Below are 72,089 nucleotides of genomic sequence, written 5' to 3'. Positions count from 1 at the left end.
AATCCTGGCATAATTTGAAAAGCAGAATACTGTGGATGCCGGAAGTCTGAAATCGAATTTTTAAAATGTTGGAAATAAAAGAATTACAAACGTTACTTTTTCTCCCCTCTCCTATCTGAACTGATGCTCAAAACGTACGACATTGCTAAATTTTCACAGTTTGATGAAAGGTAACTGAACTGAAACTTTACCTTTGCTTCTTTCTATACAGATGCCATCTGTCCTGAACAGTACTTTCAATATATTCTATTTTTGTTTCGGAATCCTAATCTGTTTTTCCCATGCAGAATTCAGCCTCTCTGCCCTCTATGAACTAAGTAAATATTAGATGACTGAAATAATGCATTTAGGCTGAAAGCACAATTGAAAGAGCCTACATCACTGCTCTTTTTATGTAGCAAAAGGCTTAGTAAGAGACATGTTGTATTAAGGATACAATTTTGTTCCATATGTGGTGTGAAATCATGTCATGCAGTACCAGCATTTAGACTGGTCATATATTTCTGCTGTTTAATGAACATGTTCACTCATTTATTATAAGTAGGTTAATAAAGAGCAGACATACTTTTAAGATAACCGAGCTACATTTTTTATTTCAGACATTGAATTGCATAAAACATATAAAGATATTTAGAGATTTTTCTTTCTGTGTAAAAAATGTGACACCAAATCAGAACAACATTGGTCAGAAATATGCAATTTGACCATTTACAATAATGAGATTAACTGCACAACATTGAAATATACAACCCATTGGGTTAGAATACCGTAAATCAAACACCCTCTTTCTGCAGTTGTACCAAATGTTAATTATTTTTTAAGTGTGCAGAGTACACCAATTTATGTGACTTTCAGACCAAAATTGGTAGAAAGCACAGACCAGATTTCTGTACTAAACAAGAATTGCTATTTATTGTAAATGATTCGACAATAGATACAGGTAAAGAGATAAGACCATAAGAAATAGGAACAGGAGTAGGTCTTTCAGCCCCTCATACCTGCTTTGCCATTTGATAGGATCACGGCTGGTCCGACAGTTCTCACTTTCCTGCATTTTCCCTGTAATCCTTGATTTCCCCTACAGATCAAGAATCTGTCTATCTCAGCCTTACATAGGCACAAGGACTCTGCTCCTAGATGCCTCTGGCAAAGATTTCCAAAGACTCACAACCCTCAGAGAAAAAATTCCTCATGCTCTCAGTCTGAAACTGGTGCCCTGTTATTCTGAGACAACGCCATCTGGTCCTAAACTCTTCCATGAGGGGAAACATTCTCTCAGCATTTAAACTGTCAAGCTCATTAAAAATCTGCTATATTTCAATTAGATAATCTCTCATTCTTCCAGACTCCAAGGAGAGTCCCAACCTGTTAGGTTTTGCTCATAAGACAATCCCTCCATATTGGGATCATCCTAGTGTACCTCTCTGAACTTCCACTGATGAAATAATGTATTTCCTTAAATTAAGGGGAACAAAACTGCTTTCAATATTCCAGATGTGGTCTCAGCAGCGCCTTGTACAGTTGCAGTAAGACTTCCTTAGTCTCACACTCCAATCCCCTTGACATAAAGGCCAACATTCCATTTAACTTCATGATTACCTGCTGTGCCTGTGTGCTAGCTTTTGTGCACAGCTATCCTCAAGTCCCTTTGTGTTGCTGCTTTCTGCAGTTTTTCTTCACTTAAACTGCTGTTCTTTTGTCCTCACTTCCAAAATTGAATAACTTCGCATTTTCCCACATTATACTTCATTTGTCAACATTTTGCACACTTACATAACGTACCAACATCTCTCTATAAATTGGTTGCATCCTTCCTGCAACTTGCTTTTCCACCTATGTTTTGCAAATTTGGCTACAGTACATTTGCTTCCTTCCTCCAAGTCATTAATAGATATTGTATATTGCAGTCCCAGCACTAATCTCTATGGGAATCCCACTGGTTGCAGATTGGCAACATGAAAAAGAACCTCATACCTGCACTCGTTATGTCCTGCCCATTAGCCAATTCTCTATCTGCTAGGTCCACCATGGACTCTTAATTTATAACTTAACCTTTGGTGAAATATCTTGTTGAATGATTTTTGGAAGTCTCATTGGAAGATATAAACTACTGGCATGTAATACTACTAATTAAATCTTTAATCCCCTTATGAATACATCTTACACACATAGAGACAGACAAATATGGGAAGTAGACTGTAGTGAAGGTAGAAAAAAACTGGAAAGCCGGATCAGTGGTCTTTGCTTCTTGATCCTAATTTTGAAATGATCCTTCTTTGGCTAGCCAGATTATTAATATTCAATCGTCCTTCTATGGAAGTTGCCAGTACAGAGCAATTAATTCACTTGGAAAATGTCTCAGGTTTATCTATTCAAAAGTCACAGCTCATGGCAACTTCTGCAGGAAAGTAACTGGTTTTCTTTTTGCTTAAACTGAGCTATCAAAATATCATTGCAATTCCAAGAGCCTGAAGCTTAATAAAATTATTCACTCCAGCGATGAAGCTTACTTTTGCTTCAGAAAAAGATGAAACATACCATTGAGAAGAGGAATATGCAAGTGCCGGTTGATAGGTCCAGGCTCTGCAAGTGGGCATTTAATAAAAGCAAATAACTTTCAACCAAAGCACCCACAGGGAGGAACTAATAATGGTTTAATTGGATAAATAGTTGGTGACAAATGCTCTTGTAGCACAGTGATAGTGTCCCTTCCTCAGAACCAGGAAGCCTGGTTTGAAGTCCCATCTACTTGAGACATGTATCATAACATTGCTAAAGAGGTTGATTAGGAAAATATCTATTTGGAGTCACTCTGATTGAATTGATAAAACTATTGCCTGCAAGTCAGAAAATTGTAGGTTCAGATGCCACTCCAGTTATTGAATACATAAAATTAGGGTGATGTTCTAGTGTGGTATTGAAAGAGAAATTGTGGTGAAGTAAGTGATTGGGCTGGGACTGCCTGAGAGGAAGAATGGAGGAAGGCCTAAGTCCAGATGGAAAAATTTGGTGATTATAGACTCATACCAAGTGGGAATTGATTGAGCAATGGGTGAGTGACAGGAGGAGATAAGTGATCAACCAATATTGTTGCAACTCCACTTAAAATGGGATAAGTCAAAAGAAGAACCTTTGGTAGTTCTGAGGGATTGCAATCATGTCAAATATGTGATCTGTCCAATGAGAGGTTAAACCTTAAACCCCTCCTGTTTCATAGAAATAAAAGCTTCCATAAATCAATTTTGAAGAACATGGAGTGAGTGGAGTGGAATGTCCATCACAAAAAACAGATTATTTGGACATTAACAATTGCTGTATCTGGGTGTTTGCTAAGGAGCAAATCAACTATTAATTCCCACATTAAAAACATTAACAAAATTTAAAATCATCTTATTCGCTATAAGGTCTTTGAGGATGTGGTTTTCCCTTTGCCCATCACAGGAGGCAAAGTTGGAATAAAGTAATCAGCTTCCATGCTGATTCACCTCTTTTGTTGAACCCAACATAGAATATGTAATAAATATCCTGTCCTTGATGATCAATCCGCAAAAATATTTCTTAGCTCAGCTTCCTAGTTCAAAACCAATCAGGGGGCAAACCTAGAATATTCTACCTGCTTTGTGTTCATCACACTCATTTTTCTGAACAAAAATGTTTTTTTTAAATTTTGGTTTATTTTCAGTGTTCCATTCTTATTTTCTAAGCGACTTTCCATGTTTTCGATGCATGAGTTATCCTTGTGGACTGAGGATGAATGAAGGGGATATTTCATTTGGTTGGAAGTTATTCCCAACACAGTGAGAAACCATTGCCTATAATGAGCCCCCCAGAAAGCTGATGTTTATTTTTCACTTTACTGATATTTGACACTCTCGTCAACAGACCAGAATGGTTTAATATGTACCACTCACTTAGGCTCAAGACTGACTCCAGGAGCTGTGTGTAACACCGTTGGTACTTACACATATTTAAATTTCTTGCAGTGCATTTTCAAGGGACCAAATGGCTACTTCTACTCATAATTTGTATGTAGTTGCTACCTGATTATTAACTAAGTAAGTGCAGCAATAAATAAATGAAGATTTCCCCAGTACCATTAAACAGTCAATTGGAGGTTTATCACATACACAGAGTAAGGAAAGGGACAACTACAAAGTGACTTGCAATGAGCACGAGGTAGAAACAAACAAAAAGAAACTCCTGTTTAGTATGTGCCTACAATCATTTTAACAAGTAAAAATCACAATGTTCTGGAGGTAAATGAAGCAAGAAGTAGTAATTGTCTGCAGTTATTGCACATTCTGTGATAAAAATACACTTACTCCTACACACTTCAAGCAATACAGCGTTAGAAAATCAAGATTTAAAAAAGTGCCTTAATTAGAGACTGCAATTAAAGATTGCAGTCACCACATTATGTTTGTCATCTGAGACACCAAGCTGTTGAAGCAAAAGAAGGTGCTGTGAGCTGACTGTGATGTGGATTTATCCCATGCTGCAACCAGATGTTGGTGCTGCCATGTGTTCATGAAGTTACATATTGGAAGATTCTTTATATTCATTCATGTGCAGTTGCATTTTAAAGAAATGTCTGCTATCAGTAACTCAGCAACACTGGTCTTAATCTACTGACATAATTGAAAAAAGAGGTGTTATGATCAGTCTCTTAATAACTTGATAACCAGATCTCATTGAAGCAGTCCACGTATGCATGAAAAATCTATGTGCTTACATGAAGCAGTTATTGGATGATGACAGTGAAACTAATGAATATGTACAACCAAGCTTACTTCAAATATAATTTTAAAATATTTTTTATACTTTTAATTTCTTCATTTCCTGAAGAAAATGACTCATGATGTTCCAAAGCACCACTGTTCCTGTAGTCTCCAGTATCTTGTATTAGTGTATACTCTTAAGTACGATCCAAGACTATAATTGTTGACAAGCTGTTTGACAAACTGGGTGAGGACAGGTGAATCTAATTCTACTTTGTCAACACGTTTTTTTGCAATGTTGAAGAGATAGTGATTGGGTCTGAATACTCTTGCAGAGATATGACTCCAATTTTTTTAAATATTATGTGGACACATGAATATGTCTTGAACTTTTAAACAAAGGATACTTTGCTCAGGATAAGGCATTTGATACCACAACAATGTTGCACCTGCAAAGGAGAGGGAACCCCGTTGGAGTCAAAGGTCTGGCAAACTTTCAGAGAGAAATCACATGGCTTAATTTGCATGGAATAAGATTATTTTTATTTGTCCATGAAATGTGTACATCATTGGCTAGGCCATTTTACTGTCCATCCATATTTCCCCATGAGTTTGTGGCTTGTTAGGACCATTTAAAAGGCAGGTAAGAGTCAAGTACCTTATATACTTTTTTAAAATTTATATGAACTTTTTTGACTACTTTTTAAAGTTAAATTCATGCCCATCAAAATTCATACCATATCATTAGCAGAAGTCCAATTGATCTCTAAGCAAATAAAGTAAAAAAACACAATGAATTATGGTAATTCTGAAAACCCGGAGTGGATGTTGATCTATTATCTGTGAAGGACTATGGTTGACTTTTACATGAGATACATGGAAAATTACAGATTTGTTTGGCTTGAGGTGTATGGTACATTGAAGTGGGTTTGGAATCACATGTGAGTCAGTCCAAGCAAGGACAACAGTTTCCTTCACTAATGGACATTAAGATATCAGTTGAGTCTTTATGACAATCAGTAATGGTTACGTAGTCATCATTAGTTTAGATTAATTTCATAACATTTTTGTTAATTCAACTTTCACCATCTCCTATCATGATATTCAAACCTGTATTCCTAAAACATTAATCTTGTTTACCCGTCCAATGATATAACTAGTATGGCACTGTCTCTCCTAAAGACAGCATTTTGGAACTCAGAGAGAGAATTTCAGATTGGCTTGAGATACAACGGCATGTTGCTCTCTTTCTTCTTCTTTGCAATTTCTCTCAGCAAACTGTGAGGGCTGACAACTCACCATGAGTCATCTTTACCAATTGAGAAGAGATCCTGAGCAGGATCTTCACAGAATCTATCCCACTTTCTGAAGCATTGAGAATTCAGCAACAATTTTTCTAGGGACACACACCAGTCCAGGACCCTGCCTGTACACAGAATAGCTACAGGATCAGAAAACCAGTTGAGATACCCTGACTCATCCTTATTTCTTGAGTTTAACTTAGCTGAAGTACTTTAGTGTTAATGTTCTGGAGAATTTTTTGTTTTGTTTCTCCTGAGACTTCTGTGTGTGCATTTATCTGAGTTTCTTTGAAGATTATGAATACATGTCAATAATAATTCTTTGTTTAAGTAATTTTGATGACTTTTTATGACAATAAGCCAGTAATTTGATTTGATTAAATAAATCTGGCTGACATGTTCTTAATACTTAAACTGACACAGTCTGACACCAACATACCTGACCATACTGGATAAATTTAAAATTTGTGATGACCATTGGAGGCAACTGTGATGGCAACAAGAGTGAATGGAAACAAATTCTGCTCATCACCCTTTTTAATTATTTAATCTCTCTTCCCCCATAACAGACTAACTATCCTTTACACCTTTCCCCATCCTCTCACTTGCTTCATTTTCCTAATTTTGTCAGAAAGGTGATCAAGCTGAAATTTTAACTGTGCTTCAGTCTTCTGATGCTGCCTGACTTCTTGAAGTTTCCAGCTTTTTCTGTTTTTCCAACAGTGACTCATCTTGAGTTGGTATCTTCTGTATCTGAATATGACTTTCCTCTTCAAGTCTTTCATCATTTTGTTGTTCCTTTTTATGCACTAATTGTGGGTTTGGGAACATATTTAAGCCCAGTGAGCCCATCATCAGTGAAAAAGCACCAGGTAAAAGACAAATCTGGCACATATGTGCAGAGCAGTAGGTTTCTCAACTTAAATGGCTTGCCTCTTTCAAATCTGCAGAGAGCCATCAAAGCCTCAGTTTATCAGACAAGAAAAGCCTGACTGGTAAGAAGCTGAGGTTTTGCTTTGCGGTTATCACAGGATGGGGGTAGTGGGAAGAGAGTGTCAAATGCAAAGGCAGGAGGATAGTCTCAGTGCCAACATCCCGCCAACCCACCCAATAACCTGGAACCTCATTTGGCAAGGTTAACTTGAATTGGGAGAAACACATTGGGCTGAATCTTATAATATTTCAGATAAGTGTCACCTTCATCAAGTTTTATGAAGCATTACTCACTATAAATGGTGATGAGCTCTCTTGTACAATTGTCCCAAATCATTAACTACCTTTCTGACCCCTATGGCACCCCTCTTGTGTGATGAGAGCTCGATTCTACCACTTCATTGGAAGAATCTACCATGCCCACATATCATGGAATGGACGAGTATCATGTCATAGTGCTGTCTTTAAAAGACTGCTGTACACTCAAACAAGTGCTGTCAGTCTGGATTTGCTCTGCACAATTTATGACATTTACCCCATGCATTGAAGATGAGGAGAAATTTTTGCTCTGGTTTGTGTGTAAGGAGGTTCTTGTGGATGGGTAATGCAGAGGAGGATATCCTCTTATCCCTGGAGTAGCAAAGAAAGCCATAACACTACAGCCTGCCAGTCTGGTCTGAGGTGCCCACATGGACCTTGCAGTCTAGCCATGTGAAGGAATGCATAGTCATGTCCTCAGAGTGTGAATTACATTTTCTGTTCCACGCAAGTAAATCCTGCCATCTTTCCTGTTATTTCACCTACATCCCACTAAGGCTCATGCTCTGCCACTCACTATCAAATGCAACACCATCCCTCATTTGCTTCTACCCACCCAACCTCTGCAAAAATCCCTGCATAGTGTCCCCACTACCTACTCAATTGCTCAGAATACCTTTCTCCATCTGGATCAGCGCTGACGGTACAGAGGACATGCGGGGTTTTCAATGTGGCCTTTTGCAGGAGCCAAGTTGGGAGTGGTGAAATTGAGTGAGGGAGATGGTGCATGCAATAGTGAGAGTGGTAGAGCATAAACCTTGGTTGGAAGAAGATGCAGTAGCAGGAATAGAGTGAGTGTGTGTGAGCTAGCAGGATGCTGTAGACGGCAGTTACCCTGGAGAGCTTTATTTGCAGCATCTAGGGCAAAATCACAAATTGTACAGTCCGACTTCAGACATACAGTGCTTGCCTGGGTGCAGAATAGCCTTTTAAAAATGGTGCCAGGGATAATAACTGACTACAGGATAACGCGGCAAGTTCTTCCAGCTATGGAAAGTGGCAGAATTGGGCTAGTATTGCAGCAGATGAGTGCCATGGGACAGGGTATGCAGGTAAGTTTAGAACAATGGCATTAGAAAACTCACTAGGCCTCAAGCAAAGAAATTCTACGTCAAACTCAACCAAATTGACAGCTAAAGGAAAAGAATATTCAATTCAGACCAAGAACAAGAAGAAGCCTTGAGAAACACTGATGATGTAAAAATAGTAGCTTATCCAGGAAAATCAAGAAATACATCAAGCAAACTTCACATTGAAAATGCTGAAAAAAAGGCCAGAAAGTTTGATAGCGACTCCCCAATTACCTGCATTAACTTTAATGACAAGTCTGCAGAAATAACATTCGAGGTCATTTACGCTGCCTCACTGGGGGTTTTCACTAGTTCTCTGCCAAAGTTTCGGTGGGAGACCAGGAAACTACTGCAGTGATTCTACCCTAACCATTTGTTTTTCAACCTGTCATCTTGGTCTAAAAAAACCTGCTTAGCAGGCCAGCTTTGCATGCTCCTAATGTAACTATTTTATATGGGTAGGTTGTGTACCACTGCACAATTTTCATTTGTTGTCATGTCATTTCGCACATTGATCAGGCTTGCACAGAGTTCTGTGTGGCCCTCATAATTATACGTCATAAGATGTGCAATGAAGCATTTGCCTGAATTATACCCTTATCTGTCACCAATGTTAATGGATCTCTCAAAATCATACAGTCACTGATATTTATATGTTGTACCTTTTTAATCCCACAAACAAAACTCAGAGGAACAACATCAGTTACTCTCCCTATAAAAATGTAACAGGAATTACACTACAGCCTTGGTTTAGAGGAAATGTTGCTGTGAAGCAATAGACAATAGAAACAGTCTAAAAAAGTCTATTCTTGGATAATTATTTATTGCATATTTACTGTCTGTAATAGTTAGATAAATTATTCTTCTTTTAAATTCATTCTAAAGTAATGAATTATTTCACATTTGCAGACTGCTGCCCTCAGATAGTGATTTATTTCACGGTTACACTCCATCATGATTGGATAATTAGTGCTATATTTTCAATCTTTTCTTAGGTTATCAAATGTTTTATGTTTAATGTCTGGTCACCTTCATTTTGTTTTGTTTTCATTGGTTGTCTTATAGCAGATATGTGTTTTGGTTTCATTTATTCTGGAGATGAAGGAACGGTTTTGTTATGCTAATAAAGGGGATAAAGCACTGTGAACAGTTTATGAAATATGCAACATAAATAGACATTTTGTGTTTGTCACATTGTATTCCCCATGTTTTATGGCTACATCACATTTAACTACAGGAAAAATCTATGATGTGTTAAAATATTGGATCCGCAAGCTCTTTCTCCTTGCATTGCTAGATTTCCATGTTCGCAATCATATGGTTTTGCGTCTACCTTTTTTCACTATTAATCACCATTTTCTCCTGCTCTTGATTTCTTCCCAACAAGTTTTTGTTTCAATGCCGAGTTCCTTTAATGATAGCTCAGTAGTGCCTGGCTTCTATGACCTTTTGGATATACAGACAGTTCCTTTTTTCTAATCTTACTTCTTTCTACCCCCATTACAACAAAGCCTAATTAAATTAATGCTTTTCATTCATAAACAGCCCTCCATTCACAAGCCAGAAAGATGGAGGAAGGCTGTTTTCCTTCTGATTGAAGGTTAAAGGAGAGTTGGTTCAAGGAATAGATTAGATTACTTACAGTATGGAAACAGGCCCTTCGGCCCAACAAGTCCACACCGCCCCGCCGAAGCGCAACCCACCCATACCCCTACATTTACCCCTTACCTAACACTACGGGCAACTTTAGCATGGCCAATTCACCTGACCTGCACATCTTTGGACTGTGGGAGGAAACCGGAGCATCCGGAGGAAACCCACGCAGACACGGGGAGAACGTGCAAACTCCACACAGTCAGTCGCCTGAGGCGGGAATTGAACCCGGGTCTCTGGCGCTGTGAGGCAGCAGTGCTAACCACTGTGCCACCGTGCTGCCCACCACAATAGAGACCACCACATCTCCATTTCAATGTGCGATGTTTGTTGATAAATGTTGATAAATTCATAAAAATAGGGTCAGAGGTTAATGCTACGAATCTATCAAGGCTTAGGAAGTGATTATAAAAATGCAGGGGACTCAAGGTATAACTAATGTCCTGAGGCGTTTAGACATGATCCCTGAACTGGGAGCTTCAGAGACAAAAAAATATAATAGGTTATTTCAAATAAATTAATGAAAAATTCGTAGAAATTATGTGGGAAAAAGGGATGGAAGATAATCATAGTTTTTAATGTAATGTACCACGTAATACTAATTTCAGCATGTTTATTTTGGCTTCAGTCTTACTCACTAATTTATGCAACTCTATATATCCACACATAAGCATTTAATACCTAGCATCTTTGTAACGTTTTGTTTTCTGTGAGCATCAAATGGAATTGCTTTATCCATTTTTATTTTCCAAGTTTTCATGTACTGGCAACATCAATAAATGCAGAGGGAAAAAAATTGGCAAAAATGACTTCATGTATGATTTGCCGAATCTTATCCATTTCCAACTCCATTTTCCTTGTGCTTCACAACTACCACCAGCTGTGATGAAGAGTGCACTTCATGGGAAATTACAATTGACAATGCACTATTCCAACTCACAGCATGTTGAAATCCTGTTTGGTCTTTTCCTACATTTGAACATCAAATAATAGTCACTGGCATGATTGTACAGTGTAATCTGGACACCAAACAGCTTTGCTGTTGATGCCACATCACCTCAGTTTTGCACAAAGCTCTTAGTGTGTGACATTTGCATTGTGTGGCTTTTAACACAATCACATGCCATCTGTGTAGTCTGAATCGCTGAATGCATGCCATCATCACAGTACAGATTTCAACAGACTGATACAGTAGTACAATGACAAAATTGACCAATCAACCTGAAATGAATGACTTATCTTATGCTTCCTGACATAACCAGAGGTAAGAAGCAAGATCAGCTCTGAGCTATTAAAAAAAAACAATGAATAAACTGATATACAGAGGTGGTAACAGACAGAGGAACTTCTGTGAGGAAGGAGAGAAGGACAGGCCCTACCTTGAGACAGTATTGTGGGAGCTCTAGTCCTACTTTGCTATGTGACAGGAACAGAGCCTCAAGAATACAATTTACTAAGGAGCTAAAGCACACTGACTGAGGTTACTACGAATAATTCTCCTTCTCAATCTTTCCTTCCAACGTGAGCAGGTGGTGACTCTCAGGTTGAGCCATCACCGGCTATCTCTTTTTTTGAGACAGCAACTCAATGATCCACCAGAAGTCTGGCAACTTGACTTTATCTCAATTAGACAATTATGTCACTTCCTTTGAAAGGATTAGAGCATCAAACCAGTGGAAGTGTGATCCTGCCAGTGATTGAACATGACAGTCATCTTTTCATGTTTTCTTCCAGCTAGGAGTTAATAACTTTAGCAATGCACTGAAATTGTCTGTCCTCAGAATCAGCAGGGTGGTGAGAGGGGCCCTCGTTTGATCCAAAGATCAAGAAGGAATTGCTGATAGTTTTCTAAAAGAGTGACTTCCCAATGGTAAAGCATACCAATGATGGCCCTCCATATGGATCTTTGGGCCTTTCTACATCAATGGAGCATGATAACCCAACTGTAAGAGTTAGTGTTCAGTCACTATGCAGTTGATGTGAAACATTATCAAAAATTCATTTCAGTTCATTCCACTTTCCCAATAATTGCCAGATTTTTTTTATTGTTCAATAGTCACACCAACTCCAGGCACCCCAGACAGAGAATAGGCATGGTTCTACAAATGCCTCATGAAGGTCTTCCAACACAGGAGATCAAAAAGACATACATTTACGTGAAACACCATGGATTGAGCAATTAGGGGTATGAGTTCCCTGATTGGGACTTCTAGTCTGGTTCAATCAGGGAGACCTGGCTGACATAAAAGGATGAATGCTAGGGATATTGGGGCCCTGAATGCCTGACTCAGTGAGATGCAGTGCTATTGTCAAAGATTATATCTTTGTACATAAAGGGTGATTGGTAATGGCATGATGACCTCTGAAGAAGGATAGGCCCCCTAGTGAAGAGTTATTATTATAAAGAAGATGCTTCACTCTGAGGATGGGAAGGATTACTGCTGTACATACATCGGAGGATCTTCCTGTTTATGATGGTGCAATGCATTCTCCACAATCTGAATTATCAGGATTTAGTCAATATCTTCTGGGATGGGATGGGGAGGAGAAGGAGGAACATATAAAGCCACATTGACCACTACAGTTGGATATTTTGAGAAGGAGTTCATGGCAAGGCCTCACTTAAAAGAAACCGTCATCCCCACGAATTCACAATTTATTTATCATGCACCCAGTTATATACCATCCGTTTGACATATCTCCCTCACAAGAGAATATCAACAGTACTTTCAATGGTAGCTTTATCTAGCAACATATAAATAGAACAAGAAAACTAAAGTTAGCTTGTTGTATTCCCTGAATACCTTCCTGCATGTATCCTTGCCTCACCCAGAATCTCAATGTCGTGTTATCCCAGCAGCTGCTACATGGCTGGTGAATACCTTCTGACTGCAACAGACATTGGAAGAAAGAGCAAAATGCTTTCTGTCTGGAAGAAACAAAAACAGAAATTGCTGGAAAAACTCAGCAGGTCTAACAGCACCTGTGGAGAAATACAGAGATAGCACTTATTTAGTCCAATGACTGAAAGCAGATAGCAAAAAGTTGTATTTATGCTTGATGAAAGGGTCGGGGTAGGAGTGACCAAATAGATGGAGATGAGCCTAGAGAGAGAGAGAAGGACAAAGGGATTGTTTATAGTAAGCCAGGGAAAAAAGCAAGCCAGATTAGTGATAGTGGGGACTACAAATGGGTTGGCTGTGCTGAAAACAACCCATTTCATGATAAGACTTTGTGTAGTGGTGGGCAACAGACATTGAAGGAGGTATTCATGCTCTCAAATAGTTAAACTCGATGTTGAGTCCTGAAAACTGTAAGGTCCCCAAAAAGAACGAGGTGTTTTTCATTTATCTTGCATTAAGCCTTGCTGGAGCACAGAGAGGGCAGCAGGCCTGAGACACAAATATAGGCCATGGAACATGTTGGTGTTTTGAAATGGCAGGCAGCTGGAAGCTTGTGTCTGGAGGGTCTGACTGCCGACAGCATGATCTCAGTTTGGGTGACGGCAGTTTTTTGATACCTTTTGTGTTTCCTTTCAGCAAGCTATCAGTCAGGTTTTAGCCATATTTGACTTACATTTTGGGAAATTTTGGGGCCATAAAATAATGCATACTTTTATTTCTTATATGCTTGTGGGGCAAGGGTGTCATTGGCTGGGCCAACATTTATTGTCTGTACCTTGAGAAGATGGTGGTGAGCTGCTTTCTTGAACTACTGTAGCCCATGTGCTATAGGTTGACCCAAATACTCTTAGAGAAAGATTTCCAGGATTTTGATAGAGTTACAGTGAAGCAACGGCGATATATTTCCAAGTCAAGATGGTGAGTGGCTTGGATGGAAACTTGCAGGTGGTTCTGTTCCTATGTATCTGCTATCCTTGTCCTTCTAGATGGAACTGTTTGTGGATCTAGAAGTTTCAATGCAAGGATATTTGTTGAATTTCTGAAGTGCTTCTTGCAGACAGGATATATTACCACTACTGAGCGTCGGTGGTGGAGGAAGTGAAAGCTTGTGGATGTGATGCCAATCAAGTGGGCTGCTTTGTCCTGGATGGTGTCAAGTTTCTTGAGTGTTGTTGGACCTGCACCATCCAGGCAAGTGGGGAATATTCCATCACACTCCTGACTTGTGCCTTGTAGGTGGTGGACAGGCTTCAGAGTCAGGAGATGAGTTACTCGCTGCAGTATTCCTAGCCTCTGACCTGATCTTGTAATCATTGTGTTTATGTGGTGTGTCTAGTTGAATTTCTAGTCAATGGTAACCATAGGGATATTGATAGTGTGGGATTCAGTGATGGTAACGCCATTGAATGTCAAAGGGCAGTGGTAGATTGTCTCTTAATGGAAATCGTCTTTATCTGGCATTTGTGTAGCGTAAATGTTCCTTGCCACTTGTTAGCTCATGCCTGGATATTATCCAGATCTTGTTGCATTTGAACTTGGACTGTTCCAGTATCTGAGGAGTTGTGAATGATGCAGAACATTGTGCAATCATTGGTGAGCATTCCCACTTCTGACGTTATGATGAAGCAGCTGAAGATGGTTGGGCCTGGGGCATTACCATGAGAAATTTCTGCAGAGACATCCTAGAGCTGAGATGACTGACCTAAACAACCACAATTATCTTCCGATGTGGAGAGAGTGAGGTCTGCAGATGCTGGAGATCAGAGCTGAAAATGTGTTGCTGGAACTGCGCAGCAGGTCAGGCAGCATCCAGGGAACAGGAGAATCGACGTTTCGGGCATGCCCAAAACGTCGCATCTTCCGATGTGTCAACTACTGGAGAGCTGCTGGTTTGGAACATGTTGGTATCAGTTATGCTGGGCTGTTTAGGAAGTACCAAGCACCAAGGGTGACAGGGTGACTCAGTGGTTAGCACTGCTGCCTCACATCACCATAGACCCGGGTTTAATTCCCGCCTCAGGCAACTGTCTGTGTGGAGTTTGCACATTCTCCCCATGTCTGCATGTGTTTCCTTCAGGTGCTCCAGTTTCCTCTCACAGTCCAAAAATGTACAGGTTTGGTGAATTGACCATGCTAAATTGCCCGTAGTGTTAAGTGTAGGGAATGGGTCTGGGTGGGTTGCTCTTCGGAGGGTCGGTGTGGACTTGTTGGGCCGAAGGGCCTGTTTCCACACTGTAAGTAATCTAATCTAATCTAAAAAAAATGTGGAGTAACATGTAAAAGAAACAATGGGCTCTCTACCTGAATGAATACAATAGATGCAATAAGGCACATGATTTAAAAGCATGAGCAGATGGGAATGGATATTATCTAACTGCCATCTTGAATCCCTAAAGTGTTGAAACAGACCCTTCGGCCCAACAAGACCATAGTCTTCTCCAAGTCCATACTCTTCAGTCCCTCTGAAGAGTATCCCTCCCAAACCCATTTTCATACCCTATTACTCTACATTTACTCCTGACTAATGCACCTGACCTACACATCCCTGAACACTATGGGCAATTTAGCATGGCCAATTCACCTGACCTGCACATCTTTGGACTGTGGGATAGAAACCTACACAGAAACAGGGAGAATAGCAAATTTCACACATACAGTCACCCAAGGTTGGGATCGAATCTGGGTCCCTAGAGCTGTGAGCTTAAAAATATGTTGCTGGAAAAGTGCAGCAGGTCAGGCAGCATCAAAGGAACAGGAGAATCGACGTTTCGGGCGTAAGCCATTCTTTCCCTAGAGCTGAGAGGCAGCTGTGCCAAACATTGAGCCACCATGAAAGAAACATACCTGTAGAGTGACCAAGACTGAAATCTGAACTTTTAAGGATATTCAACATTTAGGAAGGAAAGGAAATAAAGGAAAAGGGTGTGGTGTTTTGTTGAGAATCAAGGTTGAGATCAGAAGATCAATGGGCATAAACTTATAGGGATCTGAGTAATGTTGCAAGAGGAGATCCTTTTCGACTAACCTTGTTGGGACTATCTGAGGTGGCAGATAGGGAGTCTCTAGATTCTTCACACCTAAATTTGAAAATTTGGGGTATCCCATCTGGAATAAGAATAAATTGGGGAATATTACCACATGACTCATTGTAAAATGCCTATGTGCCATTAAACATTTGAAGGTATTAATCCAATCCATTTTTGTCAACTTGCCTCTCAATACCTTAATTATTGCTTTTGTTTAAATTTGATACCCTTGCTGGAGGCTGAATACCTCACTTTCAAATGTTGTGTAAAATATTTTCATACTTTGACCACACATCACTGAAGGTTCTTTTAGATCAAGATTATTAATTAGCCAGAAACGTACTCCAGAAACTCATCCTGCCATTCTGCTTCCTTCCCTGCTACTGCACAAACCTCCAACAAAGTAGTGGGAAGTTGCGTGTGGAGGCGGAAGAGATTGGGGAGACACTGAATGAATACTTTTCTTCAGTATTTACTCCCTTCCACTCTCAGTAATACTTGTAACATTTTCCCTCACTTGCTCTTAACCATCCACACTCCCACACTGTAAACCATACATACCCTCTGTGCTGCCTCCTCACTCCTTCAAACACCTCAGCACCTTTTGCTTACCTATACTAGGAACAATGGCTGCGCCACAAAACTTCCATCTCACTAAATCTTTCCTTCTCTCTTATTCCAAGAGAAGGCAGCCCGTAAGAAGGCAGAGAGAACTTGCACTCATGGAAGCCTGCTGAACATTAGGCCCTTCAACCCCTGTGAGGACAAAACCTTTGACCTTGGAGGAAAGGCAGGGGGGAAGGGAAACTGCTCCTCTGTGGATGCTGCGGGGATCCTGTTAACTGAGTAAAAAACACTCTTCATTCCAATTCTCACATTAACCCTGTTTCACTGACATTTATTGCACGCTTCTTCTAAACACTCAAAGTGATGTCTCTTCTCCCTTGTCTTGCAGTTACAGCCAGCATCTCCACCAGCTCCATGGAGAAATGTGCAATTCCCTCAGAACCACCACCTTGACATTTAAGTAGCAAGGATTCAGAGGAAGCTATCTGCACCCCCTCACTAGCTCATTTACTGTCACCTCAGTGAGTACAGTTAAGAAGATTGGAACCAAAATCTGGTGAGCACCTCATTGCTTTAGCCCTGTAGCTGACCAAGCCACCCCACCCTCTCCCGTAAAAATCCTCCAACTGCACATATTACCCTCACTCCTCTTCCCACTCCCACCAAACCTGCAGCCTCAGTCATGAATAACAATTTGCCAAATGTCTTTCCTGAGGCAGCAATCAGCATTGAGCTGCTTCCCTTCACCTCTTTAGCCACCTCACCTCTCTTTCTCCTTGGGTTTTCTGAACAGATCCTGGAGGCTGACTGTTTCCCTCCCCTTTGAGTGAACAAACTGGATAGTCCCAGACAAGAAGTGCTGTACATCTCCCTGGCCGCATTGACCCTGCCCCCTAGACTAGCCTATGTGGAGCCAGATAGTGACCCAGTCCCCATTATACAGAGGCACAAAACTCTTTACCAAGATCACCCCGACCAGATACCTGTACTATTGCAAATCCCAGGGCTTTGAATCCTGTGTCATAGAGTCACAGAGTCATACAACGTGGAAACAGACCCTTCAGCCCAACTAGTCCAGGCTGATCATGTTTCCAAACTAAACTAGTCCCACCTGCCTTCATTTGGTCCTATCCCTCCAAACCTTTCCTGTACTTATCCAAATGCCTTTTAAACAATTTACCACTTCGTTTGGCAGTTCATTCCACACACTAAGCGCTCTCTGTGTAAAAAAAGTTGCACCTTAAATCTTTCTCTTCTCACCTTAAAAATATGCCCCCCTAATTTTGAAAACCCTACCTTAGGGAAAAGAGCCTTACTGGTCACCTTATCTGTACCCCTCATGATTTTATAAACCTCTATAAGGTCACCTCTCAACTTCCTATGTTCCAGTGAAAAACGTCCCAGCCTATCCAGCCAATTTTTATAACTCAAACTCTCCGTTCCCAGCAACATCCTGGTAAATCTTTTCTGAACGATCTCCAGTCTAATGATATCCTTCCTGTTACAGGGTGACCAGGACTGCACCAAGTACTCCAGAAGGGGCCTCACCAATGGCCTCTACAACCTCAACATGACATCCCAATTCTTACATTCAAAGGTCTAAGCTATGAAGCCAAGCATATTAAACTCCTTCTTACAACCCTGTCTACCCGTGATACAAATTTCAAACCCCTTGTTCTCTCTGTTTGACAGCATTACCCAGGGCCTTACCACTAATTGTATAAGTTTACCAAAATGCAATACCTCACATTTATCCAAACTAAACTTCATCTACCACTCTTCAGCCCATTGACCCAATTGATCAATATCTCTTTGTAATCTTCTTTGTAATCAGTCTGAAAAACAACCCTCCATTGCCACCCTCTGTCTCCTACTATAAAGCCAATGTTGTGTCCAATTGACAAGCTCAACCTGAATCTCAGGAAAACCTCCTGACTGATCAATGTCTCCTTAGACTGTAGTGAGGACTATTCCCCGCACACACTGAGCCATAGCTGCCTGCATGCTGCACATGTGTGTTTGCTGAGTAAACTGCTGGTACATGGAGCAGGTGTGAGGTTGACATGGGCATACTACTGTACAACAAAATGTCCATCCCCTTGACTTGGGGCTACTCACCAGCAAGACAGGATATCTGGTTTTGTGACTGCAGTAATTTGCTTAGCAAGGTAAGGCAAGGCATGGATACTGTGACCATGCAGGGACAGCACTAAGAATGTGAGTGCTAGGAAGAGTAAGCAACTTGGCCTGAGATGTAGCCTGATCCAATCCATGAGCCATGTGCCCGTGCCTGCGCTTTCCAAAGCTAATTGCCAGTATGCCCCCAATACAATGATATGCTTCAAGAATGACTTGCCAGTATACCTCAAATGTAGCAAGATGGTCTTGAGGTTTTGACAAATGCTTTATGCCAGAAATGCCTGTAGATTACATAAAAAATAAAGTATAATCAAATGTAACACTGAGGTCCTTCCAAGCAAGTGGCTTGTTGAATCCACCTGGTACCTGTTCTGGTCTCAATGTTAGATTTTCTCAACGTCTAGCATATTTGGAGCATTTGGTAAAATAGAAAGCTAAATATGAATGAGGAGAGTTGGGCTATGAAAAATTTTGGTTGACAAGCAATAATCCTACTTCATTGGCAACTTGCCTTGCAAAAATCTCACACATCATTTGTAAAAAACATAAGTTAAATAGGAAGATGTTCCTATTCTGCCCATTGATTTTCTGATCTGAGATTCTCTTTTAGAAATGTTCTGATCTCAATCCTTATTGTCACTGCAATAGCACATCATTTTCCATTCTTGCTGTCCTTTCTAAATGTAGAATACCCTTGAATAGTCAGTTTCCAGTCTTGGTAACCCTGAAGCCATGTTTCCTTAATGGCAATTGGATTATACCTATTCACATCTATTTGGGACAGTAAGTATCTGCCATACTGAAAATGCTGTGTTAATTCATGCAGAGTGCACTAAAGTTTGTTCTTTTGACACTATTCCGTAATCTAAGTTTAGTTAATCATCACTTTCATTTTGTGTGTCTTCAAATTTTACTTGCCCATCTGCTACTTCCTGTTACCAGCTTGATTTCCCTCCAATTTGAGTTAGCCCTCAGATTCCCAACCCCCTGAAACGGTAGTTTAAGCCCTCCCTTGTAACATTCCCAAATCTCCCTGCAAGAATATTGTCCCAATCCTGTTGTGGCATAACCTATCCAGGTGGTGCATGGCCCACCTACCTCAGGAATAATTCTGATATTTTCCTATTTGCACTAATTCTCCAGTCACAAATTCAATCGATCACTCTTCCTATTCCTGTGCGTCCTTGCACATGGCACTGGCAGTGTGTCTTAGATTACTGCTTTTGTGCTCGTGCTTCTTAATTTCTATCCTAATTCCTTAAATTTTGATTTAACACTTGATTTCTCTTCCTACTTGTAATAACTCAGGAAATCTGAGTGAAAAGGAATATCATTTATTGTTGATCACTAAAATAGAGCCACTATGTGTGGCATACATGGGCTAGTCCCAGACCAGGACAGATATTTCTGGAGATTCTGGTTCTACTTTTCTTTTCCTTCTTCAGAAATACTGTGTTTTTTTTCCCCAATCATCAAATTGCCATGGTACTTTTTTCCTCTATTAATCACCACTGATAAATCACCGATATTTCCAACTAAATAATTTATGTGCAAAGCCCATTAAATGGTAATTGGGGTCTGCTTCATACCGAAGTGTTATCACACACGGCTGAACATTTGTTTATCCCATCACCAAATCACCATGGTATTTTTTCCGAATAATCACCAGCAATAAATCCAATCCAGTGTTACCAATAGAATATTTACGTGCAATCTAGATCTGCCTTATTTGACCCTTAGTTCCTGAGTTTTATTGAATTCATATTTCACTATGGCAGGATTTGAACCTGGTTCCTGAGAACATTACCTGGACCTCTAGATTAATAGTCCAGCAACAATACAAACTAGACCATAGCTTCCCCCCAGGTGCTCTATTAATATCTTTAATCAATCTATTCAGAGATGTAACTACACACCTCTAACGTAGATGTAACTTGCACCAGGATTTCCTGGCTCAAAGGCCAGACACACCACTGTCTTACTAGTCCCCCAACTGGGTCTGCTTTATGCCATTTATTTATTTTGTATTTTTTTCAATCACCACCAATAATCACCCATGAAACCAATTAGATATTTTCAAGCAAAGCCCATTATGGGCAATGCAAACCATCAAAAGTGAAGGGGGAGCGTGTAGATGAGTAGGAAGGGGCTAAATCAAAATAAAGGTGGATGGGGAAATTAAGCACTGTATCCCCTGTTGTGCCCACCTCTCTCGAAAGGCATCAAGAGCATTGATGGAAGTCACATGCTTGGGCCTGCTTTATAAAGAGATCAGATGATAAGTTCCAGCTGGGCAGGGCATTGCCTGTTACCAAGGATAGACTTGGGACAGACTTCTAATAGATCTAGCCACTCAAGACTGATATCCATGAATAGTTTTGGGCTGTCAACAACAGCACAATTGTACTCCAGTACAATCTGCAACCTTAAGGTCCAGCACTCAATCATTACCATCAAGCTAAGGGATCAACCCTGATTCAATGGAAAGTGCAGGATGGCATGCTAGGAGCAACACTAGGCATACCTAAAAATGAGGCGTTAACCTGGTTAAGTTACCGAATAGGGTAACTTGCATGCCAACAGCATAAGCAGCAAATGATAGAACTAAGTGATCCGAAATCCAATGGATCAGATCCAAGCTCTGCAGTCCTGCACTTGCAGTCATGAATGGTGGTGGACAATTAAACAACTCAGACGAGGAGGTGGCTCCACGAATATCCCCATCTTCAATGATGGAAAAGACCAACACATCTGTGCAAAAGATATGGCTGAAACATTTGCAGCAATCTTCAGCCAGAAATGCCTGGTGGATACTCCACCTCGGCCTACTCCAGTGGTCTCCAGCTTTAGAGATACCAGTCTTCAACCAATTCAATTCACTCCACATGATCTCAAAAGATGGTTGGAGGCATTGGATACAGCAAAGGGTATGGGCCCTGACAATATTCCAGCAATAGAGCTAAAGGTTTGTGCTCCAGAACTTGCTGATCCCCCAGCTAAGTTTTTCCAGTACAGTTGCAACATTGGCATCTATCCACAATTGCTCAGTTATTTCTTATACATAAGAAGCAGGACAAATCCTAATTGGCCAGTTACCACCTCATCAGTCTACTGATAATCATCAGTAAAGTGATGAAAGGTGTCATTAACAATGCTATCAAGCAGCATCTGTTCAGCAATAACCTGCTCAGCGACACCCAGTTTGGGTCCTGCCAGGGCGACTCATCTCCTGATCTCTTTTAGCACCTTATTTCAAACATAGACAAAAAGCTAATTTAATGAGATGAGATAAGAGTGACAGCCCTTTACAGCAAGGCCATATCCGACTGAATGTGTCATCTGGCAGCCATAGTAAATGTGGAGTCAATGGGTTTTGGGGGCAAGTTCTTTGCTGGTTGGAGTCATACATGGCATATAGGAAGATGGTGTGATTGTTGAACATTGGTCAGCTCAGCTCGAGGACATTTCTGCAGGAGTTCCTCAGGGTAATGTTCGAGGCCCAACCATCGTCAGCTGCTTCATCAATGGCTTTCCTCCATCATAAGGTCAGAAGTGGGGATGTTCGCCAAACATTGCACAATATTCAGCACCATTTGTGACACCTCCGATACTGAAGCAGTCTGTGTTCAAGTGCAACAAGATCTCAACAATATCCAGGTTTGGGCAAACAAATGGCAAGCAACATTCAGGGTACACAAATACCAGGCTATGACCATCATCAATAAGAGACAATCCAACCATATGGTGTCACTATCACTGAACCCCATCCCACCCCCACCCCCCTCCCCACACTATCAATATCCTGGACATACCATTCACCAGAAATTCAACTGGACTCACCACATAAACACAATGGCTACAAGAGCAGATCAGAGGCTGGGAATATTACAGCAAGTAACTCACCTTCAGACTTTCCAAAGCCTTCAGTCATCTACAAAGCACAAGTCAGGAATGTATTAGAATACTACCCACTTTTCTGAATGGGTGAAGGTCCAATAACATTCAAGAACTTTGCTACCATCCAGGACAAAGCAGCCTGTTTGATTGGCACTACATTTGCAAGCATCCATCTCTTCACCATAGTAGCAGTGTATACTTTCTACCAGCTGAACTGCAGTGATTCACCAAAGTTCCTTACACAGAACACTGCAAACCCATGACCACTTCCATCTAGAAGGACAAGGGCAGCAGACAAAGGGGAACCCCAACACCTTCAAGTTCCCTTCCAAGCCTTTCATTATCCTGAATTGGAAATATATCACCATTCCTTCATTGTCTTGAGTCAAAATCCTGGAATGCCCTCCCTAAGTGCATTGTGGGTCAGCCTATAGCATGTGCACTGCAGCAGATAAAGAAGACAGCTCACCAATCATCTTTTCAAGGGCAACTAGGGACAAACTATAAAATGCTGGCCAGCCAGTAATGTCCATGGCTCATTAATGAATTATTAAATACAAAAAAAAAACTTATATTCAAAGAACTGCACAGGGAGATTAATTTATGAATCTTGTAGGGGGTCATCACACTATCTGTGTCATTGGTACTGTTGCCCATGCTTTGGACACGTTGACCAGTTTCCACATAAACTCATTTCACTTGAGCATTATACTCATGAGACAAACAAAAGGGTCAGAGTAAATTTACTATTCAAAATATATTGAAGACATAAAAGGAGCTGTATGGTTGAATATTATCTAAAACCCAGCTCTTTCATGACACAAACTTTCAAATCCTACGTTAATTGCTCCACTAATTACAACCTGAAATCTTTCTCACAATCCTTACCTAAAGTAGTACTGGCTACCAGATGAGAACCAGGTACTACCCACGCAGTTGAAGTTGGCCAGGCTGTGTACTTGGCACTGGTTAACTTGATGAAGGTTGGCCTTGCATGTGGTCAACTTCTCTCTTTTTCCAAGTGGTCAGAGCTCCACTACTGGACCAGGTCAAGTCTTCAGAATTTAGAATTAGAATTAGCATTTATTGTCACATATACTCAACGAGTACAGAATCATAGAGATGTACAATACAGAAACAGACCCTTCAGTCTAAGTCGTCCATGAAGACCAGACATCCGAAACAAGTCTGGTCACATTTGCCAGCATTTGGCCCATTTTTCTCCAAACCCTTCCTATTCATCTTCCCATTAATGAAGATGCCTTTTTAATGCTGTAATTGTTGCCAAGCTGAGCCGATGATGCCATGCTGGGTGACTGCTTCATGAGGCCAGAATGTCACACACTGGGAGCCTGCTACAGGAGGCCACAGCACCAGGCCAGAGTCATCACCGCAGGCTGGGAATCGATACTCATTGGAGGCCAAGAATCATCACTAGAGGCTGGGAATTGTCGTCGGAGGCTGTGAATCATCACCGTAGGCTGGGACTCATGAGATGCCATGAGAGAAGAATAGAAAAAACATTAAGAGGAAGAAAAACACAAGAAGAAAAGAAGAATAAGAATAAGCAGAGCAAGTGAGCTCCCACTGGAGCATCCTACTCCGTCGCCATCTTAGTCACTGAGAGAGTATCTGCCAGCTGTCCCTTCTTATCCCTCTCTGCTGTATCCTTCCAGAATGTTCTCAGGCCCTCAGCCATTCAGTCTTCCAGGTCAACGCTGTGGTGTCTAATCTATTATATATAGAAGAGGCTGGAGCTACCCTCAGTGTGCCCAGGGCACATCCCCTTTTCCATATATGGCCATGGCAGGAAACCAAGGCACCAGTGAGTCTACTCACCGCACGCCAATACACAAATCAGTCTCATTTTCCAAGGAAAGTCCAGGCTTGCTCTTGCCAGCCTTTGTCTAGTGTGGATGCTTTGGCTAGAAAGTCAGTGAGGTATTGTGTTATAGGTCTCTTTATTAACCCACTCAGAAGCGCTATATATTTACTAATACCACATTCCCATTCATTCATTCATTCATAACTCTGTTCTAACTCACCCACCAGCTCGCTTTGTTCACTACACCGCGTTTGCATTCATTCATTCATTCAGACAACCACGTTTCTGTAGTATATTCTGCTATTACAAAGTAGACTAAGTTAAAATATCCCTTCCAAACCATTCCTGCTTCTTCACACCTTCAATCCTTATCAGTCCCATGCTGCAAGCAGTGTTTAGACCTTAGCAAGTTTTGAGAAGATTTGTGGCTCAGGTTGTGGTTCTGGATGTAGGTTTGCTCGCTGAGCTAGAAGGTTCATTTCCAGACATTTTGTCATCCTACGAAGTAATATCTTCAGTGGGTCTCCAGGTGAAACACTGCTGATACGTCCTGCTATTTATATGTTTTGGTTTCTTTGGGTTGGTAATGTCATTTCCCATGGTGATGTCATTTCCTGTTCTTTTTCTCAGTAGGTGTTAGATGGGGTCTAACTCGATGTGTTTGTTGATAGAGTTCTGGATGGAATGCCATGCTTCTAGGAATTCTCGTGCGTCTCTCAAAACATGGCATTCCAACTGGAACTCTATCAACAAATGCATCGAGTTAGACCCCATCTATCACCCCCTGAGAAAAAGAACAGCAAATGACATCACCATGGAAAATGACATCACCAACCCAAAGTAACCCAAACATATAAATAGAAAGCAGGAATTATCAGTTGTGTTTCACCCGGTGACCCACTGAAGATGTTACCTAGTGTCGGGTGTCAAAACATCTGGAAATGAACCTTCCAGCTCAGCGAGCAAACCTACATCTAGTGTTTAGACCTATTTCTATATCAAAAGCTACCCCTGAATAAGTGTCAATATTGTAACCTATCCAGAACAATATTATTCCTGCTAACGTGTCCATGATTCACCTGAAACTATGGGAAGATTATACTATTAATCAGCCTTTAGCAACCATCTCTCGAGACCTCAATAGTTACAGAACATCAAACAGTTTCCTCAACTAGCATGTACCAGTTAAATATATATTCAATAGGGTTAGTATCCCCATTAAGAAACTTATAAACTACAGGAATGGATGTCAAAATCTCACAACCCAGCTGTGGTAATCATTTTTATAATATCGTTTACATTTTTATTAAGCACATGTATAATTCCTAACTTATTTAAATCATATAGTTTTAGTACTTTTACTAGCGTTTACTAATTTAAAAGATAAAAGGACTAACACCTCTTAATTATGCGAGTAGACTGGTCAGACTCTCTAATCCCATCAGGAATAACAGCCAGCATTTAGCAAATGTTTAAACAATCTCCTGCTTCCTCAGGACAGATGTCACACAAACTTTTGTGTACAATAGATACAATTATGTAACACCAAAGTGTCATAATTTCAACCTGTGTAAGAACTGTGCGTAAAGAGACTATTGTAAGAACTGTACTTCAGGATTTTATGCCCCCTCCCCGCCCCCCACCATGAACAGTGCAATTGCCATTGTTGAATAAAGAGGCTATTTTCGCCAATCACTGATTTTGGTCATGATTTGAACAAGATCTCCCAGTCCCATTGGACCTAGCTGCTCAAAGGTTGTCCATTCTGGTTTCAGGTGTAGTCTTTCAGGTGTAGTACCAATGTGGACCTGGATATCTGGCTGTTTACCTTTCCTGAATGGATATTTTGTAGCTTGTCTGTGATATCCTTACTCTGGCACCTTGGAGACAATGCACCATCCTGGATGTACTCAGTGGTGATCTGCCAGTCATTTACTTTGCCCATCTATTGTGGCAAGAGAGAGGCTAGAACACGTGTGACCTTCTGACACTGTTTTTGTGTGCTGTGCTTGCCATTGCTGAATAGCCAAAAGTATGTGGAGGAAGTGAATTTTTTCTGAGGCTCCCATCATGGTTAGGTGTGAGAAGGTGAGAAGTAATGTGAAAATATTAGGGCTGAGTCCAGGGTATTAAGTTGAGTAATGGGGTGTGGCTATTTGGGAACTATGAGAAACAGGTTTGATGGGGTGTATGGTAAATCAGTTGGAAACAGTATATGTAGGATTATTTTTCTAATTTATTATCCTTGGGAATTCAGCTGTGACAATGGCTCACATGGCAAACTTTCATGCAAATGAAAAACAGTAAATGATTATTGTATAGTGGCATTTCTTTTAGTCTCTGAATCTTCAAAATATTTTCCTGTAATGTGACACATAGCTAGCAGTACTAAAATAAAACATTCATTGTGAAACCACACCAAATTCATTCTTTACAACATATTGATTAGACCAGATTCCTAAGACCAATTTCATTCTTCATATTTCCAAGGGGATACACGTACATTGAAGATGGTGCATCAGAAAAAAAAGTCAGATCACATGTCAAAATGGATGGACAATAATAAACAACAAGAGAAGTTTAAGCAGTGCAACTGAGAGAAAAAGCTTAACATTAACATTCATTATGACTGAAGAAGAAGAAATTGAACTTGCACCTGAAACAGACATCAAGTCAGCAGAGCAATCGATTCCCTTGTCACTCGATGTCATCCCAATTCTCAAAATCAACTGGAGAGGCTCAGATGTTCCCTTCATTTCAAATGCCTGGCAGTCTGTTTGCCAGACACAAAATGACTTATTATGAGTTAAGTTTATTGAAGTATTAAATTGCATTAGCAGAATGAAACTTAAAAAAAACTTTCAAGTCAAGCCAGACAAGAGAACATGAAATTTAAATCAGAGGAAAGTGAACATAGATCAGAAAAAAAACAAAAATATCTTCAAAGTAATGTTTCTGTTAACTACCCAGTGAAGCAGTGAAATCAAAGACATGATTTAAAATACTCTTGGATGGTAGGTTTTTGGAGAATAGAAGAAACAAGCTTTGATAGCCAACAAATCTTTGGCTGACACATGTCTTTTTTTTCTTTCTTTAACATATTATATTTTGAAATAAGCAGTTGCTAACTTGATTTTAAATTGAATGTGTAATAATTCAACTAAAAGTTATGGTTGTACCTTGACTATAATTGCAGCAACATCTCAACTGTACTTAACTAGTTCTGAACTTGTTTTGCAAGGTCCTGAGGACATGGAACTATATTGTACAGATGTTTATCAAAAATGAAGAAATTCTCATCAGAACTTATTATGGTATCGATTCTTTTCCTCCTATTATTCTGATCAGGTTCCAAATGAGGTTCTGCATGTTATTGTGGGTTCGAGACATGATACCCTAAGTTGATAAGGACCCAGGTAAGGATGGATAAATGAGTTTCTCTTCTTTAATCAACCACCCCCTCGATTGATCACAATAAAATTAATTTGACAAGGATCCCCTCCCTTGTGGATGTCTTTCTCCCAAACCAATTAAGTTTGTTTTTTAAAAGGAGCCATTTTAGCCAAGTTGTGTTGAGTTAACAGATTACTAATTACTAAATGCAACAGGAAATAATAATGCAACACACGTACACCAAGATTAGATATGAGAAGTGAGTGCAAATAAAACTTGAACAGGTCAGTCCCTATGAATCATTCATAAAGAATAAATACTGGAATATTGGAAGTTAGACAGTGACTTTCAGGAATCTTTCCTTTGCTGGTTAATCAAAATGTGTTTGGTGTTTCACTTTGATGGTGGTGATTGGTAACACACAAAACAAGAGAGTCCTTCTTTCATCCAGTATCTTTCCAACAGGTTTGTTCGCTAGCTAGCTTCTAGCACACTAGCCTGCTAGAAAACCCTGTGCACTAACCAGTTAACCCCCCCATCCTTGTGCATTCTTTAAAGGGGAAAACATAAAACATACTTCTGACCCAGACTGTTCTCTTTTCTTCCATCATGTTCACACTCCAAGATAACTCCCAGGAGATGCCAGTTCAGTTTCTAGTGTATTTCTTGACTTTACGTATATTATTGATTCGCACCTCATTAGGTGTCACATTCCAGTGTCTCTCCCTCTCGAAGCTTCTGAATTTACATTCATAGTTATTTATTTGACTGCAACATGCAACAGACAAAAGAAAAAAAACACAAGTTGGAATAAAAACGTAATTAAAGAATTAAGTTTGATATGTTCTTTAGTCATCCAGGATTATGATCTGTAGTCATGATACTGTTATGTTCTAGATAAACTTTACAAATCAGATTCCCTTTTCAAAAAATGTTAATCTTTTCTGGCTGCATCATCAGGTCAATATTGACTATGCATTTGTTCAATGAAAGAACCATATATTCAATTCAAATATATGCATATTCTAGATATTTTTGGAATAAATATTTGGATTAAACATCCACAAATTCTCTTTATCCAACTTATTTTTCAAATTACACTTCTCAGCCTGTCCTATAAAATCAAGTTGTTTGTCTAAAGACATCAGAAAATGTTAGGTGCATCATGAAGACTTAGGTTATTGCTTGTGACAACATTCCTAGCAATAGTACCGAAAGTGTATGCTCCAAAACTAGCCACGCATTAACTGGGCTATTCCAGTACAGCCTCAACACTTGCATCTACCTGACAAGATAGAAAATAGGCAAGATAAGCCTTACACATAAAAAGCAGAACAAGTCTGGTCAGTTACTGCCCACCAGTCTTCTCTAGAAAATCTTGAAACTCCCGTCCGATCGGCATTGTGGGTGTATTTAAACCAAATTGACTGCAGCAGCTCAAGAATGCAATTTGCCTCCACCTTCTCAAGGGTAGCAAGGATTGGGCAATAAATACTGGCCCAGCACATGTCCCATTAATGCACATGTCCCATTAATGAATAATTATAAAGAAATACATGTTGGCCCAACCAAAGTTGTCCACATCCAGTACATGATTTAAAAAAAAATGATGGTTAAACTTTCTTTAAAAATTTACTCATGGTTTGTGGATATCACCAGCTGGGCCAGCATTTATTGATAATCCCTAGATGTCCTTGTTATTTCAAAGGGCAGTTAAAATTCAATCACATTGTTGTGCGTCTGCAACCAGATGAGGTAAGGATGGCAGTTTCCTTTCTGAAAGGACATTTGTCAAACAGATGTTTTTTTCTTTCTGACAATTGACAGTGGTTTCATGATCAGTGTTAGACATACGGCGGCACGGTGGCACAGTTGTCAGTACTGCTGCCACCCAGTACCAGGGACCTGAGTTCAATTCCCATCTCGGGCAACTGTCTGTGTGGAGTTTGCACATTCATCCCGTGTCTGCGTGGGTTTCTTCTGGGTGCTCTGGTTTCTTCCCACATTCCAAAGATGTGCAGGTTAGGTGAATTGGCCATGCTAAATTGCCCATAGTGTTAGTTGTCGGGGAATGGGTCTGGGTGGGTTGCTCTTCGGAGGGTCGGTGTGGACTTGTTGGGCCGAAGGGCCTGTTTCCACACTGTAAGTAACCTAAGTAATTTATTTTCAGATTTGTATCAAACTGAAATTTCACCTTATGCTGTGATGGGAATCAAACCCTGGTCCCCAGAACCTGGGTCTCTATGAGTTTAGTAGCAATATCACTAAGCCATTGCCTCTTCTTTCAATCAATTTAAGGAGAGATAGTTACATCTAGAAATGTGGCAAAAACAACAGCATGCCATTATTGTATTTCAATTATCTATTTACTGTTAAATAACCCTGTTTAACATTTATGCTTAAGTTATAGTTTAGCAAGACATTTATTGTAATGTCTTCCAAATAACATCACATAATTTTTTTGTCGAAGCTCTAGCTATAAATTATTCATTAATGGGCACATACTGAGTTAGTTTAGCGTAATAACCCTAAAATATAAACCATGCATCATGAAACATTTACACGCTACTCCATCATTTGCAGATTTTCGAGCTAAATATATTATCAGAGATGTGTTTATGTAGTTATGTATTTTCCGTCTATAGAGGTAATGGAAGTATTTAATGCGAGCTAGAATTTTGCATGATGATTAATGAGCTCTTCTCACCTATCTATTAAAAACTCATAAGTTGAGGCACAAGATCAGATTTTACTGTCACAAAGACAAACATCATCATTACCTTCAAGCTACTGAATCCTCAACAAAATTCAAGCAGAGATGAGAAGAGTAACTGATTTTATAATAGCTACTTTTAAAGCATTAGTTACATGCAGTGCAGATTTTCAAAGGGCGAGAAGTATGTTAGTAAACCTTATCACAAATGGAATTAATGTTGAGGAAATATTAAAAAGCAAAAGAAAACATGATTAAGTACAAAGGAGAGAATGATTAAGTATAGCCATGTGATACCAACTGTAAGATGGCATTGTCGAAAAACAAGCTCTTAAAAATAGAATACTTTTTCCAAGCAAATTAATACCCAAATACAATATTCAATATAAGTTATTACAATGAAGTACTTGAACTTTCCATACCAACAATTTGGAATTGGAGCTTCAATAAGTCAACTTCAAAGATAGTGTCAGTGTATTGCAGACTTAACACAATAAAATAATTATATTTCTGCACAGTTGGCAGTGTAATTCACATCATTACTGGATTTTCAATGATCTGGCTCATAATGAGCCAGAGGAATGTTCAGCCTACTGTGGGCTAACTGCCGAAGGCTGCTGGCTTTCAGTTCAGGAGATTGCACAGTATGAGCCTGCCGAGGTCTAACTGCAACTCTGCTTCCAGTGCTACAAGATTTAAAATTCAGCCTGTTACATATATTCTCCCTGTTACTTTTGCCTATTTCTCGCCTTCACAATAGGGTATCTCTTCTTCCCTAATTTTGCTTTTTGCTTCATAATATGTTTTTATCTGCTTTCACTCCAGTTCCCAAATTGGCACATTCTATTTTTTTCCAATGTGGTGTAATATCTCCTTGCTTTATCCCTCATTCGGAACCTTTCCCAACCCAGGAGATTTTCTCTCCCTCTGCCATTGCTGCCAAATCACATAATGCTAATCTTCCCTCCCCATGTTATGGATTACAGTGATATTGAATTCAATATAATCAGATTATCAAATTCTTACAATCCACGGTGACTGTTAAAATGCATCCCTTTTCTATTCAAGTTAACACCAAATATTAATTTACTTGTCAAAATCCATCAAGTAGATGAATTAATGTAATTGTTTTATAAAAAGGGTGATCCAATATTAGTTTACACAAGCAAAATAAATAATTTTTGTATTTCCACTTTCCACTTTATTTTTTCTTCCCAGTAAAACTCAAACTTTCCCATTGATTTTCAAAGACTCTCTTTGGTATTTATATTTTGCCTTTGTTAGATTTTCTGTATTTCAATAATGACTGGATCCTCCTCCCCAAAAGTGTTTGCATTCTGCAATATGTTCTCTCACTTTTTCTGGCCTTTTCTGAAGCATTTGCATTCTCTCCCTCATTATGTTTTTCCACAGTGGTTGATGTATGATTTATTTTCTGTTTATATCTGGAACTTTCCCCTTTCTTCCAGTTGTGTACAATAGCCTCACATGCTGCTCCATATAATCTAACTGCATCATGCAGCTACCAGCAATCTGTATCAGTTCCAAATGGGGCCTCACATTTATGGCTTTATCTCACCCCCACAGACTTAGTAGTTCTTGAATAATGCTTGAATACACTACCAGCTGTTCAAACTCTATCACCTAGACACTTGCCCGTTACTGACTGACATAGTTATCTCTTGGAGGAAAGGCAATGAATAAGCAATAGGAGCAGTAACTAATTGCTTGTGAACAGACAAGGTGACAGGTCCTGTGAAGCAGACTGTCCCTGTGACAGTGTGACTGAGTCCTGAGCAGAAGGGAGGCAGAAAGCATCAAAGTGCATTCCTAACTAATTCTCCCCGAACAACTTTTCACTTCACCCCCAGGCACACTTCTGATTTAAGAAGGGCAGTTAACTCAAATACACAGCACTTACATCCCACCTTTCCTCATCCTTGTGCCTTCCTCTTTCCTATACCCCAGAACTGCAGCCTGTTAAGGTCATGGAATCGGGGTGAGAATTGCCAAAGGGAGAAGTCTGATGAAGATGAAAATCTCACATTCATATGCAATAGGTCACATATTGACAATGCATGTACACTTGAGGGAAGCACAGAAGTGGGGTCTCCACATGGTCAGTCACTGGGCATATGCAGCCTGCAGACGTCAGCTTACCAAACTGTGAGGTCAAGAGTGAATAATTCCAATCAACATTTTGATGTGCCAGAGTAAAGAAAATGGCTGATTAGTAAGTCAGATGAAATGCCACATTTATTGGCTGGTGACAAAACTATCCGCGAGATTGTGGTTACTATCAGGGAACATGGAGGAGACTGGCATCAACCTTGCACATGGCTTTATTACTTTACACTATGGAATTTATGGTCAACTCCATCAACAACTGGTGGACCAATTGGGATGCAGCATTTAGTGAATGATGTTCAATTTTTGTTACAGCCCAGGTGGAAGTCATACGACAACTAAATGCTGCAGTGAAAGCTCGGATTAAAGTTACGTTAGCTTACATTGTTATCATTCAAGCACAGCTGTTGTAATAAACAATTTCAATTGTCACATCTACAGAGATCAATGCTCAAAGGGTACAATAGTTCAATGTGTTGTCCTCTACAATGTTGAAATACCATCCCAAGAAATGGTAGCATTTCCAAGGAGCTGTCTTTTCTCAGATTACATCATTGAATATCCTTTTTCTACCATACTACCATCGCCCTCCAGTAACCCATCAGCCAGCACGCCCAGACTGCTGATGCCAAAGTGGTACAGTCTAAAGATAGATATTCTGCCCACAGTTAACAGTGGTCACCCTATGATACCAAATGCAGCCTCTTCCACTGAAAGTCATCATCCTTCTCCCAGCTTTGCTGCAGTCAGTCATTGTGTCAGAGCACCAGGCTAGGTAAGACTTCTAGGTAAAAACAAGGACTGCAGATGCTGGAAACCAGATTCTAGATTAGAGTGGTGCTGATTCCTGATCGATTCCTGATGAAGGGCTTTTGCCCGAAACATCGATTTCCCTGTTCCAGATGCTACCTGAACTGCTGTGCTTTTCGAGCACCACTCTAATCTAGAATCTGGTTTCCAGCATCTGCACTCTAATCTAGGTAAGATTTCTGAAGGACAGAGAAAATACATAGGGGTGATTAATTGACCATTTTGAGAAACAACGAATGGTTTAGACTTTTTATTTACTTTATTTTATTTCAGATATGTGACAAAGAGAATGCTGGGATGGTCAGTGACAGAGGAAAGGTTAGGTGCGCGACAATAATAGAACAGCAACACAGAGTTCTATCACAGTACAGTGCATTGCTGTCAATGAGCCATGGCAGACAAACTGGCCAGAAAGGGTATAACATATCTCTCTGTGCTGCAGACTTACTTTGTGCCCTTATGCCACAATTACTGATGAAAAAATACTGCTTGGTGCATCCTATAAGTGAATCTGCAGAATGGGTGGCATTTTGACAAAGAACTGCAGTCAAAGTTAATTATTAAAAGATTTATGTTAGTAATTGTTCAACAGTCTGTAAAGATTAAATAATTTTGTACAAGGTAAAGCTCTGAGGCTAATTCCTGCAAACAAATCAAAGAAATGGATTCAGAAACAAGAAATCCCCATGCCTGATAAATAGAGCTTCTCTCATCCAGTAGCTAAGAGTGGATTTGGTCTATAACATGACTCTATATAAATAAGCTTCAATGTCAAAGCATATCAAGTCGATAGAACTGTTGAATTGATTTCAGTGCAACTGATGAATTGGTAAGAGTCTACCATATTAGGAGTTTAATGAACACATAGAGTCTGGTAACAAAGAAATTCCATATTTTTTATTTGATTTTATTAGTTTATAAGATTTCAGATGGTGACTTCCAGTGTCACGTAAGCTTTCCATTTTCTCTTGGAGTATAATTCATTGGAACTTTGTTTGTTGCCTCAGATTACTGGAATGAAGGGGCTATCATGACAAAATGTTGGACAGACTGGACCTGTATCCACTGGAGTTTTCAAGAATGCAAAATGACCTGATTGAGTCTTACAAGGACCTTAGGAGATTTGACAAGGTGGATGCAGCAATGGTGTTTCTCCTTAGGGGAGAGTCTAGAACTATAAGATACGATTGAAAACTAAGGGGTCTCCCACTTCAGAGAGAAGAGGTTTATTTTTTTTCCCAAAATATCCATTAGAATTCTCTTCCCAGAGAACAGTGATTAAATATTTTTTCGGGTTATTTAAAATAGATTTATGATTGCTGAGGGAGTTAAAGGCCATAGAGAATAGACAGGAAGGTCATAGAATCCCTATGTATCTGCTGCTTCTGTTCTTCTATGTAGTCAAGGCTGTGGATTTAAAAGGTGCTTCTATAGAGCCTTCAAGAAATCATTGAAGTGCATCTTGAATATAGTACATAACGCTGCAACATCACATCGGTACTGGAGCATGTAAATGTTGAAAGTTTTAAATTGGGTGCTGATCAGGCTGACTACTTATGTCTTGGAAGGACTTTCCCTTCCTGAATGTTGTTAAAGTTGCATCCACACAGAATACTTAATGAGTTGGCATGGCAGGTGAAGGGGGAATGAATTATGGGTGGAAGGAGGCTCTAGGAGTGTGAGGGACCTTGAAGGATGGACAGAGAATACAAGATTCCACAGATTGGAAATATGGGTCATGGGGAGTGTGTGAGGGTGAGAAGAAGATTGGAGGTGTGAGGAATGAAGTCTGGATTAATATTTTATATTTCACTCATTTTGGAGAGGTAATGTATTGCTTTGGATCTGGTCCTGGAACACATTGATGGGGGGAAGATATCCTTTTGAATTGTGAAAGTATGTGTATAAAAAAAACAGATGAACTGCAGATGCTGGAAATCAGAAACAAAAGCATAAAGGGCTGGAAAATCTCATCAGATCAGGCAGGATTGTGGAGAGAAATCAGAGTTAATATTTCAGGTTCAGTGATCATTCTGCGGAACCCCACCTTTAGTTCTTTGTAAAATGTGCATACACTCATTGGGACTTGCAAAGTTGATGAAAAATTGTTCCATAAAATGCGGAAGTTAAAAAAAAAGTGATAGCTAGTTTGGAGGTAGTGTTCTTATTAAACCATGACAGGATTTGTGCTATATGATTGATTTTCCAACCTATCATTTTCACAGTGGGGTGCCTATTGATGGACAGTTCCACCTACTTATTCTATGGAAACTGTTTGTGAAATAAGGTGTTAACCACTTAAGTGAAATGTTTGTTTACATAAATTATTGAGCACTTAAGAGCACTGTCTGGTTACAGAAGAGAATTTTTAAGTAATTTCATTATATTGGGGGTTTATTTTGTGTGTGTTTTTTTTAAAAGTGATGTAGTCAAGACACTTATTATCTCTCCTGATGCCTCCTGAGTAATGACCATGTCATTATATTCAGTGACTTGGTAGACAGAAGGGCAAAGGGTGATGGGTGGTTGATGTGAGACATGGGCAGTGGGTTGGTAGAATGACTGTTTAGGGCCATGTGGATGGTTAGAGCATGTGGGATATGAGAGACCATTCTTGGTAGGCATAGGGTGTCACAGGAGGTAGGATGGGCCATGGGGTAGGCAGATGGATATTGAGTGGCAGAGTATGTATGAGGAGCAATGGGGCTGCTGGAAAGGACATGGGTTGCTTTGGGGCTAAAGGAGTCTGTGGCAGGTGGATAAATGGAAATATGGTGTCACAAAGGTAAATAGGGATCTTGAGGAAAGGTACGGGGGCATAGGTTAACATGGATAGTGTGGGTAGGAGAGCAAGAGGAATGCTTTTTGTTTTAACCTTTATTTTTAATCTTTGAACACAGTGCCAGAGTAACCAAACAGGGTTTTGGTCTAGTTCACCTCAAGAATCTGGAAGCCTCATAGGGCCTTCCTGGGTCACTAGGCCAGACTCTCAATCCATGTCAGTCATTTCAAACCAAAAATCTACAGTACAGGAGCCCATCTTTTTAAAAGGTCAGGTTTATAAAACAAAGATATTGACTGAATCTGTGCCCTTGAATTTACAATGATAATTAGTTTTAAGTGGAGGCAATTAGGTTGTTAAGAGCTGACCAATGTGCTTCAGTGAGTTCTTGGCCTATTACTGTTGTGTCCTGGCTCACTGGATATCGATGGCCTAGCAGCCTCTGGATCTAAAAGTCTGTCACTTGAAGCTGACTCTTCAGAGAATCCAACAGCAATCATGTAGGTAATTTTCTTTTGTTTCTTGTGGGGTGGATGTTGGGGGTAAAAGAGCGTCACAAGAAGATTGAAGACATGAGGAGATGCATAGCTTTTTGAAGAAATTTATTGTATCTAACTGAGCCTCTAATTGTCCCAGATAGAGGTAAACAAAGCCATCTCCACAACTCAGCAGGCAGACCACTGTGATTTCTCGTTGTAGAATCAACTACTTTATTTTCCTGACAGGAAGGCAGGTAATTTGGGAAGTGGTGAGTTGCAGCCCTTGTTGATAATTAATTAACCACTTAACAGCCTTGATTGTTGTTGAGTCAACAATGTCTCCAATGGACATTTCTTGCCCGGTACTTAGTTGTGGAGGTAGTGAAAAGGAGGCAAGTATCTCTTCAGGCCAAGTCATCCAATTAGTTCCCCTTCATGCCAATTCTGTCATTATGTCACAAGAGTGAGGAAAACCGTAACTACTGTAGGAAGTTTTGGTGCCCACATTTAATAAAGGATATATTTACTAGATTAGACCTTGTAAGAGGATTATTCAATGAAATAAAGACGAATAAATTGGGTTTAAATTCTCTGGAGTTTAGAGAATGAGAGGTGTTCTTGTTTGAAATGGGCTCACCAAGGTAGCCCCTGAGACATTGTTTACATAATCGGTACTTCAACAATACTGAGTCACAACCTCCGGATAAAAGGACAATCAATTAGGACTGAATAAATAAAAGTTTCTTCACTCAAATTCTTGTGAATCTCTTAAATTCTCTACCCAGAGTGTTGTGAACGTAGTATAATTGAAAGCTGAAATAGATCGTTTTTTTTTGTGTGTGTCAGGGAATCAAGGGATTTTGGCAGAAAATTGGTGGGAAGCCATGATCAGCCATAAACATATTGAACAGAATTGATTGCTTGTGTGGCCTAACTGCTCCAATTTCTCTTTGGACTAAAAGTGAGCACTATTGATTTCTTTTAGCTATGAGATTTTTTCAAGTAAGTTGTGGTGACATCAGTTGCATTAACTGTGTTGCAGTTCATCACAGCACTGAAAGTTGACCATTCAGGAGGGACATACAATTAAAATTGTTCTAAGTGGAACTACCAAGTAAGAGAAGCAGAACTATCTTGTTCTTTTTTTCAGCAGAATGTATGTCACGCTCAAAGCCCTAGATGGCAATGTCTTGAATTGTGTGAACAGAAAAGGTTTTATTGTATTGCACAGGTAGTGTCAAACCAAACATTTTTCTGGATATGAGTGCAAAGCGTCAGGATGCTATCATAGTGCTTTGATCGTATAATCATTTACAATACCAATTCTCAAAACACACCCTTGCACCAACAATGATTGCTTGGCCATATGCAGCAAAAGCTACATTCTTATAAGAATTGCTATTAGATGGCCTATACAAATCCTCAAATGTTGTGTTAAGGCCATACACAACTCTGATACAGTTCTACCAGCACAGTCCTGCAGTGTCATCTTGACTCAAGTATGGATGTCTTTTTCACAATGCAGAAAGATGACTCCTCCCAGAATCTTAAATGGAAGCTGTAAGTGTAGGAAGAAACAATGTATCTCCACAGCATGAGGAGGACTCCGAGGAAGAGGAGGATATGGATCCACTGAGAACATCCACAGAACAGAGAACAACAATTCAAAGCCTGTGGAAAAGTGTCATGAGATTTGAATATATGGTCAGCCCAAAGAACATGAAGTAAGGATTCTTTATTCACTGACATGAGGTTAGTACTAACAGAAGGGAAATTATGGATAAATGAGGAACAGCTCACACTGACTATGTTATTTGCAACAGGCCACGGAGTTCTTCTGCCTGCTTTCATTTTCCATCAACCATTTCCCACCAATGACCACCTTTCTTTCCATTGAAATGCCATTCAGTTGTTCCAGCTGCACTCCCTCACCATCCCAGCAGGTGGAAGTCCCAGAGAGCTGCTCAATGCCCTCCATCAAAGTTGCCTCCTTCTGTTGAAAGTTCCCTTCCACAATAAAAATTGAAACACCAAATAAAGTATTTATTTCACACTTGCGTATTCGCCTCTCATGCCCTCATAAAGATTCTCACTGACAAAAGACATTATTCCAATTACCTTCATAAGGAAGAAGCACAAAGCTCAACAATAGACTCTTACTCCTGGATGCTATTGATTACAGAGATACAAATTCACAGAGCAGTAAAATATGATCAATACCAGGTTGGCAAAAAAAAACACTTAAAACAAAAGCTAATAAATTCTAGCTTTTATAAGAAAATGTACAGTGCATTACAAAATACCCAAGTGTAATCATAAGTTTATACAAAGCCTCAATCAGTAACTAGGCTACTGTCACACACCGCTGAGGCTAGATTTAATAAGGTTATGGCAGTCTTGTCCCATGTCACCCTTTTTTTCGGGAAAGCCTAGCAGAATAAGAAACATACAAACAGTTAAATAGACAGGTTGTAAATAGACTGAATGGATTTTTCTTTGATTTTTGATTAGCAAATGGTGAATGAAAGAAGCATCAACTTTTGATGGTGCAGAAATCATTAAAGGTTCATGACTACTGCCTTGCAGATATTGCCAGTAGGATTTAGTGTACTGTATTATTTGTACAATCTTAACAAAACACAGTATGTTCATCCTGTTTTTTTTGTACCATGGCCTTTAGCTATGTTTGCTGTTAGTGAAACTGTCATACTGGGTTTTCAAACTTGTTCTGTGTGACAAGGTGCAGGAAGTGTGAGCTGATAATGTTTCAAATGGGCACACTTGATGTCTGAGATCAGAGTGAAAAATGCAAGAAATTGTGCCCCTCGCCAATGAACTAAGAAGGTCAAGGGTAAAATTGTAAATTAGCACTGCAATTTAAGGAAAAAGAACAGAAATGCATTTATCAGTACATAACACAACCACTATTTACTTTTCCAGGCAATTGAGTACTTCTGAAATGTAGTGATGTGGAAATAAAACAGCCAATATGTGCACAGCAAAATTCCACGAATAGCAAAATGATAATGACCAGGATAGCATTTTTCCAAATATCCCATGCTGCACCTGGAAAATTGGTATTATTCGCAGTCCCATCCTGCAAACCATCTGCAAAGGTACTAAAATCTCCACAGGTTAGTAATCAAATGGAGTTACTATTTACAATGCTAGCATTCAGATGGACATTCCAGCTCAGACAGCTCCCGGTCAATCTGATTGGCTCTGCTGGGACCATAGAGTTGCTGGCCGTTGTGGCTAAAACTGGGGTTGGAAGCATTTCCTGGTTTCTGAATCCAGGAGTGCAAGATCAGGCAGTTGCAGGGGTGAAGGCAGAGAGCAGTGGTGAGACATGAGAGGAGGCAGTCGGCAGGGATCCTGTGGAAAGAGCAAGAATGAGGGGAACACTTATATGGGGCACAATCTCATCATTTGGCAGAGAAAATATGTGGGCTGCTCTAGGTTTCACCCACAATAAGTAAAATTGCAGAAAGGTCAGTATTTGAAAAGCGGGAAGTGAGAAAGTCACCTGGTAAAAACACAAGCACCACCCCAGCGCCCTATCTGCCAACCTACTTGCAAGAGACGATAAAATGCTATTCCAGACAAACTGTCATTGTGATGTTGACTGAAGGTTGGGACACCAGGGTGCCACTCTTCTTTGAAATAGTGGCCAATATTTTACATTCACTGAAGCAGGATTAATACCTCATCTGAAAGATGGCATCACTGGCAGTGCAGTGTTCCTTCAGTCCTGCACTGGAATATAAACTTTTTTTTGCCTCCAGGCTTGGGCTGGCACTTATACCTGAAAGTTTGTTATCGAAAGCAAGACAACTAACATCTAAGCCAATGCTGAGATTCTAATTATCAAATCACGTAGTGAAAGAGAAATAAGAGGAGGGAAAAATTGTAAAAATAGAAAGATTACAAAAGGACAGAATTTGTTTATTTATTTCTCTTTTTATAATCTCCAGCAATAAGTAAAACCTGACTGGGCAATAATTTTTAGTGTCAGTGAGATTGTTAAACAGCAACGAATGCTAATTCCTGATGAAGGGCTTATGCCCGAAGCGTTCACTCTCCTGTTTCTCGGATGCTGCCTAACCTGCTGTGCTTTTCCAGCGCCATACTTTTTGATCTCCAGCATCTGTAGTCCTCACTTTCTCTTAATAGTTAATACTCGTCAACTCGTTCGGAGTGTATTTGAACTGGAATGAACCAGATTTAATTAAATGATTTGAATTCACATTCACACACAGACTTGACAACCTTATGTTATTCAACGCAATCCAATGATAAGGTTGATAGAGAAATGTTGTTTGCAGCAGCATTTTGACAGCAACCTTTGGACATTTGCATTTAAGTGCACATCTGAAGTTGTTGTAATGCTGGCATATAAATGTGAGCAACACTAGCTATGCTGTTATCTGGTCAGAAAATAGATTTAGATTAGATTCCCTACAGTCTGGAAACAGGCCCTTTGGCCCAACAAGTCCACACCAACCCTCTCAAGAATAACCCACCCAGACCCATCTCCCCCTGACTAATGCACCTCACACTATGGACAACTTAGCATGGCCAATTCACCTAACCTGCATGTCTTTTGGATTGTGGGAGGAAACCCATGCAGACACGGGGAGAATGTGCAAACAGTCGCCCAAGCCAGGAATCAAACCTGGGTCCCTAGTGTTATGAGGCAGAAGTGCTAATCATTGAGCCACATGACACCACCTGCAAAGTAGTATGCTTTAGTTCAGTTGGCAAAACAGCTGGTGAGCAATGCCAATAACAAAGATTCAACTCCTGCACTGGCTGAGAGTACCATGGAGGATTCTTGTTATCAATCTCTCCCTTCACCTGATATGTAGTGACCCTTAGGTTAGACCACCACTAGCTGATGATCCAGTAGGAGTATGATGACTTCACTTATCAAATTACTTTGGATGTTTGTTCAATTGTAGATGCTGGTGACTGATTTAGACATGCTGGAAAGGTTCAAATGAATGTCAGAAGATGTCTGTTATACTGAATAGAATTTGGATTGATTAGACTCAATTCATTAAAACAATATTGAAACAAAATTAACAGATGATTTGAAATTAGATGGGTTTGCAAGAACATAGAATATAGAACATAGAAATTTACAGCACAGTACAGGCCCTTCAGCTCTTGATGTTGCGCTGACCTGTGGATCCAATTTGAAGCCCATCTAACCTACACTATTGCATTCTCATCCATATGCCTATCCAATGACCATTTAAATGCCCTTAAAGTTGGCAAGTCTACTACTGTTGCAGGCAGTGTGTTTTACACCTATACTACTCTCTGAGTAACGAAACTACTCTGACATCTGTCCTATATCTATCAACCCTCAATAGCTATGTCCCTCATGCGAGCCATCACCATCCAAGGAAAAGGTTTCTCACTGTCCCACTGTCACTATCTAACCCTCTGATTACATTATATATCTCAATTACATCATCTCTCAACTTTCTTCTCTCTAACGAAAACAGCCTCAAGCCCTCTGCTTTTCCTCATATGACGTTCCTTCCATACCAGGCAACATTTCCTCTGAACACTTTCCAAAGCTTCCACATCCTTCCAATAATGTAGTGACCAGAACTGCAAACAATACTCCAAATGTGGCCGCAACAGAGGTTTGTACAGCTGCAGCATGATCCAATCTCTCTACCAATAAATGCTAACACACTGTATGCCTTCTTAACAACCCTATCAACCTGGGTGGTAACTTTCAAGATCCATGTACCTGGACACTGAGATCTCTTTGCTCATCTACACGACCAAAAATCTTACCATTAGCTCAATACTCTGCATTCCTGTTACTCCTTCCAAAGTCAATCACCTCACACTTTTCCTCATTAAACTCCATTTGCCACCGCTCAGCCCAGCTTTGCAGCTTATCAATGTCCCTCTGTAACCTACAACATCCTTTGTCACTATCCACAACTCGACCAACCTTAGTGCCATCCACAAATTTACTAACCCATCCCTCTATGCCCTCATCCAGGTGATTATAAAAATAACAAACAACAGTGGACCCAAAACAGATCCTTGCGGTAGCCCACTGGTAACTGAACTCCAGGCTGAATATTTTCCATCAACCACCACCCTTTGTCTTCTTTCAGCCAGCCAATTTCTGATTCAAACTGCTAAATCACCCTCAATCCCAACCCTCCATATTTTGTGCAATAGCCTACCATGGCTATTATCAAACGCCTTACTGAAATCCATATACACCATATCAACTGCTTTACCATCATCCACATGTTTGGTCACCATCTAAAAGAACTCAATAAGATTTATGAGGCATGACATACCCTTCATAAAACTATGTTGACTATCCCTAATCAACTTATTACTTTCTAGATGATTATAAATCCTCTCACTTATAACCCTTTCCAACACTTTACCCACAACCGAAATAAGGCTCACAAGTCTATAAATTTCAGGGTGGTATCTACTCCCCTTCTTTAACAAGTGAACACCAGTTGCTATCCTCCAGTCTTCTGGCACTATTCCTGTGGACAGTGATGACATAAAGATCAAAGCCAAAGGCTTGGCAATTTCCTTCCTGGCTTCCCAGATAATCCTAGGAGAAATCCCATCCAGACCAGGAGACTTATCTATTTTTACACTTTTCAGAATTGCTAAACCCTCCTCCTTATGCACCTCAATCCCATCTAATCTAGTAGCGTATATCTCAGTATTCTCCTCAACTACATTATCTTTTTTCTAGTGTGAATACTGACAAAAAGTATTCATTTAGCACTTCCCCTATCTCCTCTGATTCCACGCACAACTTCTCACTACTATCCTTGATTGGTCCTAATCTTATTCCGGTCATTCTTTTATTCCTGATATACCTTTAGAAAACCCTAAGGGTTTTTCTTGATCCTATCTGCCAATGGCTTCTCATGTCCCCTCCTAGCTCTTCTTAGCTCTCTCTTTATGTCTTTCCTGGCTAACTTTCAAGCATCCCAACTGAGCCATCATATCTCATCCTAACATAAGCATGTTTCTTTCTCTTGACAAGAGATTCAACTTTCTTAGTAAACCACGGCTCCCGTGCTTGACAACTTCCTCCCTGCCTGACTGGTACATACTTATCAAGAACACATAGTAGTTGGTCCCTGAATAAGCTCCATATTTTAACTGTGCCCATCCCCTGTAGTTTCCTTCCCTACCTATGCATCCTAAATCTTGCCTAATCACATCATAATTGCCTTTCCCCCAGCTATAACTTTTGCCTGTGGTATATACCTATCCCTTTCAATCGCTAAAGTAAACATAACTCCCGAATTGAGTTCACTATCACCAAAGTGCTCACCTACCTCCAAATGTAACACCTGGCTGGGTCCATTACCCAGTACCAAATCTAATGTGGCTTCACCCTTTGTTGGCCTGTCTACATACTGTGTCAGGAAACCCTCCTGCACACATTGGACAAAAACTGACCTATCTAAAGTACTTGAACTATAGTATTCCCCGTCAATATTTGGAAAGTCCCCCATAACAACTATCCTGTCACTCTCACTCCCATCGAGAATCATCTTTGCTATCTTAGTGTCTACATCTCTGGAACTATTTGGAGGCCAATAGAAAACTCCCAACAGGGTAACCTCTCCTTTCTTGTTTCTAATCTCAGCCCATACTACCTTAGTAGGTAAGTCCTCAAATGTCCTTTCTGCAACCTTAACACTGTCCTTGACTAATAGTGCCACACCCCACCCCTTTTACCATTTTCTCTGTTCTTACTGAAACATCTAAATCCTGGAGCCTTCAATAACCATTCCTGTCCCTGCTCTACCCATGTCTCTGAAAAGACCAAAACATTGAAATCCCAGGTCCCAACCCGTGCTGCAAGTTCACCCACCTTATTCCGGATGCTCCTGCCATTGAAGTAAACACACTTCAAACTAACTCCTTGCTGGCCGTGCCTTCTTGCGATCTTGAAATCTTAGATCTGACTTCACTACCCTCAACCTCTCATATACTCGAACTACAATTTTGGTTCCCATTCCCCCGCCGAATTAGTTTAAACCTACCCAAACAGCATTGGCAAATTCCTCCCCCCCCCAAGGATATTGGTACCAATGTGGTTCAGATGTAGACTGTCCTGTTTGTGGAGGTCCCACCAACCTCATAAAGTGCCCCAATTATCCAGGAGTCCAAAACACTCCCTCCTGCACCATCCCTGTAGCCACCTGTTCAACTCCTCTTTCTCCCTATTCCTGGCCTCTCTAGCACGCGCATGGGCAATAAACCAGAGATAAAACTCTGTTTGTTCTAGGTCTAAGCTTCCACCTGAATTTCTGCCTTAAATCTCCATCTCTCTTCCTACCTATATCACTGACGCCTATGTGGACCATGACTTGGGGCTGCTCCCCCTCCCCCTCAAGGATCCCGAAAACACGATTAGAGACATCATGAGCCCTGGCACCTGGGAGGCAACACACTAAACAGTGAGTCATTCCCGATCTCACAGAGCCTCCTATCTGTCCCCCTAACTATGGAGTCCCCAATGAGTAATGCTCTGCTCCTCTTCTCCCTTCCCTTCTGAGCAACAGGGACAGACTCTGTGCCAGGCACTTGTGCCCCATTGCTTACCTGTGGTAGGTTGTCTCCCGTAGCCCCCACCCCAACAATGTCCAAATCAGTATACTTGTTGTTGAGGGGAAATTACCACAGGGAATCCCTGCACTGTCTGCCGGTTCCCTTTCTGTCCCCTGACAGTAACCCATCTACCTTCTTCTTTTACCTCCCTGTAACTCTTCTGAATAACCTCCTAAACCTCCTGAATGATCCAAAGTTCATCCAGCTCCAGCTCCAGTTCCCTAATGTGGTTTTCAAGGAGCTGGAGTTGGGTGAATTTCCCACAGATGCAGTCAGCAGGGACACTACTGGTGACCCTTACCTGCCACACTTTGCAGGAGGAACATTCAACTGCCCTAACTTCCACTCCCACTGTTCTAAATTCCCAATGAAACTACTGAAAAACCTTTTTTTAAAAAAGTAAAGAAACTAGTCGCCTTACCAATCCGGAGCACAGGACCTTTTATTTTGGTTAGAGGAGGAAGACGGATGGGAGACACTATCCGAATAGTGTTTTGGTAAAGCAACCACCCAAAGATAAAGCATCCTGCTCCTCGATGCTGCCTGAACTGCTGTGCTTTTCCAGCACCACTCTAATCTAAACTCTGATTTCCAGCACCTGCAGTCCTCACTTACCCAGAAGTCCCCTGTCTGCTCCTGGTGACATTCATATTAAAACCTGTAAATCAAGGTTAGATGGCAGGGAGTTTGTTTTTTTATTCATTCAAGGGATATGGATATTGCTGGCTTGGCCATTAATTATTGCCAGTTCCTGATTGGCATTACGTTAAGCTCCAGTTTGAAATGCTACAGCATTGGGTTGGAGAGACTGAGCTGTTCGGATAGGATTTTGACCCACCAACAATGAAGGAACAGTGACCAAGTTTCAAATCAGGAGAGTTTTTTCCTTCAAAGGAAACTTGTAGGTAGTGATGCCGTCATGCATCTGCTGTCCTTATCCTTCTAGATGGTCGATGTAGTGGATTTGGAAGGCGTTGGCCGAAGACCTTTAGTGAATTACTGCAGTGATCTCATAAATAGTACACATTAATGCTATTGAGCATCACTGATGAATAGATGGTGGAAAGTGTGCCAGTCAAGTGGGCTGCTTTCTCCTGGATTCTCAAGTTTCTTGAGTGCTGTTGGAGCTGTGCTCATCCAAGCAAGTAGGGGTTATTCCATCACACTCCAGATCTATCCTTTTATGGACATTTCCCTAGATGAATGCAGCTTCACCAATACTCAAGACGTTTGATATTACCTAAGATAAAGCAACCTGTTTGATAGCTACCTTATCCAGAAATATTCACTCCCTCAACCAATAATGCTCACTAGCAGCAATGTGTACAATCTACATGATGCACTGCAGACATTCACCAAGGCTGTTTCGACAGCACCTCCTAAACCCATAACAACAATGAAGATAGGCAAAGGGAGCAGATGCATAGGAATAGACAATTTGCATGGTTCCCTCTAAGCTATTCACCATTCTAAATTGGAAACATATCACAGTTCCTTCAGTGTTATTAAGTAAAAATCATGAAATTCCCACAGTAATGGTAATGTGAGGATATTTGCACCAAGTGGACAACAAGGGTTTAAGTCGGCAGTTCCCCATTACCTTATCAGAGCAATGAGGTATTGGCATTAAATGCCTGCTCAGCCAGCGATATCCATATCCCATGAATGATTAAAAAAATGTAGAATCATTTCAGTTGTTCATGATTTAGAATCAGTTTTCTTCTCTTTTATAATGGATATGGTCATGTTATTAGTTAACAGTTGTGTCCAGAATTCTTCTAAAATACATTATCATTAGCATGAGTTTGTTGCCTCACAAAATTTATTTAAATCAGGTGTATCACTCTTGAAATATTCTTCAAAGCCCTTTGGTGCACTTGAATGTCTAATGCAGCTACAAAACTGTAAAACCATTATACAACAAAAACAATTCAAAGCAATGGTGGCCATGAAGTATTACAAAAACTATGTTTTCAGCATGAATCAAAGAAACAAAGGGATTAAGCACATGAAAAACTGTGCTTATTTTCAACTGAAGTTGAAGAAGAGGGGTAAGCATTTTTTCTTGTGTTGTTATGTTTCCCTCATGGCTGCAAACTGTGTTGGAACTGCCAATAGTCACAACTTCTTAAATGATTCATTAATGTTGCATGATCATTTTAATGCAGAAATACATAACAGCAGCTTGCACTTGCAACTAACTTTTGAAAACTCCCCCAGGCCAGTGTGCATAAAGAGAAACAAACAACAAACTGGAATTAGAAGTCTCCAATGATATGAACAAAGCTACAGGCTTGAGGAGCAAACAGAGAATTTTGGAGAAAATTGGTAGGTCTGGCAGCATCTGTGGAGAGAGACTATCACAGTCATTAGAAGATTTTGAAGACGAGAGATTAGAAAACTATAGGTTTTGGCAAAGCAGAGATCTTAAAGTAGGAGTTAAAAAGGGGGTTCAAAATGCAACACAAAGGGATCTGGGTGTTCTTGCGCATGAAACACAAAACAATTGGCATGTAGGTGCAGCAAGAATTTGAGAAGGCAAATTGAATTTTTGCTTTTATTTTAAAAGAGTTGAAAAAGATAGGAAGATTTGTTCCAACTGTTCAGGTTGTTGGTGAGACTGCACCTGGAGTGCTGAGTACAATTTTGGTTCCCATATTTAAGAAAGGATATACTGGCATTGAAGCCAGTTCAAAAGGGATTCACTGGGCTAATTCCCAGTGTGAAGCAGTTAATTTGTCAGGAACAATGGAACAGGGTGGGCATTTATTGATAAACATTTAGAAAAATGAGTGGTATTCTTATTGAAACATGAAAGATTCTGAGGGGGCCAAGTTAAATGCAGAAATCACAAACTAGGGGACATAGTCACAAAATAAAGGTACACTCATTTAAAACTGAAACACGATGGTGTTTCTTCTTCCAGAGGACAGTGAATGTCTGGAATTCTTCACCACAGAGAGTTATGGAGGCAAGATCACTGAAGCTTTTAAAGAGGAGGCACTTTTGAGATATCGAAGGATGGGTGTTGAGCTGGAAAGAAAGAGTAGTTGAGATCTAGGGCATATTAGCCTCAATCACTTTGAATGGTGGGGCAGGCTTCTGGGGCTGAATGGCCTACTCCTGCTCCTAATTCTTATGTCTTATGACTTTTGAAAATAAGTGAGCTATGAGAAGGAAGGCTACTAATGTTGGACCAAAGGAAATAGACCAAAGTCAGAAGATCAGTGAAAGTCAATGATTGGTTTTACCTATGTAGAAGAATGGTGCAGACATGGATGGATTTAAAGCTAAGACAAAATGAGGGTAATATCCCAGCCACCCAAAATTCACATGTCGAAGTAAGTTCCATCGAACAAAAAATTGGCATAATATGGGGTGGATGGCAATAGGGCTGGTGGGTGCATAAATTCATGCCTCATTTTGAACCAGTGTTGTAGCTGTGTAAGTGGGGAAGAACAAGAGCTTAAGCACAGACTCTGGAGGGTTTCTGAGGTGATACATATCGGAATAAAAACAGGAGGCTTTGGCAGAGAGGACATGGAAAAACAAGACCTTGGGCAAACAATGGTAGCCAGATTGAGTGGACATTAGGAAGGGAGGCATTGAAAGAAATGGAGTGACTAACTAGCTCAAATATTAAGTAGGCAATGACAGACAATACAATATGCCCCTATTGTTTGTGACCGAATGTATTAAGATTCATTTCTGTGTTGATGAATAGCTTGTACTATTTTAAATCTGCCTCATTGTCCCATGCTAAATTTTTATGGCAGAACAATTCATGTTCCTGAATCTACTAATACAAGGTTGTCAAAAGATTCAGCTGTGGGGACAGGCTTGAGGCCAAGGTGTCCCATTGAAGTAGCGGAGTGCTAATCCTTGACAATTGAACTATGTAAAAATAGTATTGCTCACTGAAATTCTCGACCTGAATCATTATTGATGTCCCTCAACCAGAAAAATGATTTGGCTATTTTAATCTAACCTCTGCTCGGAAACTAATTGGATGATATTGACTGCTTGTTTCACACCCCACCCAATGTGACTAATGTAAGTTAAAATAGTGCAAAGTTTAGAATCAGCAGCTTATACCTGACTTTTTTTCACTGGATGAGTCTGGATATAATCCTTCCATGCTTCCCATCCCAAACAGCGTAAAATCAGAATTTTTATTCAGAAACTTAATGTATTAAAAATATTGCAAAAATAATTGTTCTGATCACTTGTGTATTTCAGTCATTACTAATGAATTTTCTGCCTTTTTTTTGCACAGAGATGCTGTAGTTTGACAGAGTGAATTCTGTAATCCCCAAGGTACATTGCATTCAGTGTTCGACATCCATATAGAGATTAACTAGTAATGCTGGGCGATGGCAGACTATGTCTCCCAATTCTATTTCTATAGATCCCTGACGCCACCCTCTCCTATAGTTGTCCAGTGAATCCGCTCAGAAGAATTTTCTTATGGGTACCCCATGTGTAATCAAAATCTTGGAATGTGTTAAGTCGTGTTCTGGACTCCCCTGTGTCCTATTAAAATATCAGTGGGGTGGCCCTCCACTTGGCTGTCTACCAGGACCAATGCCACACTGTCCCATCTGGAACTGCCCACCCACTGAGGAGAGGCATGGCATCGTCACACTTTGGGGAGTGTAGCCACCTGGGAGTACAAGGAGTTAGACAAAGGGATTTCCTCCATTACATTTGACTGTGTGATCTTCCCCAGCACATTATCTGCTGCTTGTCTCTCCGTTCTGTCCAGCATCATGGACCAGGATCTTGAGCCTGGCTCCTGTGGTGGTGCTGACTGCCTGGACATCTTGCAGTACCCTGTGAAGTGACCTGTGCACCCACAATTGTAACATTGGCCTTGCCACAGCAGCTGATGTTGATCCCTATCTCTTACTGTGGGATGGGTGTATGGAAGTGGAGAGGAATGGATCCCTTGTTTCAGTCGCTCCCTTCATTCCACCACATGGGATTAGAGTTGGGGCTTTACTGGGTGCATTTGTCCATTTCCTGACTTGAGGTGCTCAGATTAATGAGAGTCTTTCTCCCAAACCCATGCCATCCTCCTTTTCACCCAGTGTTCTCTGCGTGGGTGTTATCCGTGGCCAACAAAATTTTCATAGCCTTTCCCCTCTGCCTCAGTGCTATGGGATACAAGTATTCGTGTCCAATTGGCCTTGCTGTGCAGTGTCTTTGCAGTCTGACTAGATTACCGAACACTCCTGCGAACAGTGTCCACAGGCACCTGGCAAATGCAGTCAGGTGCTCTCCCTTTCACTGCCCACAATTTTTTAATCCATTCATGGGATCTCTCCTATTGTATCCAACAGTGACAAGGATTGCCACTTCCCATCCTCCCACATTCTAAGGATTGGGTGAGGCAGAAAGGATCATGGGCCTCAGGCACATTCACATCAATTTTGCCTCCTCAACATCATCGAGCCCATTGAGAACCCTTGATGTGTGCTGTCAAGATATGTTAGCTTTGGCTTAAATACTGGGATATTTTCTGTTAAGTCCACCAATTGTCCCAGTGTAAACGGGTTGTATAAATAATTGTATTGTAGTTCTGACCATCCTGACAGGTTGTGGTCAGTGAGTTCATGGGGACAGGGTAAGATCCTGGGGGTGCCAAAGGTCTACTTCCTTCAGAAAGGAAAAAGCTATCCCTGATATTCACCGTTCTTGGTGTATTTACAGGCTTGTTCTTCCCTTCCCTCTCATTCTATCTGATAATTGCTGTCCCTATCTCATTCTACTGTCCCAAATGTGCATATCATTCCGTTTGAAGAGAAATTAGGGACTTTAATTTTTCGATTTCACACTGGCATATTGAATGTCTGGCAGTGTGGGTTCTGCTTTCTTTGCCTGCCTGGTGCAGGACTCTGTAGGATTTTACATTTCTCAGTCAGCTCATCCACATCATTTTGGGCTGTGTCCCAATCACTGACCTTGCACTGTGCCTCCTGGTGTGCCCGATTGCACTGAGTCTGAAACTGCCCCAAGTGTACCATTTTCACCTGGTTCCTCTGCTCGCTGCTCTGCTGCTTTGGCTCGAACTTTCTCCAGTTCCTGCTTCACTTCCTCTAGCTCCTTCCTTTGTTTTACCTTTTCACATTCTCTACCTTTCAGCTGCTCCATGCACCATCCCCCACTGTTGCCTCTGCTACATCAATGACTGTATTAGTGCTACCTCGTGCTCCCACGAGGAGGTTGAACAGTTCATCAACTTCACTAACACCTTTCACCTCAACCTCAAATTCACCTGGACCATCTCGGACACCTCCCTCCCCTTCCCGGACCTCTCCACCTCTTATCTAACTATGGACATCTACTACAAACCCACCGACTTCCACAGCTACCTGGATCACACCTCCTCCCACCATGCCTCCTGTAAAAACACCATCCTTTATTCCCAATTCCTCCGCCTCCATCGCATCTGCTCCCAGGAGGACCAATTCCACCATAGAAAATCCCAGACAGCTTCCTTCTTCAAAGACTGCAATTTCCCCTCCAGCACATCTCCTCCACTTCCCGCATCTCTGCCCTTGAACCCCACCCCTCCCTAAGCAACAAGGACAGAACCCCCTGGTCCTCACCTTCCACCCCACTAACCTCCGTATACATTGCATCATCCTCCGCCACTCCTGCCACCTACAAACAGACCCCACCAATAGGGATATATTTCCCTCCCGCCCCCTATCAGCATTTTGGAAAGACCATTCCCTCCGCGAGTCCCTTGTCAGATCCACCTCTCCCCACCAGCCCTCCACCTTCCACTGCCACTGCTGGAAGTGCAAAATCTGTGCACACACCTCCTGCCTCACCTCTGTCCAAGGCCCCAAAGGATCCTTCCACATACAACAGAAATTTGCCTGTACCTGATAAGGTCTCCATTATGTCAGGGAGAAAATAAGCCAAATTGTGGATCATTCAGAGAACATCTCTGGGACACCCACACCAACCAATCCCACCACCCCTTGGCTAAACACTTCAACTCCTCCTCCCACTCCACCAAGGATATGCAGATCCTGGGCCTCCTCCAATGCCAAACCCTAACCACCCAACGCCTGGAGGAAGAACGCTTCATCTTCAGCCTTGGGACCCTGCAACCACACAGGATTAATGTGGATTTCACCAGTTTTCTCATTACCCTTCCACCCACCTTATCCCAGTCCCAAGTCTCCAACTTGGCACTGCCCTCTTGATCTGTCCGTCATCTTGCCCATCTATCTGCTCCAACTTCCTCTCCAACTTATCACCTTCTCCACTACCTTCATCTACCTATTGCATTCTCAGCTACCTTCTCCCCTCATCCTCAACCCCCTTCCATGTATCTCTCAGCCCTGCCCCCCCACACCAGCCCACAATCCTCATTCCATAAGGAAGGGCTTATGCCTGAAACATCAAATTTCCTGCTCCTCGGATGCTGCCTGACTCGCTGTGCTTTTCCAGCACCACAGTCTCGACTCTGATCTCCAGCATCTGCAGTCCTCACTTTCCCGCAGCTGTCTATCACTAGGGTGTTGCTGAGGTTTACAGATTATGTCCCTTCAGTTTTCCATTCTACCTTCCAGAATTTCTGTCTTGTGACTCCTGGATCTGACATTCGCTCACTGCAATGGTCAATCCACCTGGGCCACTTCTTATTGAAGTATCATCTTCACACCTTCTCCCATTCTGAGCACTGTGCCATTTCTCCTGTTATTTCCTTTCAATTTTCTTCTCTCTCTTTGTCACCTGACCCTGTACTAGCCTATGCTAGATTTCCTTTTCTGTGGCTCCCCTAAGAGTGTACTAACTCTGGCTGTTTGTCTTCTTCATGTTACAAGCACTTGGTTTATGGCCTAATCACTAGTCAGAAACTTTCACTATCTTTCAACCACTTGAATCCTAACCATTGCATGGGATAGCTGCCCTCTTACTCCGGCTCGACTGACAATCTGAGAGTTCAAGGTTAGCGGAGTTTGATTTTGGAAGTTATGCTACACTTCAACACTACAACAATCGAAGACCGTAGCAGGTCAGGCAGCATCCAGGGAACAGGAGAATCGACGTTTCGGGCATAAGCCCTTCTTCAGGAATGAGGAAAGTTTGTCCAGCAGGCTAAGATAAGACCTTTTATCTTAGCCTGCTGGACAAACTTTCCTCATTCCTGAAGAAGGGCTTATGCCCGAAACGTCGATTCTCCTGTTCCCTGGATGCTGTCTGACCTGCTGTGCTTTTCCAGCAATACATTTTCAGCTCTGCTCTCCAGCATCTGCAGACCTCACTTTTTTCTCAACAATCGAAGACCATCAACAGTGCCAATGTTGACCGTACTTTGCAGACTTTGAGCACTTTATGTATTAAAACGTGTTGTTCAAGAGCTCTTGTGGGTGAGGCAGACAAAAGGAATGTAGAATTTGGCTTGCAGTTCAACTCAATTTTACTAAGAAAAATTCCTTTTTAAAAACATTTTGTAAACATTTCCCAAATTCCTGTAATATTTGCTATGTAAATCATCTGAGAAAGGATACAACCAACAATGATCCATATATTTGAGTAGCCCATTGCAAACTTCTTCCTCTCCAACGGAAGGTTAGCTCTCGGCTACAAAGGTGGATGTCACAGATCAGGAGGATATTCTCCTGAGTCTTCCTGGGCTGCCATACCATCTCCTGCCACAAGTCTGGCTGTGCGTCTTCACTGAGAAGGTGGCTTCCAAGTATGTGTTTTTATCTGTCGCCTTTGGCCAATGGAGTCATGAGTTGGGGTCAAAGCACTCAGTGGGATCATGCCAGAAATCTGATTGATATTTCTCCAATGCACAACCATCAGGCTGGTTGTAACTAATTCTTTGTGACTTCTTTGCCCTTCGTTTCCATTGTTCTCTGTAGCCAGTAGCTGCTGACTGCCATTTAATTTAGTTTGGCAAATTATCTGTCAGGCATGATTTCTCCAGCTGTAGGTCAATTTAGAATGTCCAATTTTGGGGCTGGTGATCACTTGACCAGAAGATCAACAACATCCTATGATCTCTGCACTTCACCAATTCAGGCTTCTCGCTCATCTCTGATCCTTATCTATTCACCATTGCTGTCCCTGTCTTCAGCTATCTACCTTTTATGCTCTGAAATTCTGATTCTAAATCTTCTACCTCCATGATGTGGAGAAGCTGATATTGGGCTAGAGCGGATAAAGTCAGAAGTCACACAACAGCAGACTATAGTCCAACCAGTTTATTTAAAATCACAAGCTTTTGGAGCACTGCTCATTTATCAGGTGAAGTGGAGAGAGATGCACAAGCACAGAATGTATAAAGTTAAAAATCACACAACACCAGGATATAGTCCAACAGGTTTAATTTGAAGCACACACTAGCTTTCAGAGCATCGCTCCTTCATCAGGTTCATCAATCACCTGATGAAGGAGGGGCACTCTGAAAGCTAGTGTGCTTCCAATTAAATCTGTTGGACTATAACCTGGTGTTGTGTGATTTTTAACTTTTGTATACCCCAGTTCAACACTGGTATCTCCAAATCATAACAGAATGTATAGGCAGAGAGATAATTGCAAGATAGTTCCAGGTAATTAAGAGTGTCAACAGCTTCATGCAAACAGTGTGAGTGAAGTGTCGTCAGTTGAATAATAAGTAAAGTGATGACCTATGAACTGATTAATCAAGACAGAAAGATAATTACAAATAATTAAAGTAAGATGGTGCTAGAGACAAATCCATTGGCTGGAATAACATGAGTAGAGAGTGTATAAGAGTAGCATGAAGAGGGTCTAACAAAAGTAATCAAAATATGTGCAAAGTTATTAAGATAGAGAGATAATCACAAGTGATCAAGGTAATGGTGACAAAACAGTACAGTTGTGAAGATTTTACAAACACAGAACAGTATGATGGGGTTACACGTAGCGTGACATGCACCGAAGATCATGGTTGATGTTGTCCTCATGAGTGCGGAACTTGGCTATCAGTTCCTGCTGGTGATTTTGCCTCCATATGTTTCTTTCCTCTTTGGTCAAACATTTTCTCACATTATCTGTGTGTTGTTTGTTAATGTTCTTGCAAAGTATACTTAAGATTCTATTAAATGCAAGAAGTTGTTGTTGTTTCTCTAAACTTTTGAACCTTATCACAATCTGCTTGTTCAGTCTGCACAGACATATATTGGCATATATATAATTTCCTAGTGAAATGGAGCTATTACAGTTCAGGTTACAGATTGAGATTCATGAGACACAGTAGATGTCAAGATCAGCTGATCAAAGCATAAGCAAGACACTTGAGAGCTTAAATAGGATGGAGATTATAAAAATTGTACACATTAGAAATGTTTCAAAACCTGTGTTATTGTATTTTACCATATAGAGTAATTGTATTTTACCATACAGGTGCTTCTGACAGCCTCTCAGAGGTTTAGCTGATTGAAATATCCAGTCGCTGCCAGAATATTACATCAAGGAAACAGTTACAGCTTTTCTGATCGGTTTGTCTGTATTGATCGAATTTTGCTGTGCTAATTGAAAAAGTGGTGTTTCTTAATCCCTCAGATGAAAGCCATCTAGTACAATCTGACTTAAGTTATCAAAACTTTAATGACACAGAAAATTGAAAATAAGAATAACTGAAATCCCTGTTTCCACCAAGAATCTACATTCTACCATTTACCCTGGTGTAGGAGCAAGATACAATGAATGTGCCAAATCTAAAGAACAGAAAATGGAATACTCACCAAGTCTGGCAACATCTGTAGAGTTAGAAGCAGACTTAATATTTCAGGTTGTGACACTAAGCTAAGTGTTTGCACCCTCTTTTAAAATAGTCTTCCTCTACTTTACAGTTCTTATTTAATACACCTGCCAGGTTTTCAATCTTCATAATTTGATATTTCATCTATGAGTTGTTTCTTTATTGACTGACTATTCTTTTACTTTGTATCTGTTAATACCAGTTGGCTTTTTCTTTCATGTTACCTGCAGAGGTTTTATTTTGGTCATATTTTCTCTTGAACTTTGCTGTACCAGTTTCGATATTCCTAATGTTTTTGTTGAGTACTAATCACACTTATTCCACTTTGGTGATCATTCCGAGTCATATTTGTACAGCAGCCCTTGGTCTGTTCTTAGCCTAGTGAGAGGTTATCCATGGTATTCTGTTCATTCTGAACCAAAATAAAAATCACTGCTTTGTTTCAGATAACTTGAAGTGCATGCCTCAATCTTTTAAATTATTCCTTTTGGTATCCCTAAAGTACTCACACATTACATTTGGAAATACATAATCTAGACCTTCTGGGTAATATTCACAGTTTTATAAAGCTTGCCTCAAACTCCGCATTAATGTAATCATGGACTTTTTGCTATGGCCTGGCATCATCATTGCTCCACTTGTACAACATTAAGTAGACTTTTGCACATTTTAATCCCAAATTCTAAATTGTGCCCTGTATAATGAAGGGTCTCCCTCAGCTCCCTCATCTACTGCAAAATGAGGTCCTCGCTGCCAGATTGCAGATCCTTCACTTTCCTATTCATTCACATGCTTGGTAACAATCCTCCTATAATTGGATATTTTAAAGTACGCAGATGTGTAAAGAAAGCTCAGAGGTAGCTACATGCAAAAACAATGTCAAAATTATTTTGAATGACTTTGCACACTTCAGACTGAAGATCCTGCATGACTAAAATATGTGACAAATAGTTGTTCTAATGTCTTTTTGATTTCATAAGTGCTGCTATGAAATAAAAGCCATATGTTGAGAGAGGCTATTAGAGTGATTGATCACTTCCCTTACTTTTTTGCATCTGATACATCACAAAACTAATCAGAAGATACTTCTGGAATCTGCCAATCTTTTATGTACAAATGTACAAACCAAGGCTGCTGAAGTCAAAGAGCAGCAGATATATTAAATTCCATTTGACTACACAGCTGCAACAGCAAATTAAGCTCAAGTTTGATCACATAGTTGGCATCCCAAATGTCTTGGGAGCAATAGACTGAATGCACGTTGTGCTACATATCCCTGCTGTCACTAAAGCTGTTTATTAGAATCATAAATAGTTTCACTCCTTCAATTTGCAGGTGGTTTGTGATGTAAAGCATCAACTCATGAATGTCATTGTTAAGCTCTCTGGGCTTTGCTGGGATTTGCATGTGCTGGATTGTACATGCATACCGATTTTTTTTTTGATAATAACACAATCAGTGGGAGTGGAGCGAAGGGTAAATTATTGATAGATTAAATATTCTAAGATATTGCTGTACATTTATCAACAGGAAGCAGGAGTAGTGGCCTTAAGAACTGATTTTTAAAAATATAATTCACAATTGATTTGTTTATCTACAGGCTTGTTTCTGTTTTTTTTGTCACAGATGTATATTCACAATAACTGAAAGGAGCCAAGCGGTGTGCAACCTGCATGGGAATTTCTGGAATGTCATATGGATGTGAAACCCAAAGGAAACATTGGCTTCAATTTTCCATTCTAGTAAGCGGTGAAAAATTCAACTTAAATTTGTTGTTTAAGCTGAGGACCCTGACCCTTAAGCTGAGTCTCATGCATGCTCATATGCTATACCTAACACAAGGTAAACTTCCATTTGCTAGTTTTAACCTGCATGGATTGCTGCATGATTTCTTATGATGTTGGAATCAGATTCACACAGACCTGGGCTATTTGCCCTACACTTGCCCTGGTTTTTCCATAGATCTAGTCGTGGAGTCATATAGTACAGAAAAGACCCTTTGTTCCACCAGGTCTGCATCGAACTGTCTACTCTAATCCAACTTTTTTGCATTTGGCCCAGAGCCTTGAATGTTGTGATGTTTTAAATGCTCATCCATGTAGTTGTGAGGTTTCCCACCTAGTCACACTTGCAAAGAATGCAGCACCAAAAAACATTGAGCACATGTGCAGAAAGTCTGACTTGAAAGGCTAAGCCAGACTCCAGAAGGGTCTGAGGTAGGATAACTGGACCTGTAATATTAACTCTGCTTTCTCGCCACTGATGCTGCCAGACCTGCTGAGTTTCTCCAAAAATTTCTGTTTTTGTTTCAGATTTCCAGCATCTATAGTTTTTGTTTATCTCAGAACAGAACACAGGTGACAAACAAGACAAAAAAAACACAATGCTGGCAGTATGCAAAGTGTTAAGAATTTACAGAAATGCAATGACAAAATGCACAGTCAGAAATAAAGTTTTTGCATTACATTGCCACATTGTGCAACACTAAGTTGAAAATGGATTGCAATCCAACTACAGAACTTATGCTCAGAAGATAACTATAAATGACCTTGATGTTTCCTCAAATAAGGTTTGGTTTTAGCCATAACTTCTATCGACAAAAAAATCTTCCACCATTGTTTTGTTATTTCCCTGTCAACTTCCAGAATATTGTTTGGAACTGACTTGGGATTAAATATTTGCCTGTCAGTGAGTGGATGAATTGTATGATGACAAAAAGACACTGCGCTTTAAGGTTTTTCAATACAATGAAGGGTGTATTTAAATTTTTAAATGGTCTAGAGTAATCGGTGTTGTTTATTGATAACTCAAAATATTCTTTTATCTTTTACAACAGCGTGGGAACTGCTGCAATGAGTTTCGATTGAAGAGCCTCCATGTATGCCATCTTGGACTGTGTGCTTTTATTTCCTGCACTGACCTTGGATATGACACTTCATCAAATACCTACTGGAAGTTCAAGTGCAGTCCATCCCCCTTATCCACAAGGTACTTCCTCAAGGAACTCCAATAGATTGCGTAAACAAGATTTCCTTTTCATAAAACCATGTTGATTCTGCTTGATTTCTTTTATCTAAATGCTCTGCTATAACTTCTTTAATATTAGTTTCCATTTTTTTCGATCTGATAGATCTGAATTTAACTGACATGTATTTCCCACTTCTGTCTCCCTCGCTATTTGAATAAAATGACTAAATTGGTTATCTTCCAATTGAGTGGAACCTTCACTGACTCCAGGGAATTTTCGAAAATTGAAACTATTGCACCTAAAAGCTCACTAACATCTTCTTTTAAAACCCTAGGACGAAGTCTATTAGGATCCTGACACTTGCCAACCCACAGATCCAAACGTTTGCTGAGTACCACTACTCTGGTGATCCTGATTTTTCTGTATTTTCTCTTTTTTCCATTTTCCAATATCTAATTACTTCATGCTATTACTTGCATCCTTTATGGTGAAGACCTGTTCAATTCATCTCTCACCTCTTTATTTTCCATTATCAGTTCTCCAGATTCTTTTTCCATGGAACAAATGCTCACTTTGTAACTCTTTCTTTTTAATTATTTATAGAAATTCTTCCAGTTTTAATATTACTGGCTTTCTTTCTTTTGTATTATATGCTTTCCCTCTTTATTAATTTTTAGTAATCCTTTCTCTTTTTAAAAAATTCTTTCCAGTATTCTGTTCTCTTTCACAATTATAAATATTTTCTTTAAGTTTGATATTAAGTATGGATTAAGGTTTATCCTTCAGAATCTTTTTTTTACACTATTTAGACATTTAGGTCTTAGGAGTACTTGGAGGAGTTTGTAGGTTTCAAGGCTTTAGGGGAAATGGTTCAATAATGGTAATGTCACTGGCCTATTACCCCAGAATCCCAAGGCCAATGTTCTGGGGACATGTGTTGAAATGTGTCCCACCAGAACAGATGGTGAAATATTGAATTCAATAAAAAAACCTAGAACACAAAGCTGACCCAATGATGACCATGTAACCATTCTTGATTGTTGCAAGCACCCATTGATTCACCGACATCTTTTAGGGAAGAAAGTGTGTCATTGTTTCCTGGTTTGGGATTAGCAATGAAGGCTGATAATGCTGACATCTCATGAATGAATAAAACGAAAAACTAAATGGAATTCAGAGCACAGAGCTGAAAATGACTAACTTAACAATAGCCCAAGAATCTGTGCAGATCAGACATGGATCTCTCAATTTTAAGGAATTTTTGTCCCAGTGCTTATTTTATACCTGAAAAACTGACACACTGATACTGAATTTGCCACTCCATTAAGAGGAAAAAACAAAAGGTAGTAGTTACAGAATTTATGGGTATAGCTTTATCCTGAACTTTGGGGTTACAGGGTGTATGATCTGTCAGAAACCCAACACATTTCTACTCACTTCCACACTGTAGAGTTTTAGAAGTCATGTGGAGAACCCTGGATGGTAGGTCTGTGGATTAAATATATTAAAGGACAATTGAAAGCATGTTGAAACCTGAATTCTATCACAAGCTGTGAGTGCATGGATTTACTGAGTCAACTGAAACTCACTGGGGTCAGCAGAACAAGAGCACAGCAGGGTTTCACAAGCTGTAAACCCTTTGAATACAGCACATGACAGATGGTTCCTTTCTTCAGTTAAAGGCTTTTACTCAAAGGACCTGCTCTGAAAATATGCTTTCACTGCTTTAGACTACATTTTGTAGTTTATTTCTACAACATTGCACTTTTCTCACAATAATCTGTGATTCCCAGCTGTCAACCTTCACTGCCGCGGGGGAACATGAGAAGTAGGAACATCATCTGAGCCAGAAGCAGGAACAGTATCAGAATCTGCAGCCAATGTAGCAGAGCCTCAATTGTCCCGTACCATCCAAACAGGACACTTGGTGCTGCTACTGTCCACAGGAAAATGTTCCTGCTCATAAGTAATTTGTGTCTCACTATTTTACAGCTCAACTATCAGGTCCCATGCTGCGAGGTGGGTAGAGGTGTATCTAAACTGGAGGAGGATGTGCATGAGCACTGTGACAGAGTGTACTATTTCTTTTGAAGCATTCTCAGCCTTCTCCCGCAACAGCTTTTGTGAGATATTTGAAGGACTGGAGTAAGATTGAGGACCTAAATTAGAACTGACATGTGGGAAGAGTTCAAAGCCAGAATCATGCACATAACGCTGCTTCGGTCTAAGATGACAACAAATTAACATGGCTGAAGGTTATGTGATATGTGGCATTTGTCTCATTCTGTCACCATTTCTGGGAAATCTGCCTCTCTGCACCTAGTGGCCATGCAATCTATCACCTTCCAAACCTTATGGCCTACACATCCACAGTAGTAGCAGTCAGAGGAGCACATTTCTTGTTTCCCCTCTGTCCTTGGGAACTACATTATAAGTTTGAGAAATTATGAAACATTTGAATAACTGTATTTGGAGGATGGATTGTTCAGGACACGTACAAAATGATGATTTTTTAATGTGAGTATTTGCGGTATCAACAAAAATGTGAGGAGTTAACTCAAGATAGAAAGGAATAAGTCAAACTGAAGGGAGTGTCATGAGGAAGACTATTGTATCGGGGAATATTGGGAACAAAGAAACAAAATATAATGTGGCAAAGGGCAATGGGAAACCAGAAGATTGGGAAGCTTACAAAAACCAAATAGAGGGCAACAAAGAAAGAATTAAAGAAGGAGAAGATTAACTATGAGGATAAGCTAGCCAGTAATATAAAGGAAGACTGTAAGAGTTTCTTTAGATATGTAATGGGCAAAAAAGTGTCAAAAGTGGACATTGGGCTACTGAAAAATGATGCTGGAGGGATAGTAGTGAGAAATGGCTGAGGAACTGAATAATCACTTAATGTTAGTCTTCACGGTAGAAGACACAAGTAATATTCCAAACATTCAAGAGAGTGAGGGAGAAGAGCTGAGCATGGTGGCCATCACCAAGGAGAAGGTGCTATAAAAATGAATGGCCTAAAGGTGGATAAATAACCTGGACCGGATGGACGACACCCCAGAGTTCTAAGGGAGATAGCTGAAGAGATGGTGAAGGTGTTAGTGCTGATTTTTCAGGAATCGCTAGAATTAGGAAGGGTCCCAGAAGATTGGAAAATCATTAATGTGACTCGATTGTTTGCAAAGTAAGTAAGGCAAAAGACAGAAAATTACAGACTGATTAGCCTAACCTCAGGCATTAGTAAGATCCTGGAATCCATCGTGAAGGATGAGATTTCTGAATACTTGCAAGTGTGTGATAAAACAGGGCAATGTCAGCATGGGTTCATCAAAGGGAGATGATGCCTGGAAAATCTGCTAGAATTCTTTGAGGAAGTAATGAGCAAGTTAGAACAAGGAGAGACATAGATGTTAACTACCTGGACTTTAAGAAGGCCTTTGACAAAGTGCCACATGGGAGGCTACTGAGTAAGATAAAAGGGTCCATGGTGTTCGAGAAATGGATACAAGCTTCGCTTTCTGGCAGAAAGCAGAGAGTGGGAATGAAAGGATCCCTCTCAGGTTGGCAGCTGGTGACAAGTGGTGTTCCACAAGGCTTAGTGTTGGGAAAGCAACTTTTCACTTCATATATTGACAATCTAGATGAAGGAACTGAGGGCATTCTGGTTAAATTTGCAGATGACACAAAGATAGGTAGAGGGACGGTAGCTTTGAGGAGGTGGGGAGGCTGCAGAAGATTTGGACAGGTCAGGAGAGTGGGCAAAGAAATGGCAGATGAAGTACAACATGGGAAAGTGTGTGGTCATGCACTTTGGTAGGAAGAATAGCGGCATGGACTATTTTCTAAATGGGGAGAAAATTCAGAAGTCTGAAGTGTAAAGAGACTTGAGAGTTCTAGTCCAGGATTCTCTCAAGGTAAAGTTGCCGGTTGAATCAGTAGTTAGGAAGGCAAATGCAAAACGGCATTTTTTTTAGAGGACTTGAATACCAAAACATTAATGTATGTCTGAGATTCTGTAAGATTCCAGTCAGATCACATTTGGAGTATTGTGCACAGTTTTGGGCTCCGTATCTCAGGAAAGATGTACTGGCCCTGGGGTATGTTCAGAGAAGGTTCATGAGAATGGTTCCAGAAATGAAAAGCTTAACATGTGAGGAACGTTTGAGGACTCTAGGTCTATACTCAAAGGAGTTTACGATATCTAATTGCAACATACAGAAAACTGAATGGCCTGGACAGAGTAAATGTTTGGGAAGATGCTTTCTTTGGTAGGAGAGATGAGGATCCATGGTCTTAGCCTTAGAGCAGAGGAAAGACCTTTTAGAATGGAGATAAGGAGAAACTTCTTCAGCCAGTGAGTGGTGAATCTGTGGAATTCATTGCGACAAAAGGCTGTGGAGGTCATGTCATTGAGTATATTTAAAACTGAGATAGATAGGTTCTTGAGTATCAAGGGGATCAAGAGTTATTGAGAGAAAGTGGGAGAATGAGTTTGAGAAACTTATCAACCATGATTGAATGGTGGAGCTGACTCGATGGCCTAATTTCTGCTCCTATTTCCTTTGGTGTTATGTTCTAAAAAAACTTAAATTGCTAGAAAAGCTCAGTAGGTTTGATAGCATCTTGGAGAGAATTCAGGGCTAATGTTTCGGGTCTAGTGATCCTTCCTCAGAACTGATGGTAACTAGGAAAATGTCAGTTTATGTGCAGAAGGCAGGGTGAGGAAGGGGGTAAGGAGTAAATGAAAGGTGGAGATAGATCCCAAAGAGAGAGAAAAACAGTTGACCAGACAATGGAGTAGGTGAAAATCTGGCTAGGAGAGTGAATAGCTACTAATGGGGATTGTTCGTGGCAAGTGACTAACAACAATGAGTTGGTAAAGGATACACCTCGAGCCAATCCTCACTTTCTTCTTAGCATTTACTTACAGAGTTTCTCATCACAAGCATTCACCTACTAACCCAGCATTGCAGTTTTTATTTATAATAGAACAAGTTAATGCTTACCCCTGCATGCAATATTAAATGATATAATCGAGCATCATATAATTAATAGCCATCATTGCCCTAATGTGATTGTTGAACCACTTTCAGCATTCTGCACAACTGAGACCACCATGCTCGTGCTGCTAAGCTCCCAGCAACTTCAAGTATTTCTTTTTTTTTGTTTGAGACATAGATTCTTCCTTCTCTCTGCTGAAAGCAATATTTATTTTTGACACATTAATAAATAAAATTGATCTAGCCCCATTCCTGCTCTGCCTGATGGAACTCCTGTGCACATGAGTTCAATGATATATCTAGGACCCTGAAACAGTTGCGAAAGCGTGCTGGATGGACGTATACTGTAGATGCTCCACTCTGTAAAATCTTGGCATTTGGCTTGCCAGATGTATATTATTGAGCCTTAGCTCTTGAACTGGACTGAGCACTTTTGATATAGGATCAGATTGCTTTCTGGCCTGCACGATAATCCACTTCCTTGCATACAAGGACTAGAAAACAAATGCTAGTCCATTTTGTAAAAATATACACTCAGCTACTGTCTGTATAGGAATTTCCCAGATCTAATGTTCAGACTGTTGCCACAGAAACAGGTAGATCTTCAGAGAATCTTGCATCCTTCATTCCATTTGTCACATGCCTCAGCACTATGCAGTGATTTGCGCTAAGAGGTGTGCATCAGAATGAGTCATAGAGCACTTAATAAGAAGAAAAAATAGGGCAAAGAGCAAATTCAGGAGGAATGAATCTGGAGGCCCAGTTGGCTGGAGGCCTGTCTTGGGCCTGAAGTGGGCAGGCTGACTACACCATCATTCCGATAAAGGCGGAGGTGATCTCCATTGATTTTTGTGTTTGATGATTTATGTGCAAGAGGCCAGTTGCCAGGACCAATCGCAAAGCTTGTCACTTGGAAGGATGAGAAATCCAATGGGCATACTGTTCCTTACAGTCATGCAGTCATACACACAAACACAAGGATTTTATATTATGGAAGTCTTTAACCCTCCAAATACTTAAGAAAAGAATGAACGCAGAATTTGTTTCCAGTTTTCCTTGACTGCGTTGAAAGATCATTTTAAAATGTCTAAATGATATCCCTTCAAATGCTACCAACCATGGTCTGTGAGAGGGATAAAGAAGTTGCAATGACAGTGCTACTTAAGGCAAGAAATTACCTCAGTGTCCTGACAACATTTATGTCTACTTAATAAGAGTACTTGCCATCTAAATCAAACTCTGTTAGAAAATAGACATACAGTGAGCTACATAGAGTGGTAAGTTAGAGCTTTTCATTGTAATCTTACAAGCCATTTTATTGACAGAAGTGGAGAGGTCATGAAACAAAAATCAGATTCTGCACCAACTTAATGTGACAGTCTGTCTATGAAAAATGGGGTCAAAATATATATTTAAATAAATGCAAAATGCAATGAATGCTGAAGATCTGAAATAAAGCAGAACGTTTAGAGAAACTCAGCAGCACTGGCAGCAGCTACAGAGAGCGAAACAGTGTGAATGATTCGAGTTCAGTATGACTATTTTTAGAATCCCTTCAGATAGTTAAACCTTGTAAAGCCAATTAAGTGGCAATTTCAGCTTCTAAATAACCTTAAACCATTTAGGCTGCCCTGGTGAGCTTCAAGATTAAAAAAAAGTCAAATGGTGAACTGAAACTTACAGATCTATACTGAAGACTTATCAAAATTAAATTAAAATGTCACCTCTAGGAGAGGTGATGGTCCCCAGTTCTAGTGAAGAACACTTGATCCTGAAGATCATGCTGGTGGACTCTGTATGCTCCTTCTCCTCAGACACACACCATGAATGGAACCATGGAAGAGGGATTTGCAATCAAGTGCTACAACCCCTATTACAGCCAGCCATCCAGACCTGTTGATAGCTACGCCAGATCCAGAGGTAGACCTACAAAGTGATCTTCTTATCTGCCTGCTCTGCACAAGGTGCCCAGTGATCAGGAAAATGGGACTGGAGTGCAATCAAAAATATTAGACTACCCCTTTTAAAAAACTGAAAAGGGACTGCAAACATTAACAATTAGAGACTTCCAATAACATCTACAAGTGATTCCAGTCCAGTGACTTCAGTCCAGTTAAAGGCAGACATCTCATTCCTCTCCCCTGATACCTTTGATGTCTGTGATGATTATCTCATAGATTTTGGAATCTGTAGAGGCTCCACTACAGACAGCTCCATCTGGATGTGTGCAGTAATGGGCGAGTAATTGGGGCAAGGTATGGCACGTGTAACAGAAGATAAGGAATCAAGAAGGGGTGTAAGATGTACCTTGTGAAGACTCTCCGTATGTATTTGCTCCATTCTCTGTCTTCTGGTCCGTATATATTTCCAGAGGAAATGGGAAGCCAGGCAGCATTTCACTGCATATTCGTGTGGCATTCAGCCACTGACATGCTGTTTTATTTGATTCTCTCTACTGAACTGGCAGCCAGAATGGGAATATCATTGATGTATGTGGGCCAGCAAGCAGCAGGGTACCTGCAGCACCTGATTGTTGAAGAAGACCATTCTTTCAATGAACATTGTCATCAGTGTAAATGCCTGAGATATTATGGAAAGATACTAGGGATAGACTCCTCTATGTGTTGTGCAAGAATGTACATTGTCTCTGGAACATCTGACAGATACACACATATCTACCACTCCAACTGTGTAAGGACCATTTTCATTGATGACCCACAAAGCTCAGTATTTGCATTGAGCTGAGCAGAGCTTGGATTGTCCTTTGTGCTCTGATTGGGACTGTTTAATACAGTACCTGTCTTCAGTATCATCCTCTCCTCACATGTAATTTAGATCTCACCATACGCTATCTCACCAATCTGAGATGCTGGACCATTGAGATGTGTGTGTTTGTGTTGGTGCAGGGAGCACAAGAGTCATTTGATAGTGCACCTTAGTGTCGATCCTTCTCTGAGAACTTATCAGGTTCCTCCCTCATCTCCTGGGTGAGAAATGGCAATGCTCTTGTGAAGATAAAATACATTGATTTAAGTGAAACAGATTCCTAAGTTCACAGTGCATAGTTCATGACATTTAATATATTAGCGACATTGGTTCAACATGAGTGACAGTTAAGTGTCAAGTGACGGTGTGATATTTAACAGGTGATGCAGTCAGCACCATCTGTTCATTGCAAGTGGCCAGTGTTGGCTACATTATATGGATCCCAGCATTCCCCTGAACTGCTGTCATGATGACCATGGTTGCAAGTCCATCCCTGATGCTTGGGCATTCCTGTAAGTTGTGGGCTATTTTCCCTTGCAATGGGACTTGTTAAATTTTATAAGGAACAGAGAGGATATAAATTAGTTAATAATGTTACTATAAGCATTACCCACTATGATAATGTCATATGGACTTCTGGGTAGGACAGCTGAGGATCTTGAAGGGATATGAGCTAATATTTATCCTCAAATTCTATGTGTATCTTATCAAGGTAAACTGTAAATAGTTGTTAAAATCCAATCAATTGCATTTTGTTATTTGCAAGAGACTCTTCTAGTTAGATCAGGAAGTGGTGTTTTCTCTATCTTTTGGTTTCATCCATGTTAAGAAGCTGGTGGTAAAAGGATACATCACGAGCATTACCTCAGAGAACGGTGAGCTGACATGTTCATATTACAGCAGACAATGTAGTGAGGGGACATGATCATACCACAGCAGACAGTGTGGTGAGCTGCTATGACCATGCTGCAGCAGACTGTGAGAGTAGGAAAAGTGAACTGATTAGTGAGGATGGACAGTGTATATTTGAGGAGGGTGACTGTGTGAAATGAGATGAAAGAGGGCAGAATGATGAAGGCAAATGAGTGTTAAAGTGAAGATTTGAGAAGGAGTCTAGAGAGAAAATAATTGTTGATTTGGCAAAATGTGTCTGTCAAAGCTGTGCACACGAGAATGCTGGGGAACAGGGAGAGTGATCACTGACAGCTGACAATTGTTAATAGCACATCTTGCCAAACTTCATGAGGTCAGTAAACCTTCTGTGAGGCTGGATCCAGTTGCTGGGCAATACTGTCCTGATGTTCATCTCCTTTAAAATTTCCAGCTCTGTATGCTTGTCAAGGTTGAGGACCTCATCTACCCATTTCAGGAAAGATGACTGCTCTTCCTGCCCCAACATGATCTCTCAGAATCTGTCCAAAAACAAGTATTAATGGGAGGCAGTATTCCCATATCATGCCTTTAATCTGCATCAATTTCCTCCTTGTTGCTTGTACCTTCATTATCTCATTTAGTGCTGCCATTGTCAAGTATGCCATGTCAGTCATTCCTTTTTGATCATGAAATTAGAACAAAGTACAATTATGCAACAATTTGGTCAAGGCTTGCTAACTAATTTGACTGACTAAACTTAAAAATAGATTCACCATTTCAGCAAGGCCAAAACTGATTCAGATCCATTTGTTGGGTAAAGACTTTAGGACTCGGGAACTACATTGCAATGATGTCATCGAGCTGTTCCCTAAGTCTAAGTAGCATAGTGAAAGTAGGGTTAAAGGGATCTAAAGAGAGAAACACAGGTACAGAATAAGCTTTCAATGAAATAACAGTCTAGAACCTGGTATATTAGATTAGATTAGATTACATTACAGGAAACAGGCCCTTCGGCCCAACAAGTCCACACCGACCCGCAACCCACCCATACCCCTACATTTACCCCTATACCTAACACTACGGGCAATTTAGCATGGCCAATTCACCTGACCTGCACATCTTTGGACTGTGGGAGGAAACCGGAGCTCCCGGGGAAACCCACGCAGACACGGGGAGAACGTGCAAACTCCACATAGTCAGTCGCTTGAGGCGGGAATTGAACCCGGGTCTCTGGCGCTGTGAGGCAACAGTGCTTACCACTGTGCCACCGTGCTGCCCACAAAGCTGGTTGTTTTTTTTAAAACTGTTCCTTTTCTCAAGGATATGTGTCCTTGATTTTTTTCAGACGGGTCATAAAGCATTCCAAAAGAGCTGGTTTGCTAGAGAGATAAAAGGGCATTGAGAAACCTTTTTTGTTTATATGTAAACAGATGAGACTTTAGGCCAAAGCTTTTAGGTTTTTGTATGAATAATGTATAGTGAAAGGGGAATGGTCAGTCCTGAAAACCGAAGTTAAGTTAAAGTCAATTCAACACTGGGCTGTGTGCAAACAGGCTGCTAGACTCTCTCTCCTTCTGCCCTTCTAACTTTGACCTGTAAGCCTGTGTTTAAGCGGTTTGTTTATTGTGACTGTTGTGTATATTTGGAACAGCATAATTAAGTCTAGTTCGGGATAATCTGAGTTCTGTGAGTATTCTGTTTTCTGTTCTTTGTGTTTCATTCCATAATTTTGTGAATAAATTTTTGTCTATTTTAAAACCTGTAGTCAACCTAGCTATCTTACTCTGCGTAATTTTCACTGTACACTTACCAAAACAAATTGGCAAGTTATGGTCTAGGCTGCCTGCTTAAGAATGTTTTGAGTGGTCTGACCTAGTCCATAACATATATTACTAGGTTACCATACATAAGAATATTTTGTGTAAAAATGCAATAAATGTGTCTGTCAAAGCTGTGCACAGGAGAAATCCAGGGAAGAGGGAGAGCGATCACTAAAAGCTGAATATTGTTCGTAATACATCTTGCCAATCTTCATGAGGTCAGTAAACCTTCTAAAGAAGCCTAATTCTGGACTCAGTTCTTGACCTTGCCTTTTCCTTAATGAGTCTGCATTAAACCCAAACTCAAGATTGTGAGCATAAGACCACATGGTAAAAGGCCATCCAATTACCCTAACACACTTCATTTAAAGTATGTAGGATGCAGTTTTGTGATGAAATAGATGAAATTAAATGAGAAAAGATGAAAAGTACAAAAAGCAAAACTTAAGTTTACCCTGAAAAAATAATTATTCAATCTGAGGATGAATGTACTGATATTCACATATTAAGCTGCAGCTCACATAGCAACATGAAAATAAGAAATGTTTTGAACATGTGCTGAATTTGTTCACTTTGGACATATCATAGAGATTAGTTCAAAGTCACCATGTCGATTTCAGGTTATCTCAGCTTGAATCGCGAATAGATATCTTTCCTTAGATGTACGCAGTCTTCCACAGTGAAAATGATGCCTTTTTTTCCTTCCATTATTATCAGCAGTTATAACTGATGTTTTCACATAAACATTAGGAAATATTTACGATATTTCTTGTCCTATCTTACAGTTTCTGGGCACAGATTTCTGATTTGTTTGATTTGCTTTCTGAAGAACATTGGATTTCACTTGGCAATAGTTTTGACGTCAACTTAGTGCTGGATCGATTGTAGTTGTGAAGGCATGATAATGAGTTTGGATAATATTCATATTGACTTTCATAGTCTTACAATGTTTTATCATAACAATAAATCTCTTACATAGGTAAACTTGCTATTTCATTTTAAACAATGCAGGGATTTCCCCCAAGATGCATCTGCATTCACATTCTGGCACAGTAACCCCAGCAGATTGGGAACATGTCTAAGGGAATATTGAATGTTACTGAAAGATGGGAGCTGTATATCTCCAGTATGTTTTATTCTATAGCTGTTATAAAGGTAAAAAAGCAAGTTAATTCTCTGGGGTTTAGATGTATAACTGATTCTCTACCATTTAAACAAAAACTATAGTTTTCCTGAGAGAGTTAAGATTCATGCTTCAAAACCTCATTCAAAATATGCATCAAGTAAATACAAGCTGAAGGCAAAATAAAAGAAATTTTCCCTTTTCAGTCCAGATTCTGCATTATGAATTAACTCTCCATTCACCTCAAGATCTGGAAAAAAGATAATATGCTCCGAACATTAAAGAAGCCACTTTATTTAACTATAATTAACGATGTATCCTAACAGTATGGCACAACTACCAAAGCTATAATTTAACAAATGCAGTTTAATTTAATATAGCTTGATAGAAATTACTTTTTTTCAGTCAAAGTATTATATTCCATGTTCTGTGCAAAGTTGTTGATATCCGCCTCTGCTCCTCACTGTCAAACATTTAGAGCTCATAGATCTAAGATCTCTCATTTTCATCAACTGAATTTCATATGTTCCTTTGAGACTTCTCTTCATGAGTGAAATGAAAATTACATTTTAAATTTCTTCCTTGTAGCTTAGATGTCTGATGCCAAGTTCTGGACAGTTAGTGCTTTGCTCCACCATTTAGTAACCAGTAATACAGTGGTGCTATCAATTCAACTCACTGAAGCTGCTACCACCATTGTGCTCAATTACATTTATAAAATGTTGTTATGGATAGTTGGCATTATATACATTATTTACAGCTTTATATTTTGTGACATATAACCTTATCTCATTACCTTCACCATCCCCATTCATCAGCATCGACTTTGATTGGCTGAACAGGAAGCCTTTAAAATAACATAACATTGTCCCACTATCCGGGATTAATAAACCAAAATATTTGAAGATACTCTGAAAATAGATTATGATGTGTCCTTTAGAGAAATAATTTATGTTGAACTCTGAGGTGCAACGCATATTCAATAATTATCTCAGTTATCCTTATTTGAGTGGTAGTCTTGGCTCAATGATTATATTGTTTCTTCTTTACTCAGATTCTAGTCCTGCTCCAGGGACTCAAGCATTCTTGGTGATATTCCAATGCACCACTGATCCTGACTTATATTTATCTACTAACCAAGCAGATAATCTGATTATTATTTGAGGCATCGTGCTGTGAGTAACTGCCCACCACATTGCCTATAATATAAGAGCAACTGAAATTCAAAAGCACTGTGGGCATCCTGAGGTTTTAAAGTTGCTATCTAATTGTAAATTTTTATTTTTAGTTTTTTTGCAATGAAATCTTGATTATAATTTTGGCACTCTAGAAAAAGAAACAAAGAGCATATAAAGGAGCATATGAGGCAATAATGAAAAACAATGAGTTCCTATACCTGAAAGCCATCAGCGGTTGCTCATCTATTCTTTTTAAGAGTACAGAACTGACCAATAAAAATATGGGATTGTATGAAAGTATGAAGTACTGGAAATTT

At 40.2% G+C, this 72,089-nt stretch overlaps 1 long non-coding RNA gene across 2 annotated transcripts; it reads left to right on the top strand.

Moving 5' to 3' along the window:
* Positions 1-36,540: 36,540 nt before the first annotated feature.
* On the top strand, positions 36,541-59,228 carry LOC122551124. Of its 2 annotated transcripts, XR_006312018.1 has the most exons (4): positions 36,541-36,675; positions 38,180-38,378; positions 57,671-57,786; positions 58,881-59,228. It is a non-coding gene; the product is annotated as an uncharacterized LOC122551124 (long non-coding RNA). The 2 variants fall into 2 exon arrangements; XR_006312017.1 differs by lacking the exon at positions 38,180-38,378 and having other exon boundaries at positions 36,544-36,675.
* The last annotated feature ends 12,861 nt before the right edge of the window (positions 59,229-72,089 follow it).

Source organism: Chiloscyllium plagiosum, chromosome 6, assembly GCF_004010195.1.
Source record: "Chiloscyllium plagiosum isolate BGI_BamShark_2017 chromosome 6, ASM401019v2, whole genome shotgun sequence".
NCBI classification, from domain to species: domain Eukaryota; kingdom Metazoa; phylum Chordata; class Chondrichthyes; order Orectolobiformes; family Hemiscylliidae; genus Chiloscyllium; species Chiloscyllium plagiosum.
The sequence above is the reverse complement of the archived record's forward strand: the minus strand, read 5'-3'. Positions and strand labels throughout refer to the sequence as shown.